At 32.2% G+C, this 72,089-nt stretch overlaps 1 protein-coding gene across 1 annotated transcript; it reads right to left on the bottom strand.

The window, feature by feature from the left end:
- Positions 1 to 50,690: 50,690 nt before the first annotated feature.
- LOC127713945 (uncharacterized) lies at positions 50,691 to 60,332 on the bottom strand. Its single transcript, XM_052219899.1, has 5 exons — positions 60,308 to 60,332; positions 59,610 to 59,664; positions 57,030 to 57,135; positions 55,486 to 55,665; positions 50,691 to 50,792 (listed from the first exon to the last, which is right to left on the bottom strand). Exons 1-5 carry the CDS (start codon positions 60,330 to 60,332, stop codon positions 50,691 to 50,693), a joined length of 468 nt encoding a protein of 155 aa, XP_052075859.1.
- Positions 60,333 to 72,089: the final 11,757 nt, after the last annotated feature.

Genomic DNA, 72,089 nt, shown 5'->3' with positions numbered 1-72,089 from the left:
TAGTTCCTTTTGTATTTATTTATAGATTAAAAAATATATGTATGTGTATACTTAATTTCTTTAAAAGACCTTTCCTCCCTTAGACTAAAAAAAAAACAATATTTGTATACCAAAATTAAACAATGTACCTACATTTACTTGCTGTCAAATACAAAATCGGATTTGTGTTATCTGGTGAACAATCCTGTGGCCGTTTGACTATGCCTTTTATCAGTAATATGAAGTATTAACAATAATGCATCTACATGATTGATAAACCCATTCCTTATGTTAAGAATATAAAGGCTGACATAATGTATTTAATTAATCTATTTGAGTTTCAACAGAGTGTTTGGACGGATTTGTATCTTTAGATGGTAGACCATGCACACCTTGTCTCGGAAGACTCTTCGGAAGAGAATGTGCCTATATTTGTGACTGTAACATAAATGAGAAGTAAGTATATTGATAATTATCAATTTCCGCTAGATCTTTATTTACTCAATAATCAGTTCGTCTTGCGGAAATGTGTTATCTTTGCTTACATAAATTTAACAATTAGGTTGCAGTTTCAACCCACAATACAGATGTATCCCAATTTTTAAAAAGGAACACGAAAATTTATCATATACAGATATATTAATTTGGAAAAAAAAAAGAATGTCCTAACATTTTTTAATTAATAGTTTTGTGACCTTTTTATTCGATAAAAGAGAGAACTGGCAACGCATTTTTGTCCAACATATTCAAATGTTTAAATTTTATTATATTTGTCCGTATGGTGCTAGTCTGCCCTAAATTATAATTCTGTTTATATTTTTATATTATTTTTAAATTGAAAATGCGAAATAACATAATACCGTTTAAGACATAATGTAAAGAAATGTTGAGACGCTTGTAGAATTATAAAGATAAAAAAGGAAATTAAATATATTAAGAAACAAGATCGCATCAAATTGAAACTTTGTACACACATTTATAACATTATTTGATTTTTTTAAATTTCATAACAAAGTAGTTTTAAACCAAAAAGTTACGGTTAATATAGAAAACTAAATGAGAAATTCGTGTATTCTCAGTTTAAAGTTTTGGTAATGGTAGTTTATTAAATGCTGTGGTCAAATCAACTTGTAACATATTATACATGTTGATTGTGAAGCAACATTTTCAAGTTGTATGCCAAAGGACGATTTATGGGTTCACTGAACATTGACACATGATAGAGACAATGTTGCATGGTATCCTATGCGCACATACTCTGGTTATATGCTGTTTTTAAAATGGCTGCCGTTACATAGATACAGAAGAACAATGTTTGGGGACCGTTTTGGCGACTTTTGTGTAATACAGGATTACGCGTTAATTTCAAGTTTGTGTGCAGGGTTAGGGATTAAATGAAAAAACATAGTATTTTTATGAACACTACTCAAATAGTTTAAGTATCTATTACAACATTTTTGGGCAACACGTTCTTACATCTTGAATGAATAAAATATCAATAATAACATTTTATTTTTTAATATTTTACCAAAAACACTCAGACACTCTAAAAATAGTTTCTGGTACACCTAAAAGCAAGGCCATGTTATTTTTCTCAAGTCTTTCATAGATACCCAACAGTTTGTACCTTGTCATATGTTTGTCTGATTTCTGAACACAGAATACATAGTACAGTTTCTTTTAATATCCAGTTAAATTATGAATGACAAGGTAGAATCCAACGAACAGTGTTACAATATTGTGTTGTTATAAAAGGCATAGCGCAAATAGTATTGCAATCTGCATATTTGAATATATTTCCACTTACTACGAGAAGATAAAGTCAGTACTTTTTATTATTGTATTGTAAAAAAGCACATTATGTCCCAAAAATCTAAAATGAAATAATAAGCTCATCATAGATACCAGGATTGAAATTTTGTATTTGCGCCAGACGCGCGTTTCGTCTACAAAATACTCATCAGTAACGCTCGAATCAAAAAAAGTTAAAAAGGCCAAATACAGTACGGAGTTGAAGAGCATTGAGGACCAAATATTCCTAAAAGTTTTGCCAAATACAGCTAAGGTAATCTATTTCTGAGGTAGAAAATCCTTAGTATTTCAAAAATTCAAAGTTTTGTAAACAGTTAATTTATAATTATGACCATATCAATGTTAATCCATGTCAACACAGACGTGCTGACTACTGGGCTTGTGATACCCTCCGAGAAAAAAACTCCACCAGCAGTGGCATCGACCCAGTGGTTGTAAATAAACTCATCATATATACCAGGATTGAAATTTTGTATTTGCGCCAGACGCGCTTTCGTCTACAAAAGACTCATCAGTGACGCTCGAAAAAAAAAAGTTAAAAAGGCCAAATAAAGTACGGAGTTGAAGAGCATTGAGTATCTCTAAATCTAACTGTAACCATAAAGTCTTTCCATGAACAAACCTCTCCCGGTTTGTTAAGAAGTAAAAATAGAATCTTCCGAGTCGTCTAAGTTATCTTAACGGAAGATTGCTTTTTTCATTTCATCTTCAATGAACGTATTCAATTCGAATTGTGATAGTGCATAATCAGTGTCAACGTTCAATGAATTATCACTTTCTTTGGACATTGGGATGGTAATTGGTAAACATATTGTGTCACTTGATAAATTTCTGGGTCTACCCGAATATCACTTCACTCTAATTAGCATAAAAATAAATTGAAACATGTGATTTACAAATTTAGTGGATGCAAAAATTCATTATTTTGTATCACATTTTATTCCTAGTAAAATAGAAGGTCTTTTTGTAGATTCATATATGTGCTCTTCATAATTACACATGTCTATTTACGACTATCTTATTTTCATACATAGTAGAAGTTTAAAAAATGATCCTAGTTGTGTCACTAGAATTCTTATATTTATTGGTTTATTAGTTTTTTTGTTTTGTTTTGTTTGTTTGTTCGCATGTTTTTTTGTTTAGTTTTTTCTTTGAGTACAGGGGTATAGATTTGCCTATATGAAAAGCATAGGCGACGGAGAAGGGAAGAAATTGCTCCCCCTTTAACTTTGAAAAGTAAGGGTCAACTTTTGCCTCCACCCCTGCCCGACACATTTTCATCGAAAATAAGAAAATGGTTATGAAAGAGGACAGTAACTAACTTCTAGAAACAGAAGTGCATGTGAACTTTTCATTTAAGGATATTAATTTTTTTTCTTATATTTCATAGTAAACGTGACACAACTGTAAATGATTAGAGCAGATTTATCAAATACCTTTATTTCAGATGCGACAACGTGAAAGGATGTTTAAAAGTATTACCTAGAACAGACGATAATGATGAAGGTAATAAAATGGTTTATTTTTTCTCTCTTACGGTCTTATTCAACGCCAATGTGACACAATATGACTACCATAAGGTCAATTATAGTTTACAGATACTTCTGCCTGTAGCAAAAAAAACTTTGACATAACATTCAGGATGTAAAAACCTTTAAAGAATATCAACTTCCCTGAATAAGAAAATAATAAAAATCACAATAACAGAAGATATCTTGATTATTTTCTAACGGATTATAATTCGCGGAAGATATTAAATGTGCTGTCTGTATTTAACAAAGCGAACCTCAGCTAAATGAAGTTATTTTGATAGACACTACTGTCATAACTGTCAATTTTTAGACATAGCTTTATAGGTACAAATTGGAAAAATCGAAAATGAATATTCAAGAGAGACGATTTCAGTTTTGCAATTACATTTTTAGGCCCCCTCCGCTAGGCAAAGGGGGCATACAGAGTAACTATTGTCCGTACGTACGTACGTCCAAAATTGGTTTTCGTTTTCTAACTTTACTTTGCCTTAACTTAATGTTATAAAACTTAAACAAAAAGCTTATTACCATAAATCACAGATCAATTTCGAATGTAGGTGGCGTCACGTTTACAGTTATCTTGTTATGTCCTTTAATATCGTTATACGCAAGCGAAGGCATCATCTGTGTCCCATGGACACATTCTCCATTTATTTTTTATAGCGATATTCCTGTTGGTGTACAGACTATACAGTGCGTTTAAAAAAAATCTAAATGACTGTCTGAGCCTCTAGCAATGAATTAAAGAAATTATTTTTTTTTACATTTAAACGACCCATTAAATAACTGACATTCTTTTCATACAACTAAGGGTATCCTGTCTTGCAAGTTTTTCTGCACGGTTTTTTTATACATTATTTTAATGCTGTACTTGCAACAATTTCAATATATGGACAACGTGCGTAAATAGAGCTCTCGGTATAGCTGTGTTGTTTTATATGAAGTGTGTCAAGAGTTTCATTAGAGTTTTCGAGGACAAAGGTATTTGCAATCTACGTTAGTGAATAGTCGAGCGTATTGTGCCAATTTAAAAAAAAAAACTAAATATTCATTTGAACAAAAGAAAAGTTTTCATTTTCGCCAAAAAACTAATATTTTATTTGTGCCATTTAAAAATGACCTTGTAAGACAACATTCATGTCAGATGATTAACAATTATATAGGAAACAACAGGTAGATAGGGGTAAATTATAAACATGTAACATGTACATGTAGTGACATACTTGAAGAGCTCATAAATTAAAACACGTTTGCATGAGATAATATTTATCATTTTCACATCAAGAACAATTGAGGAAATTAGTAATGCTTAATTGGCATTTCGTTCGGCAATACAAATGCAATTTCCTCATGAAAAGAATCGGTTTAACGACAAAAGTGTAATTATATTATATTATTTGTGAATATTGTATTCACTATCATTTTTTTAAAATTTTAATACCAAACATACATATAATGAAATGGACATTGTTTATATAATGCTATTTATGCTTTATTTTATGTTTAAACTCAGAGACACGGGTCCTGTTTTTCGACTTACCGAATGTAAAGCAATAAATCATTTTATCTTTTTCATTTACAATACTTTATTGACAGTAAAATATTCTTATTAACAAATAATCATAAGATCCAATTACATGGGAAAGGTTGGTTGACATTTTGACTTGTATATTTTCTTTGATTTCTATGATTAGTAAGATGATAATTATCATAAACATGATCTGTTGATAAGTATTTGTCTGAAAACGCAGTCAGCAGATTGGTTCTTTGTCCATTGAAAGAAAATATAAAGATTTTGATACTTTGATATCTTACTGATATATATTTTATCATTACATAAGCATGATAGGGATGAACATTTATCATTATTTGTTATTGTTGTAAAAGAATGGCAAAAGATACCAAAGGGACATTCAAAACTCATAAGTCGAAAATCAACTGAAAACTCCATGGCTAAAAAAAAAAAGAAAACTTGTCACCTTGGTTCTTTTTTAAGGGCTATAGCAATATGATTGTTTTTGGCAAAGTTGTCTGTTGACATTTTCCATATTGCATTTATCGTTATTCTTTGTTAGAACATATTATTTGAAGTTTCTTCTTAGCATTACATTTTATCACATATCCAGGTAGTAAGAACTTTTGTGTAAACATGAATTATCATTGATATGTTATTTTTTATGTATACATTGTCTTAGCCTACTTTGTCATAACTTTTAGGAAATTTCTAGTTTTCATGCACCTGATCTTCGTATTTGATTTGAACGTCATTGATGAGTCTTATTTAGACGAAAGCGCGTACACAATTATAGTCCTGCCTATTTGTGAGGTTTTACATACACAGTAACAGTTAACCTGTACGTCATGAGTTAAGCTTTTGTAAAAGGTACTCAATACTGTAGATCTGAATGATTAAAAAAATGTCTAAAATGTTTTGGGAATAACCTTTATAGTTACCCGCTTGACTTGAAGTATAGGGGAGGGTTGAGATCTCTTCAAACCTGTTTAACCCCGCCACATGTGTGCGCCTGTTCTAAGTCGGGAGCCTTTAGCCTTTGTGAGTCTTGTGTGTTTTTTCATGTTTTGGTTCATTTATATGTTTCGGAGTTTAGTGAGGTGTCCATTTCGCTGAACAAGTGACATCAATGTTTATGGGCCAGCTGAGGCCAACCTCTGTTTACATGATCTTTTCGTTGCGTTGAAAAACCATTGGTGGCCTTTGGCTGTTTTCTACTCCTTGGTGGTGTTGTTGTCTGTAAAAAGGTTCCCCGTTTTGTTTCTCTATTCTTTTAAAAATATATACTGAAAACATTTTAAATGAAAATTGAACGGAAGCTATCGGTTGATATTTTATGACGCTTATGTTCCAATTATCGAAATCACAAAACCATTTTCTTTTACTCGAATGCGAGATTATGAAATTAGACATATCTGATATTTTTCTAAAATGACGGACACGACAGGATTTGCTTAACCTTTCGGATCATCTGATATAACCCCTTGTTTTTGATTTAAATTTATGTTGCTCAGTCGTCAGCTAAATGTTCTACATTGTGTTTTTAGATTACAAAATTAATTTATTTTTAATTTAAAAATATCTCAAGAAATAATTTTGTTCGAAAAGTTTAAATTGAAAACGAAGGTTGCTTTTTTTTCTTTTTGGTCGTTTTCGTCTTTTGCCATTGCATTGTGAGCTAGTCTTCGACTTGTGAGTTTGAATATTCATTTGGTATCTTTTGCCTCTCTCTTAAAGAATGTAGGAACCAATAATTTCAAACGATTTTAAGACGATATAGAAGAACACCAACTGTTACCGACGGACATCGTTACTTGATTTTTTTTATCAGTAGAAGACATGTAAAGAAAATAGGCTTTAACAAACATACAGTACACACAGGAAGCTATGATACAACAAATTGTATGGCCCTGTTGTGAATTGAATTTAGCAAATTGGCTCTATCTAGAACATTGTATCGTCCTCCTAGGTCTTATCGTCATTACAAAAAAGATCAATTCACAATATTCATAAAAGTTTTCATGTATTATCTTAATTTTGAAAAAGAAATTTGATGTTAAACATACCTTCTCATGTCCTTAATTACCCATATTTCAAATGTTCTGAAAAAGATAAGATGTACAATGTATATGGATTAACTCAACTCGTTGAAATAAATTATATTGATATTGCAAGGTAGTATTAACCTTTTTAAACGTGAACATGAGGCGCATAACAGAATTTTCTAGATATGTTATCCTTTTGTGAGTTACGAACTATGTAAAATTTAAAATAAAAGTATGCTTATGAGGAATCAAGTTATGTTAGGAGAAGTTACAAATTATTTTCAAAAAAATTACCATTATATTCAGGAACTCAGTTTGAACATATTCTAGCAAAAACACGGATGCCAAATTATCGGCATGGCATGTAATAGGTTGATGACCAGTTACTATCACTTCATAACAATTCTACAAAATAATGTGAAATTTACTAATTCTGAATTATAACGTGACTTTAAAAATTTTCATCACTTTCTAAGCTAATTGCAATAATAATGTACACCACTCGTGGACAAGGACTTGAACAGCGATTAAAGGGATTATGACAAATTTATTTTTAATTTAATTTTTCAAGAAATAATTTTGTTCGAAAAGTTTAAATTTGAAAACGAAGGTTGTTAATGGCAATGACGTTACATATAATCACGGATACTTTTAAAGACGTCATTAAAAAGGAAAGCAAGATCTGCATAAAGATCGACGAAAGGACATTTATAAATAGTAATTTAGTTATCGGCAGTGTGCTGAATTTATTCAATCTGTGCGTTCGTCATTTATAGATTGATACTTGATTAATGTGTATTGTAGTAAGTACTGTGTGCATATTTAGGACGAGAACAAATAAGGATTAGTACAATAGGTAGGTTCTTCGTGGAAAACATATTGAAATAAATGACGGGAAATTTGAACTGTCACTGGAAATCAGGCTGTGTGGGTTGAGAATGTAATTTTGCCTTACAACATGCCAAAAATGGACACTTAACAAATTTATCTAAATGTAGAAATTGGGCCCTCATCCTATACGAAGAATCTGATTTAACATTCCAATTTTGACCCTATTTAGGTGCGTATTATTGAAAAATTGATAGGTGATAGTTACTCCTAACTGGCAGTAAACTGTACTAAACCAGCATCCATCAGATGACTTACTGACATTTCAACAGATATATTGCACATCAATCAGAAAAAAAATTGTATAGTTTTACTTAGATGCTACCAATAGTAGTTGAACTGTTTGACAATTTTCGCATTACACTTCTTCTTTAAAGATGGTGTCTGTATTATCTTTCTTACACAAATGTAAAAACTTAGATTAAAGTGAATCTTATGAAGAAGGAAGCAGTTGCTTTAAATGAGACCTCCACCTGTCAGTGAGATTTATTGTAATTCGGTACTTTTTACCAAATAGTAAGAGTTCAGCTGGGCGAGTGTTAGTCAATCAATACATAAGCTGAAATAGTTAACATAATGTTTAGTATATCGTTTCATAAAGTCGATCCCATAACAAACTATTATGTGGAAAGAATAGTCGATCATATGTTTGCATTCATGATGTTAACCTTACATTTTTTGATAGGCATCGATGAAAATCAACGGCTAATACTTTCAATTGGAATTTCCAGCACAGTTTTGATATTGCTACTATGTCTCTCTCTCGCATTTGTTTGTTGGAAATATGAAGTATCTTGAAAGAAGAGAGAACAAAGAACAGTTGACACGAACAGGATTAATTTCAATTCATCAGGAAACTATCTGCAACAAGGAGAGGCTCAAGAGTACGAAGAAGTAGATGATGGATTTTTGAATCGCGAATCTTCAATAAATGATGGACAAGATATTAGTAGCAGTCGGAGTTCGGCTAGGGGAAGCGGTATTTGCGGAGAAGACAGTGACGAATATCTGAATCCCTATCATGCACTGAAATCAATAGAAATTTCATTGGGACATGAACCATATTCCGAACTATCCGAGATAGAAACTAGTTTCATACATACAGAGGAGAACACACTTTATTTTAACATCCAGAAGTAATAGTCTGAAATAGTCGATTAAGAAAGAAGAAAATTTGAATGAAATATATATTCTCAAATCATGAATAATATAAATTTGTCAAACTGGTACATATTATGCTGGTTATTAACGGAATGTCTATGTTTGGCCTTATTAACTTTCTTTTATTCGAACGTAACTGATGAGTCTTTTATAGACGAAACGCGCGTCTGGCGCAAATACAAAATTTCAATCCTGGTATCTATGATGAGCTTATTTTCAAAGTAAAGCAATACATTATTCATTACATGTGTAGGTTTAAATATCGACAACCACGCGTACGTCAGGTTGAATTGATAAACTCTCAAAATTTTCCATCTCTTAGGTGACTGCACGGTCTAAACTTAATTCGATAAAATTTATAAAAAAAATTCATACAAAGTCATTTTAGAATTCAAAGTGTTTCAAAAGCAATCCATATAAGTAACCATACTTACGGGCGCAGAAAGAAAACTAGATAAAATAATTTTGAAAAAAAAATTTGTGCCAAAAAGAAAAAAGAAATAAAGAAAATAAGGGACATCTGTATCGGTTCTTGCCTGTAACAAAAACTAAGTACAACCTATCAAAATATTCAAGTTGCATCATTACGATTCCTACTGTATAATAGTATTTTAAAAGACTTATGTTTATTCTAACTGATAAGTACCAATGAAAAAAAAGTAGTGAGGGCAGCAGCTACTTACAGTGAAACATGTTAAACTTTTCATTAAACTGTCGTACCAAACTTTATATATGCATGTGTTGAACATATTCTGTAACTTGAAATTAACATACAATATAATAAAGTGACAGAACAGTAATTTTGCTAAGGATCTCTTATATCAGGAATGGATTAAATTTGCTGTAATTTGGAAATCCTTTCGGAATATTTGGTTATCAATACTCTTCTAATTCGTACTCAGACTGGCATTTTGTTCTCTTGTTTTCTAGGGTCACTGATGAGTCTGTTGTAGACTTATGCGTGTTTGGCTTGCTAAATTATAAGCCTGGTATCTATGATGATTTTTTTCCTTGCATGTGAGTTTTTCAAAGTTTATTAGGTTATTTTGTATTTTAATACGCGTCGTTAGATTTTATATAAATGCACACAGTTCTCTTGTTGTTGAATGAGTGGGCAATCAAAGAATAAGGTTTATTATTATCAGATTTTATTTTTACTTACAGAATTTATTAATGTTATTGTCATGTAAACGACGTCAGAAGGGTGATATATTGATTAAAAATCATGGAATAAAATTGATATATTTTAAAACAAAACACAATGGAATAGTACTCGACATTCGATCTCAGCTATATTATATTTGTTAAATTATATATTGTCCTGGAAGGATGTATATCCTGCAAAACTATACACGTATAGAAACACTTTGGGTTTTTTTTCATAACAATTGAAAACAATTTCTGTTATATGGTCAACTTTGTTCAATCTATTTAATAAAAAACAATAAACAACTTACAATCATGGTGATTTTATTGCACTAGATACTCATTTAAAAACTATTTATGTACCTGCAGTGATGCTTGAGGCCAACATTTCTGAAAACCCAAAAGTTATTACAAATAATACAAAACTGCCATAACCAAGAGTACAGCCAAAAGAAGACACAGGTCTTTTATAAAAATGTTTTAATCAAATTCAAATTTCAATCAAACAATACCCGTATTTTCATGCAGGTCACGAAGTGCATGTCACAGGGTTAGTTATACCCGTGGAAATTAACACACTACCAACAGAGGTGTCGATTAAAGGTTAACTGTTACCTCAATGCTAACAATGTAATGGTAGTAATTGAAAAAGTAGTAGATACGCATGAGAGGTCAAGATGAAATTTTATTTTGATATGTTTGGTTGGATTTAGCAGCCTGAGCCTGACATCAAGTTATATTTTTTTCTGGAAATTACTTATATACATTTCATCCTTTTTACCAATAAATAACATCTAATAAATGAACTCTTACAGTTGTCGTTACTTTTGCGTCATCATTCTGATACTTGTTATAAAACATTTATTCGTTAAACACAAATCCAACACAACGCCACGTGTCTTGTAAAGTTGTTAAAACTGCATAAAATATTTATCTCGAAGTTGATACGATATTCGCATTTCTAATAATGTCCTCCTAGAAACTTTTCAAGGAATATTTTGCACTGTGAATTCTAAGTGGTTGCAATCATCGCTTGGAAAGTGTAACGGACGTCATAACTAGTGGTTGAAGGTTATAACCGGAATACCTATGAACTTAATGACCACAGATATATTCCGATATTCATAACCACAACCCCGTCTACTTATTCCTGATTGTGGTTTCAACGAACACCTGTTTTGGAGAGTTCATGTGGATTGCTTCTAAGTTTTCTATGTACTGTTTTGAGGACTTGTTTTTTTTTTCTCGTTATGGGGGAAAAGATTGCATTTCGTAAAACCCATATCGATGACAAAAAAATTATTTCTACTTTTCAAAACTTCCAACCGTTTTGTGATTAACATTATGGATAAAATCTGATTTTTCTGTTTTGGAACAGAATGGGGAACCTCTATTGTGTTGTTCTTTATCATGTTAATCAAAACATAATCAAAACATTTTGTTCATGTCATAAAAAGCGTAGGCGTAGTTTTCTTGAAGTCATTATGTAATACCTTGTGGTTATCGATTAGCGGGAACGAGTTACTCTAGATTCCTCCGTCCAGTGATTTGTAAATCAAAAGATTTTTACTATTTTTTTTACCGCTTTATCTTTCATTTTTGCTAATGTGATTTGTCCATACGCCTTTTTGTGTTTATTTTTTTGTTACATATTTGTTTGTTGATATAGTGATCAAGATTTTAACACAATACTGACTGCTGAACCCCTATTTTTGACATTTTTACCTATTAAGTCTGTTTGCTTGCTCACACATCGTTGACAATGTAATGGAAATTCATGCGACTGTCATACAGGTGAAAGGTTAAGCTATTTATAAAACCAGATTTAATCCACCATTTTCTACACAAGAAAATGCCTGTACCAAGTCAGGAGTATGACAGTTGTTATCCATTCGTTTGATTTGTTTGAGCTTTTGATTTTGCCATTTGATTACGGACTTTCCGTTTTGAATTTTCCTCGGAGTTCGTTTTTTGGTTATTTTTACTTTTTTTTAAGTCCTTTTCAGCTGCTTATTGTTTTTAAAATGAGAAATTCAAAATTAATAGTGTATTTTACATTTCCTCAGACAAAATGGAATATTCCATAAACAGACCACGTAAAATTTGTGGTCGCCGTTGATCTGTTTTCAAGGTCAAATTCAGTTAACTAAATAATTAGATTTATTTGTAATTATTTCTGTTTTAATAAAAGTCTGGGTAGATAGTTAATGTATACGATATGTAAAGAGATTACCCTTAGCCGGACTATTCCATTTATTTTGAAATTTTGAAAGCTGCCAACAAAACAAATACTAGTACTGACACTAATTGTTGATTTTTGAATAATTGCCAGCAACCCAAAACAGAATACACAAACTGATAAAACAAACGATTTGAACCTGGACAATGAAGTGTATAATCACAAAGTACATCGTCGTAGTCCACTTTTAGGTTAAGTGTAAAGTAAAATGTCTAATATCAATTACTTTGATAAACCTTTATGGAATTTTGACAGAATATAGATATAAAAAGAGGTGGTAAGATTGCCAATGAGACAACTCTCCATCCAAGTCACAATTTTGGAAAAAGTACACCATTAAAGGTCAAAGTATTGGATTTTGTCTAAAAAAAAAAATAGACATCATTATAACCTTCATGAAATTTTTCGGAAAATGCCTTGATTGGTATAAATGCTTCATCATGATCGAAAGACAGTTTCCAGGGCAAATATCTTAAATGATTTATTAAATGCTAATTTTTTTCGTAGTTTGCTCATGAATATACTTAGTTTTTTGTTTGCAGTTAACATTTAGGACGTTTTAGGTTAAAGATTTTCAGACATCAATAACTTTGCATAAACTTCCATGGAATGGTATTAACCTTGGACAGAAATACTTCATTATCAAGAATTCAATCCGAAGACAAAGTTTGGTTGGTTTTTTTTCTCCCTTAATTCAACTGATAAATAGATAATGTTTTGGCAGTCAACTTCAGTTTTACTCTGGCATCAGCTTATGGCGTATTAATAAATACTCATCAAAGATACAAGGCTAATCATTGATACCCAGTTGTGCGCATGCGTATCAACTACACAAGACTCGTCAGTGGCGATCGAATAAAAACGGCTAGAAAGCCAAATCAGATATGAAGTTGAAGAGCTTATAAAACCAGGGTCTTGATAATAGAATAGTGCAAATCGTTGCCTTAAAATTTCTTTTCACGTACAAGATATATGAATTAAAGTGTGGCAACATGTGTCGTCGGTCAGTACCTTTGCAAGTAATCTTTGTTTACAACCCAATAGCTTGCAAATGTAAAAATTATAATTCAATTTTATATAAACGGTGCAACGGCTCATACTATCATCAGCAGTGCATACTTAAGGAAATATATAATTGATGACAGAAGTTCTAGAAGAAAAAAAAACAACATACAAACATACTGCGAAACACGCAACCTTACAAATTACTTTCAATGCACAAACAAAGTGAACCATCATGGTGTTTTCAAAAGTTGTAAGGTATATTCGTTTTAAGGTCAAAGACAAGTTTCCTGACCGACAACCCTTCTTAAGAACACTCGTAACTCATGAGACATTTCCCAAAAACGTTCATATAAATTGGAAAATTTATTTCTTAGTATTGCTTTCCTAGGCTATCTTCAATTTTTTTGTGAATACAGTGAATATACTATAAAAGATCTATCGTCAGCGTTTAATCAGTTTTTGGTGGGGTTCTTGTTGCTTAGTCTTTAGTTTTGTATATTGTAGTCTTGTGTGCTATTGTTTGTCTATTTGTCTTTTTCTTTTTTAGCCATGGCGTTGTCAGTTTTTTTTCGATCTATGAGTGTTAATGTCCCTCTGGTCGCTTTCGCCCCTCTTTGAATGACACAAACATCATTTTTCTATTAATCTATTTTTTCAGTATACATGATTGTTTTATTGTTGTTTGATTTATGACTAGTGGGTTTTTCAGTATATGTAATTCCCTTTTTGCAATATATTTGTCTCCTTTCTCGTATAAACGTTCACTTTCGACCAAGTATTTATTAGGATTTAAAAATTGATAGAAGTTATGTATAATGTACCGCATTTGAATGGGTGAGAAACAAAGATCTACTAATCCACCAATTAAGTTATTGTAACGATGGTTTTGATTAATCACCGGATTTAAACATAGATGAAAGTCTGTCTGGGGTCACTTTATTCTGTATTCTTTGATCTACGCCTTTTTATCTATTTTATATATTAAAGTATATCATTATTCTCTATTCTTTATTTTTTGTCCCATTTTTCTGAATTATTAGTTCAATTTTGTCTATTCTGTAAACCTCATCCAGACCAACATGTACTGTTCAAGGTTACAATAGTTTACCGATGTTTAAATCTCATAAATCGATACAAATCAAGGCAACAAGCAAACACTGAATGAATCGCATTTACTCTAAAAACTGGGTCAAAAACTGCTTATCCTACAGATGGACATGTGTTTACTTCCTGCTTTTGTTTCAATCGTTCTGCTATTTTTTGCATAAAGTGTTTAACGGATTGTTGTTATTCTGTTATTTTTTTCTCTTGGTAAAAGTGTCAGGTTCAGGAAAGAACACGAACATATACCTTTATACATGTCATCGTTTGGACCGTCGATCGTTACTCAATTGGAGCTTGGAATCTAAATGTTCTGTGAATGATCATGAACAATAAGGGAGCTAGACTAAATGTCATTTGGAGTACAATAAATTAAGTTCGGACTTTTGATAGGTCTCTAAATCATTGAAACAAATAAATTTCAATTTGTTAACAAATGAAAAAATGTTAATTTCAGTTTAAAAATTAAAAAAGAAAACGACCTTATACATGTTGCACTCATCAATCTTTTCCATAAACGAGGGTCTGGATGAGATTTACAGAATTGATAATAACTAGAAAACAGTATAATGAATAGAGAAAAAGAGCAAAAAATATAAAAAAATAAAGATTAATGGAGTGTAACACTAAAACAATAACTATGCAAAATAAAAGAAACAAGTAATACAATTCCGATTACAGAAATGAACGATGTACAGAATACAAAATCATATTATTACAGAATGATTTAATATTAAATTTATTTTCAAGATAATTTGACAAAATAAGCGTTATATTTTTAAAAAGATAAATGCCATCAAAGTAAAAGAATACAGAAATAAAACACCCTCCCTGTTCAGACTCTCATAAAAAGATTCAAAAATTTAATATAAAATACTACATGTAGCAATAGAAGGTTAACAATATGATTACTGTTCAATGAAACAGGAGTCCCTATATTTAACACTGGATGTGTGCAACGTTGATTCACATAAATGAAATGTTATTCGAGGAGATTCTCTTGTTTGAAAATTTGTTGTTGCTTTCTGGATTGACCTCTCCAAAACAAAAACTTGTTCAAAAGTAAGTTTCTCATCTTTTCACCTATTGCTATATATATCATGAAATTCGATGCACAAGCCAATACGGTAAACAGCTTTAAAATCTCAATGAACACTTTCAAACCATTCAAAGTCATATCTACACGACCCCAGATTATTGTAAGTATATAGTTCATCGGCTCACTGTATGGAGTGAACTTAATGTCATAGCTGGCAAGTTCAAGATCGACGACGTCATTCGCTTTAACAGGCAATTGGTACAACAGTCAAGATAATTTGCCAATTGCCCATTCATCCACTTTGTCAAACCTAATTCGTAGAACAATGAGTAACAAATAGCTACTTTAAAGGTTTTAAATACGTACTGAATAAGAGTTTGTACTGGTTCCATGGTCGTATTACTAATTTTTTCAAACAATTGTTTAAACAATTTCTTTTGATTTAAATTAAGATTATCTTTGTAATCATCGTAAATATCCAGGTAAAAGTTTTTCATTAATAAGTTCATTACATCTGTTTTTTGATTGACGGAAAGTTCTACTACATCAAACACTAATGTTAAATGACTCTCTGATATGATACCAGTCATGTTATAGGGACCACACATGTTACTTTCTTCTTTTTTCTCTATTTTAAAATCAATCGAATAGTTAAATGTAAGTTCTGTTGATTTCCTAAAATTCTCCGTTTCATAATCAAAGCATAACAAAGATTCTCTTTCCATTGTTGTTTTAATTTGTTTCCATACAACATCTTTCTGACCAATGTCCGTCTGAAAAGTGTTAAATAAGGCAGTATTTATATAAACTCGTGGTATTTCGGATAGTAAAAAGACGACCATTAGAATTACTGTTAGCACGCATGATTTTTTTTCGTTTATTGAAATAGTTGACCGCCTCCGTATCCCTGTCCTGTTACACAGGCTTGTGATAATGAAGACAGTTGAAAATAGCATTGTTCCTAGGGCCATAATTAATATGCTTGTGGCTATCATTGGATAATAAGCCAATATATATTTCTCCCATACGGACAGTGGTTCGGATATCATACATGTACTATAACCATCCGTTTTAAATGAGATTATAAATGCCCGAGGAAAATTGAACGCCACAGATAAAAATAAACACACAAAACAAACTATATAAGAACTTCGTGCCTTAATGTTAATATGGCTCCAAATTGGAAAAAATATAACGCACACTTTTTGTAGTCCTAAAGAAGTTGTTAAGAGAACCGAAACGAAATGGAAAGTATCAACTAGTTGCGTGCTGTAATAATGCACGACACAAAAAGGATAGTTTAGCGTTACAAATGTTTGGATTTCCTTAAAGCTGTTTGAAGAGATTCTATATATAGGTTCTAATTGATCTGTCAGATTAGATACATTACTCGTGCCTCCAATTGAATTGTACAGTACAGCAAACACGGGCTCTAGTCCGTAAATGCACAAGGCTGTTAAACTATCTGTTATAGCAAGTGCTTGCAAAAGAATGGCGAACGGCCGCTTCATGCTTTTATCAAAAAGCGCAATAAACACAATCATATTCATTATAATAGCAAGGTAAGAAATTGCTGGTCCAATTACAATATTTACCACAAATGGAAATCGTGCAGATAAAATGAAAAACATCTTGATGGTACACTGATAGTTTCAGTATGAAATCTGTTTGCTGCAGGCATAAGATAAATGTTCTTGATAAACTATTAATAATTAATTTCAAATACAATGAACAGAAAATATTTAAAGTAATTAATATTGATTTGTTGTCCTGTTGACCTGTCCGTGTAACCCAATTCATAGCAATCATCCATTAAAGTATGTTACAAATGGAGGTTATCTCTTTTTTCCTTATTGCTTAATATAACTTTCTTTTGGTTTTTATGAATACACATTTCCATTTTCTTAGCTTGTTAAGTATAATGCTAGAGTAGATTATGTGAATTTCTTAAAGAATCGTTATTGCTTTTTAAACACAACATTTCTTTTCAACATTTTTTGTTATCATTTTCTGATAGAGTGATGTGCATATTTGGCACTTTCATGCATATATTTTTGGTGGATACTTATTTCAGACGAGAGTCGATTTGTTTGTTCTAAGATAAGTATTTCACATATCAAAATACGACTTATATGTATATTTAATTGTCGTCAACGTTGGTTAACCGTAAATGGAATGTTAACTCGAAGAGGTTTCTCTTGTTTGAACATTTGTAGTGCTTTCCGAATGGCCTCTCCAAAACAAAAACTTGTTCAAAAGTAAGTTTCTCATCTTTTCACTCATTGCTATATATATCATGAAATTCGATGCACAAGCCAATACGGTAAACAGCTTTAAAATCTCAATTAACACTTTCAAACCATTCAAAGTCATATCTACTCGACCCCAGATTATTGTAAGTATATAGTTCATCGGCTCACTGTATGGAGTGGAACTTAATGTCATAGCTGGCAAGTTTAAGATCGACGACGTCATTTGCTTTAACAGGCAATTGGTACAAGAGTCAAGATAATTTGCCAATTGTCCATTCATCCACTTTGTCAAACCTAATTCGTAGAACAATGAGTAACAAATAGCTACTTTAAAGGTTTTAAATACGTACTGAATAAGAGTTTGTACTGGTTTCATGGTCGTATTACTGATTTTTTCAAACAATTGTTTAAACAATTTCTTTTGATTTAAATTAAGATTATCTTTGTAATCATCGTAAATATCAAGGTAAAAGTTTTTCATTAATAAGTTCATAACATCTGTTTTTTGATTGAAGGATAGTTCTACTGCATCAAACACTAATGTTAAATGACTCTCTGATATGATACCAGTCATGTTATAGGGGCCACACATGTTACTTTCTTCTTCTTTCTCTATTTTAAAATCAATCGAATAGTTAAATGTAAGTTCTGTTGATTTCCTAAAATTCTCCGTTTCATAATCGAAGCATAACAAAGATTCTCTTTCCATTGTTGTTTTAATTTGGTTCCATACAACATCTTTCTGACCAATGTCCGTCTGAAAAGTGTTAAATAAGGCAGTATTTATATAAACTCGTGGTATTTCGGATAGTAAAAAGACGACCATTAGAATTACTGTTAGCACGCATGATTTTTTTTCGTTTATTGAAATAGTTGACCGCCTCCGTATCCCTGTCCTGTTACACAGGCTTGTGATAATGGAGACCGTTGAAAATAGCATTGTTCCTAGGGCCATAATTAATATGCTTGTGACTATCATTGGATAATAAGCCAATATATATTTCTCCCATACGGACAGTGGTTCGGATATCATACATGTACTATAACCATCCGTTTTAAATGAGATTACAATTACCCGAGGAAAATTGAACGCCACAGATAAAAATAAACACACAAAACAAACTATATAAGAACTTCGTGCCTTAATGTTAATATGGCTCCAAATTGGAAAAAATATAACGCACACTTTCTGTAGTCCTAAAGAAGTTGTTAAGAGAACCGAAACGAAATGGAAAGTATCAACTAGTTGCGTGCTGCAATAATGCACGACACAAAAAGGATAGTTTAGCGTTACAAATGTTTGGATTTCCTTAAAGCTGTTTGAAGAGATTCTATATATAGGTTCTAATTGATCTGTCAGATTAGATACATTACTCGTGCCTCCAATTGAATTGTACAGTACAGCAATCACGGGCTCTAGTCCGTAAATGCACAAGGCTGTTAAACTATCTGTTATAGCAAGTGCTTGCAAAAGAATGGCGAACGGCCGCTTCATGCTTTTATCAAAAAGCGCAATAAACACAATCATATTCATTATAATAGCAAGGTAAGAAATTGCTGGTCCAATTACAATATTTACCACAAATGGAAATCGTGCAGATAAAATGAAAAACATCTTGATGGTACAATGATAGTTTCAGTATGAAATCTGTTTGCTGTAGGCATAAGATAAATGTTCTTGATAAACTATTAATAATTAATTTCAAATACAATGAACAGAAAATATTTAAAGTAATTAATATTGATTTGTTGTCCTGTTGACCTGTCCGTGTAACCCAATTCATAGCAATCATCCATTAAAGTATGTTACAAATGGAGGTTATCTCGTTTTTTCCTTATTGCTTAATATAACTTTCTTTTGGTTTTTATGAATACACATTTCCATTTTCTTAGCTTGTTAAGTATAATGCTAGAGTAGAATATGTGAATTTCTTAAAGAATCGTTATTGCTTTTTAAACACAACATTTCTTTTCAACATTTTTTGTTATCATTTTCTGATAGAGTGATGTGCATATTTGGCACTTTCATGCATATCTTTTTGGTGGATACTTATTTCAGACGAGAGTCGATTTGATTGTTCTAAGATAAGTATTTCACATATCAAAATACGACTTATATGTATATTTAATTGTATAACCACTTTATTTTATTCTTAGTCTGATGGAATTAAACAATAAAAACTAGAAATATTTACGGTAGTGTTTGAAATTTGATGTGAATGTTAAATCTGTTCTTTGTTATCACGTCGTACCTTGCATATCGATTCGTCCGTACCTGGTTATTTCCTATATAAGGTGGACCGAGATTTCCATGACATCCCACGGTTTTTTTTTGTGGGATAAGTTAGGACTGTTGGCCGCCAGAGGAAGTCGGATTAATCGACTACTTATACAACCAAAACTACAAACATGAGCACTGTTATGAATTGGAATGTCTATTAGTAAACATCTAGTCATTTTAAATGCAAAGAAGCACTTTTTAATAAATGTTATACGAGTTATACAATATTGATGAACTTATAAAGCCACATACCTAACGGATTGTTTCATGTTCAGTTTAAAAGTATTTACTTAATTATATTTTTTATCAGAAATGTGTTATATTTGGTTATTCATGTTATTAAAATAAATCTTCATTACATTTAAAAACGGGCAATGGTATTGTATTTTGGGTTTTTTTATTTTTGTTATTTTTCAACATTCAATTAATACAAAAGAGGGGCAAAAGATACTAGAGGGACATTCAAACTCATAGATCGAAAAACTGACAACGCCATGGCTAAAAAAGAAAAAAGACAAACAGACAAATAAAAGTACACAAGATACAACAGAGAAAACTAAAGATTGAGCAACACGAACCCCACCAAAAACGGGGGGTGATCTCAGGTCCTCCGGAATGGTAAGCAGATCCTGGTCCACATGTGGCACCCGTCGTGTTGCTCATGTTATTTCAAACCCGGTAAATAGTCTAATTCGGTAGGTCACATTCGTGAAAAGGGAAAGGGAGTGTAGTTACGACATAAGGAACATATTCGATATCATCTGTGAAACGGATATTCCATACAGGTCAACCAACTCGTGATGGCGTCCGTAAAATGTACGAAGGGATGATTTCAACTTCACCATCTGGAACTCTTGGTTTAATAGCTTCCTTGTGAGCATTAACCCTCTACAAATCATATGCATACGAATCATTTAAAAAATTATACCCTTTCAATAATGTATTATAGCAATCGCATTCTATGTTTTCGCACTGATCTAAAGTATTAAATTTATATTTAGATTTTTTTCAATATCAAGTCTTACAAATGTTTGTCCTCATGTAGTTGGGATTAGTATTGACTTCTCTTAAAACATGTTAGGAGAACTGTTTTAGCACATTCTGTAGAATAGTTCTGTTGACACCTTAAAAACAGTTTCTGACAGAAGTGGTTCAACCTTAGAATAGTTTTGGAAAGTTCAAACCTTGAAAACATTTCTAGCCAAGGATATATTTTGACAATCCTACCTCTAGAACAGTTCTGGACGTCCGTATCTATTTATATAAGTTCTTTAATTATTTATATATTTATTTTTTTCATTTTTTTAATCTTTATTATCTATATTATTTCAAACAAAATATTCTTGGATATTGTTGTTACATTTCATGATTAGTTATTTAATATTGTTATATAGATATAGGAAGATGTGGTATGAGTACCAATGAGACAACTCTCCATCCAAGTAACAATTTATAAAAGTAAACCATTATAGGTCAAGGTACGGCCTTCAACACGGAGCCTTGGCTCACACCGAACAGCAAGCTATAAAGGGCCCCAAAAATGACTAGTGTAAAACCATTCAAACGGGAAAACCAACGGTCTTATCTATATAAAAACGAGAAACGAGAAACACGTATGAACTACATAAACAGACGACAACTACTGTACATCAGATTCCTGACTTAGGACAGGTGCAAACATTTGCAGCGGGATTAAACGTTTTAATGGTACCAAACCTTCTCCCTTTTCTGAAACAATAGTATAACATCACAACATAGAAACACATACTATAAAATATCAATTGGAAGGCTTAACTCAATCAAAAAACGCAAATTAGCACACAATGAACGAATTAATATGATCTGTGATACCTGAATGCAAATACATAGTTAATAAAAATTATTAGGGATACATAATTAAGGTCAAAAGTAAATAAACAGGTTTAAACAAAGTTAAAGTATGATATCACTGTGAAATGTTCAACAAATTTTAGAAAATCATGCCTATTTCTAGTAGAAAAATTGATATAATTTGATATAATGATAGTTGACCACATAGGCAATGTAAAGCATAAAACACTACCTGAGAGAATATGAATTACAAATTATCTCTAAAAAATATTTTACCTCAATTGAATTCGTATTGCTAATGTTACCAATAGTTGAATTTAAAACTTAGCCTTACTTTGGATAACCATTGAATTTTTGAAAACCAGACTAAACAAAACAGTAGATAAAAACGACATTCTCTCTTTACATTTCCATTTTGTTTTTGCATTTGGTAATGGTGTGTACGGATGCTGTGTTAGAAAATATTTTCAAGGATGATTATCATCTTTCATATTAGTTAAGCTTTGTCACCGCCATGGAAACATGTATAAACTATTTAACATTTGCCCCAGATTTTAATTTCATACTTTTTGGCTTGACCCACACATTTAGTAAAAAAGGGCATAAACAGTGCAGTAAATTAAAGCGAAAGTAGTTACCGATGTTTAAATCTCAAAAATCGATTATTTAGAGACACATCAAGGTATTAAGCAAATACTGAATAATTACACGAACCCCCAAAAAAGCGAGACTTGGCGCGTCGACAGGGTAATCGTCTACTACTTTCCATGTATCAAACGCAATCCCAGTTCGCCTCTTCAGAATCTAAAGGACCATGGGTAATCTCATTGTTCGTACACCAAAATGAAAATAGCGTCACGTCATTGGTTGAATTTCTATTGTTTAGTACGTTTTAAACCAAGCATAACGTTGTGGTGTACGCTTTTGAAAATATTACCCATTAGATTCTGAAAGGCGAATTAAAACTGAGTCAAAACAAAACCGGGAATAGAACACAATCGGCAAAATTACACATCAGATGACTATTCTGTTATCTAAAGATCAAAGACTCTGCAAAAATATTTCTCTAGTAAGTTGAGACACTGACACATAGTATCAGTCAAACAATTCGTGATGGGGAACATAAAAAATATCTAGTATCGATTTCTGTTGTTTCTCCTCAAAACTCTGTTAGAACAGTTTAGGTGTAAGGAGCACACCCCTTTAAATGAAGTCTTAACGATGTAAACATGCACGAGCGTAACGTATTGATCTAGATATGTAAACGCCATACGAGAAGCAAATTGTATGTTACTGTTGAGAAATGTAAAAATGGACAATTTGAAAGCCAAAATCATCACTTTTGTCATAGATTTAGTTTCAAGTTATCTATCTGCATGATCTGTGTCAATATCGTTGAAAATATCAAGATATGAGACAGATCTTCTGCTTTGATAGTATCCTTATTCTCAAGTTCACTAGGAAATATGTGATGTAAGTACTCATTGAAACCTGGGTAATTGAGTGACAGTACATCATCAATATATCTGAGGTACAATTGAAGAACTTTGGAATATCATTTTTTCTGTCTGCATTTAGAAGGTTTATATGAAAACTGCTTCATATGAGTACTAAAAATTTCAGCCAGCAGTGTTGCAAAATTATTACCCGTTGCAAAACCGACTGTCTGTCAGATTATTTTGTTGTCTTATCAAAGAATGTTGTTATGACAGTACACGAGTTCGAAATGTCAGCTGAAATATCTATCCACCAAAATCAATATATAGTCAATCAAAAAGTCCAACACTTTGATTATATCATCTCCAGTGAATTTGTTGTTGAAATCAGTTATTTAGTCAGTCAAACAAATACGGATATCAAAGAACGTATTGTGCACAGGTTGAATTTGTTTTAGGTAGCACTCCACAGTTAGAAAATAAAATTGAAAATGAACCACAAAATATTTTATCATCTCCTATTCCTGGATTTCTAATACATTAACCTAACTGTTTCTGTTGTACATGTGCATATGTATGTAATCAGTATCTTCCATAGATTTGATTTTCAAAAGTTAAAAGGGTGAAATATAATTCCTCTTATGTGAATCCATGGCAACATTCTGCATTTATTTACCATAAAATATTGCAAAAAGGAGGGTGAAAATGTCACATATCCCCCCAAAATTTGGATCAAACTAGAATTCCAATGCCAATGAGTGATACCTTTTTAGAAACTGTTGACATTAATCTTCCTAATAATCAAATAAAAAATGGGTGTCTTTCGCCTCATTTTTTCGTAAAATTTAATTACAAAGTTCGTGCGACAAAAAGTTGGAAAAAAACATTACAATAATTGCCGGACCAATGTATGGTATGGATATGCAAATACGGACTGTCATACAGAAAACAGCCTATATTACATACATAACATAATCTGTATGTTCATATAAACCCAATAGGAAGGCTATTTTAATCCTCAGCTATCCAAAAATGAATTTTATTGCACACTAGCTCTCATATTTGAAAAATCCACAGGGGCCAAAATGCGAAACTACACACCTAACTGTGGAGTGCTACCTTAAGATGAAATTTTCCCCCTCCTGCCTCAATTTTTAGTATATTTTCTGTGTTCTATTAGCTGTTACGATTAAAATGGTACCTTAGTTTTTAAAATTGGTCCAGTAATACAGATTTTATGAAGGTTAGCAGTTGATGTTCAAACGCGACAAAAAGTGATTTAAAAATGAATGCTAGATCATAGTGAAAAACCTCAAGTCTGTCTAATTTTTGGGGTAAATTTCTAAAACTTTTCCCTTTTTTCTGTTTAAAATCTTAAAATTACCTTAAAAGAGAAAAAATTGTACAATTTTTAGGTATTTGAAAGCACTCATAGGTCAATTTTGCTGTAAATAGCATACCAAACCATGGTTTAGAAGCTCTCAAGCAGGGTATAAATTTCTAACAGTACTGGCATCATTAAATTTAATTAATGCCAAATTATAATATAAAATCCTGCTAAAAATGTTTATTTGACTTATTTGCATTCAAAAATATAAAGCGATACATTCTGAGGATATCATATAAAGCGCAATCTTTGGTTACAAGGGCGAAGCTAATGGAGTACAAATTTAAGACCGCAACATGTCTAAGTGTCAAAATGTGTGTCTTTGGTTGCTAAGGACAGTAAACAATAAAATAAACATGAATTGCAATCCTAGCAGATTTTTTACCTTCAGAACTAAAACAAGAACCTAAAAGACTAAAGATTTGTGGTCAAATTTATCTTTTAAAAGGCAGTTCTGTGCTTTCTGGTGTGCCATAAGGTAGCACTCCACAGTTAGAAAATAAAATTAAAAATGAACCACAAAATATTTTATCATCTCCTATTCCTGGATTTCTAATACATTAACCTAACTGTTTGTGTTGAAACATTTCTAGCCAAGAACATATTTTGACAATCCTACCTCTAGAACAGTTCTAGACGTCCGTATCTGTTTATATACGGTAGTATTGTTTGATTGTTTGTTTTTTGGGTATTTAGTTATATAATTATTTATTTATTTCATTGTTTCTATTTTCATTTATCTAATTTTTTTTTTTATTCTATTTATATTGTTTCAAACAAAATCTTCTTGGATATCGTTGTTACATATCATGAATAGTTATTTAGTATTGTTAATACTATTTCTTATACTTTTTAAGCTTTATGAACCTTTGTTAATATAAGCGAGAAGCAAAATTACCATAATGATACTTAATCACATAGGCTATGTAGGGCATACAAGACTCTCTGAGACAATACGGATTACAAAATGACTATATAATTATCTCTAAAAAGGTTTGACCTCAATTTACTTTGTGTTGCTAACGTAACCAACAGTTATATAATTAGTTAGCTAAATAAAGGCAACAGTAGGATACCGCTGTTCAATAGTCATAAATCGATTAAGCGAAAACAAATCCGGGTTACAAACTAAAACCGAGAAAAAAAGAAAATAACGAAAATACAAGCAGTCAGTTTGTGCGCATGTGTCAACATATTTTGTATTAATTAAAAAACGGCTTTGTTTACAAAGCAAAATAAGGATGTCATATTAGAATTGTCAATACTCTTTTCCTCAAACATATAAAATAAATTCAGGTATGCTGCTTCACCATTACAGAGTTTAAGATAGATAAATGTTTAATCGTGATTACTGTATTAAAAGCAATAGCAGCGATTTATATATATCATACATTGTTACATGAGCTTTTGTGTTAGAATTATTTTGGCTCTTTCATATCATTTGGACTTATCATTTTGATCTTTTAAATTGATTTTCTCTAACATGTCTAATATCTTTCTGATCCTAATGAAACATTCATCCTCTTAATGGTCCGAAAAGATATTTATTTTTATGCATCTTCAAAAAAGCAAGCCTGCAAATACAATTGCTTAGATGAATCAACAAGTTTATCTTTAAAATATCTGCTGCATTCAAGACCGCTCAGTGTCAATATTTAAGAAAGTCTAAAATGTATATATTTAAAAGTTCAACATAACTGATATTACAAAAACCCACCTTTTTTCAATTTATTTAAAAATAACGTATGAAAAAGCAATTGTCTTTGAACCTTTATTCATATAAAACTATACAAAACTACAATGTTTATCAATAATGAATGTAAACATAATTTCTTTATTATATAAATTTTTATATAAACATGATAGTGATTATACTCTCTATTTCAGTTTTAAATTTGGTATTTCTGATAATGCCATTACTATAACTGTTCGCATGCAAGGTTGCTTTTCGTACATTGACATTGATGACTGTCCACTAACGTCTTTCTCGATTAATATTTGTCAACGTCCAATGAAAATTATCGTTACAAACGAATTGAATTAGAATGCAATGTTTCCACCAATTGTGCACTATAATACTATTTATGCAGAATACAAAGCGGACATTTTAGTTCTAAAATTTCTCTACAGCTGTTAAAATATGAAGTGTCCGTTTATTAAGTCTGAATTATAAATACTATTCTATTTTCCTATCGGATGATACAATCATGCAAATGCTAGTTTTAACCTATGTATGAAAAATGCTAAATGAACTATAAATAATGAGAAATATAAGAACTAATATGCATCAAAGACTGTAATTATTTTTACTATTTAATCCTTTTTAGATCGAAAGCATGGCTTACTGTACCCCAATTTTGATATTTTTACCTATTATGTCTGTTTGTTTTGCTCACACTTTGTTGTCAATTAAGTGGAATTCTATGCGACTGTCATACAAGTGAAAGGTTTAGCTAGCTATAAAATCAGGTTTTATCCACCATCTTCTACATAAAGAAATGCCTGTACCAAGTCAGGAATATGACATGTGTTTTCCATTAGTTTAATGTGTCTGAGCTTTTGATTTTGCCATTTGATAAGGGATTTATCATAAGCCGTTTGGAATTTGTTTTGGAATTTGGTATTTTTGTTATTTTACTTTATACAGGGAAAATTCAGCGAGCTGCCCCTGTTCTATATCACGATCTGAGAGCTACTCTCATCAATTACAGATGATACACCCTAGAACAGATTGTGTCAACTCTATTGAGGTTTTCTTCTCTAGGGTATCATCAGCTTAGTTGTCAGCACGTCTGTGTTGACATGAATTAACATTGATATAGTCATTATTATAAAATAACTGCATGTGTTAACAAAACTTTGAACTTATCGAAATACTAAGGATTATCTAACCCAGGAATAGATTACTTAAGCTGTATTTAGCATAACCTTTCAGAATTTTGGGTCTGCATACAAGTTCTAATAAAAGAAAACTCTGTAATGAGTAAAACTAATATATGTAGGTATAAGTTGAGATGGCAATTACAAACAATTTAAAGAATAAGATATTTTTGATACAATTCTTTCTCTTATGGTTGTGGCCTGTTATCTATTTCTTGCATGAATAGATATTTCTCGTATCACACTGCACGGAGTGTGATACGAAAAAGTGATACCAAAATCTGCGTTAATTTGATTTGCTCATCAAGCATCATAAGACGATATTACGGCATTTCCACTGGTTATTCGTTAGGTCATTGATGACTTTCAAAGGTTACGACGAGGTACATTGCGTCCATGGCAACGAACATATGTGATTTCTTCAATAATATACAAAACACTCACACTTTTCACCTGACAATCTTCTTTTTGTCAAATTTTATTACATTCTGAGGCGTAACAAAAGTCTTACAATGTCTGATGTTAAAGTATGATACAGGAGAAGGACATATGACGTCATACTGGAATGTGCAAAAGACTAGATCAACGATTCGCGAAATTTTTAATTTAACACAATGAGAGTGTTAACCATAAGAGAAATAAGTTTAACAACTTGTGAGAATTTGATATCGCTTGATATCAACTCTCGTTGTTTAATTTAGATAGTAATAATAAACTCGCCGAAGGCTCGTTTATTATTATATTGAAATTCAATAACTCGAGTTGATATCAAGCGATATCCCGTTCTCAATCATTATGAAACCTATTAATATTATATTTTAGTCAATCAAAAATATACAATGCCTATTGGTATAGATATTTAGACAAGACATCAACGATTAAAATACACACCACATGTATCATTTGTAAACGATTTCATATCTTAAATTTTAAAAGAAAATAAGTTGAACACGTGTAGATGAAAACTGCTATATTATGGTAACAACGCAAAATGGAAAAATTCTTGATATGTAATTTTTGTAAAACATAAGAGAAATACTATTTAATTTTCTTTATTACATGTTCACTTTTTATTATATTCGAGTTTTATCCTGGATACTCAGAAAGCATTTCACGTGAATACGTCTTTCGAGCTTGGTTGGAAAACAGACGACTTAAACTTATCTCAGCGTAAGCATTTTGATGTAAACTATACTGAAACTTCCAAATATATTGAAATTCCTTTCATTCTTTGTATTTCTTATTCAACAAATACATACTAGGTGTGTATGCAATTTGTCAAGCTCTATTTAATCATCAAGAGTCTAAGAAAAGTTGTCAATCCTCATATAAAACAGATTATGTCAACAATTCGTCGTCAACACGTAATAATAAACAGTATTTATTTTCTTTCCAGAAAAAAACAGGAAAGCTTGAAACGTAATAGAATAATATTTTTATATACTGAGAAATTATCTGTCCAATTCATATGAAATAAAAAATCTTGCAATAAATCTAAGTTAAGTAATTGGTCGTTGAATGCAAAGTTTAGAAATCCCATGGCGAATGTGTCAGTTATATACTTTCATGTCACTTTCGCATATATTAATGTTAAAGAGTTCTCATATATATTTTACTCAAACAATATATATGTCAGTTATACAACCAACCATACGAACAGAGGTATCGTTTGCTTTGAAGATATCGTTTTAAAAATGTTGTTTATTTTATACGCAAGGAGTCCATTTTGCCTTAATATCGTAGCTGGACCAACTGTGTCGTATATATCTATAGTGATGAACATAATTATTTTTTTTGTTTTACTTGACCGAAAAATCAAAACGCCTACAACAGTTTTGATGCAAGGACTGGCTTTAGCCGACAGCCTTACCGCATTATGCACCTATGGTTTCGAGCTGTTATTTGTAATTTTTTACGATAAGATTGGCTCTTATGTTGACATCAAAGATACATAAATCCCCTCGAAAGACCTTTCCCGGGAGTTGACAGAGTTGGTAAGCCTAAAGTTTCCACTGTGCTGGGTTCACTATGTAGTAAGCAATCTGACGGACATATTCCATCTTGCGTCTATATTGATAACAACATCTCTTGGAGTACAGAAACTTCTGGCTGTGATGTGTCCAATATGGAGCAGGACCAAAGTTACCTATAGAAAGGCGGGAATAGTTTGTGGCGTCTGTGTTAAAGTTGTAGGCTCAATGGTAATGAGTATCCCCAGATTGTTTGTTGTTAATTTTAAATCCGGCAAAGAGCATATTTGTTTGGTGTCAGATCCGCACGCTAACATGCAGAAATATGTCTTGACATTTTATCCAATTCTGTTGTCCGTTATATTATTCACGGCAGTAGTTACTATGTTAGTTTCTACATTTTATATCATAGTTATACTGTGTCGCCGAAAACATGTTCGAGGTCATGCATCAGCCTCTAAGTCTGAAAAGAAATCTTGTATGCTTATTTTGAGTGTGATGGTCGTATTTTTACTCTCGGAAATACCAAGATTATACATCAATACAACCCTATTCTTCACTTACAGTACTGACATGGAAACTAACGAAAACATTGCCGTCAATAAGATTACGACAGAATCGCACAAAAATATTATATCGAGGTTAAATTGGGAACTGGGTATACCACATTATTCTAACTTAACATTGTACGATAGCTGCATAAGAGCTATTTTATCTCCGTTGCCTTATCAGGGAGCTAACGATCGTCGCATTCAACGTGTTTTGTTGCACGTCATGTTTAAGGACAAATACCAATTAAATTTACTAACCCTTGCGTTATCTCTTTTCTCGTTTTTTTTTTCACGAAATGAGAAAAATGTTGGCGATGATGTTATACAGTTTGTATGAACAAGATGAAATAATAGCCTACAATTTTTTTGAAATTCATTTAAATTATATATTTGATAAAGAGTTGTTGTTTAATGATTATGGGAACACACGTCTATCTTACTTTATACTCGGATCTACACCGTATAGTGAACCCATGAACTACATACTCAACATTATCTGGGGAAATTGGGACATAAGTTTAAATAAATCTAAACTTTTTAATGAGATTTTAAAACTAGCTATGATTCTTGGTTGTTCATCAAACTTCCTCATATACAAAGAAGTTACGTCAAGCTGTCGCTAGGAAACTGAAATGCTGTCTAGAAACACAAGCGAGAAGAGCAGAAGAGATCGAAATGAACTGAAATTGTTTTTTCCTTTTATTGCCATTGTTTATTATCGATTGTCAGCATTCTCGGACTGCGGTTGAAAACTTTCATACTTTAGAAAAGAGCAACTGTTTTATATTGATGCGCGTTTACAGATGTTCAAAACTTTTATTCAAATACAAAATAAAAGTAGGTGGGACTGACATTAGACCTTCTCAATATCTTTAGTTTCTAGTGTTACACTACACAGGTAAAATAGCAACACCTGTTTCACGTACGTAATGAAACGTACGTAATACGTATGTTTAGTTCAAAAGATTAAAATAACTTTTGGAATGAACATTCTGAGTAACATGTACCTGGATGTCCGTTTCCTTTTACAGTCAATGAAGATTGACAAATCTTGAACATTTAATTTCCAAAGGTCGCTTTCGAATTCTATTCATATACCTTAAATAAACCGTGTTGTGGAAATAAACATTTAATTATTCTATACTTTTGTTTTACTTGCTTTGTAAAACCATTTTTTAATAAAAATTGAAAAATACCAATATTTATCAAAAAGGAAATTGAATGAGATAAATATAGAGATATGGTATTATTGCCCATGAGAGATGTATCTACCACAGAGAGTGTAAAAAAACTCAGTTCACCTTCCGGCCTTCATGATGAGCAAAACTCATACTGTATAGAAAATTATAAAAGGTTCCTGACAGCAAAAAGTAAAAAAGGAAAACAACAACAACAACAAAAAGTTATGGCCGCTTAAAACAACGAAAACAACTTGCAAGAAGTCTATTAGGTTACGACATGCACAGAAAAAAATGGACGGAGATGGGTGGGGCGTATTCGTATGCTTTTAACAATCATAAGCCAGTGACAGTGGAGTAGCAAGAGAAAACAAAAACACCAGGCATATTAGTCAAAAAGATCTGCATTATTCACAAAACAACTAGCAAAATGACAAAACCACACTTTATCTTTCTTCAAGTAATCACATCTACTGACAGATAGCTCAAGTAATATATTAGTAAGCTATTGACCTTAAAATCAATGACAATACCTATAAACTTAAGATAAAATCCAAAGAAAATTAAATAAAATGAAAATATCCTCTATGGTTACTATAAAAACCAGAAGATGTTGTATGATTGCCAATTAGACAACTTTCCACCAGGACCAAATAACGTAAAAACGAATGTAAAGAATTACAAGTTTAAAATTGAGAATGGAAATGGGGAATATGTCAAAGAGACAACAACCCGACAAAGAGTAGAAAATAGCCGAAGGCCACTATTAGGTCTTCAACGCAGCGAGAAAAAAACGCATCCGGAGGTGGGCCTCAGCTAGCCCATAAATAAAAATGTGTACTAGTTTAGTAAATATGGATGTCATACTAAACTCCAAAACATAAAAATGAACAAAAATTAAAAAACATGCAAGATTTGCAAAGGCCAGAGTCTCCTGACTTGGCACAGGCGCAAACATGCGGCGGGGTAAAACATGTTTTGTGAGATCTTAACCCTCTCCCTATACCTCTAGCCAATGTAGGATAAAGAAGCACACAGCAATACCCAGAGTAAAACTCAGTTTAACAGAAAACCGAGTCCGATAACCAACATTGTGTCTTAAATTCGAGGTATTCTGTGGCATGGACAAAGGGGTTTGTATATAAGTAAAATGACTGTTTACTCTTAACATATTAAAGTTTTTTTTTAATTGTTTGCCGAATATGATTACTAACTGCAGCTTTTAATATCACGCCGTATCCGCAAATACAAGAAATGTTTACTTATTACCAAATTTCGTTTGAAATATGGACAGTTTTTCTTTTATTTATTATTATTTATTGTGAAAATTATTTTCCGTGTAAAATGTATAAATAACCTTATATATCTATAACATTTCAAAAATTAATGAAATTAAATGTCTAAATCATAGGAAAAAAATGGTTCATTAATAATGTATGGTTTGTCCTTTAAATCAACATTGTCCTGTTATTTCAATTGCATCAATTTGATAATCTTCGTTAGTATTTGTTGTATCGATTTCAATATGAACTTCATTTGCAGGAAAGATAACAGTCTGAAATAAACATCATTACTCAATGAATACAGTAGTGATCATTTCACAAAATCCAAAATGGTGATTATGAGCTTGACCTACTTGTTTATTGTATGTTGGCATTTAGATGTCTTTTCGCTATTTGTTTCGTTTGATTGCTCTCTCATTGACGTATTTAAAAGTTTGAATTTTGAAAGTACATCTTTATGCAATAAGTATTCCTCATGTACAATGTTTGTTATATATTTCATATCAAACTATGTTTTTATTTTCAAAAATATATTGTGAGGTAATTTCTAACTGAATTTTAATCAATTTGGTACCAATAAAAGCAGAAATATAAATGTGTTTATTTGGTTATATACTTGTTGTAATATAAACAAAAGTATTATTTCATATAATAGCTTGTATGGAAATTTGCTATATATTTTGACCAAATTAAATTGTAAAATAATATTATACATGTTCACATCAGTAGAAATCAAAAACAACTGAACACAACTGGGGACAAAATTATGACAAAATAAAAAATATTTACTTCGACAATTATGTGTCTCTCAGCTTATTTACTGTTAAAATCAACTTATTACATATTATTGCTATAAAAAAGAAACAGAACCAAAGATGCACAAAACGCATATTACTTTTTAATATTTACATGAATTGGTGGAGAGAAAATTCTGCTACTTGGCATCACAGTGGAAAGCGTAGCCCTGTTGACTTCCCATACAGTGTGCCAACTGCCATTTGGGGACTTCAAACTTATTCTCCAAGCTGATCCTCCTTTGTACGTCTCATATATATTGATATTCTGAATGTAAATTTTTTTCGGATATTCAATCTGAAATAACCAAAAACTGTGATATTGTAAACAGCACACATAAGAACAAACATCAAAATCTTAACAGTAGAGATGGGTAAGATCCGAGGACTCCACAGGTTAAAACTTTGAAGAACGTCTGCACGTTCAACAATCTATTTAAATTCGAATCTGTTCATCGTGGTTTCCCGCCTTTCGTTTTTTTAATTGTCAGGGCAATAATGAATGACATGACTAAGTGAATTTGGTCAAAATACTTTGTCATATACCATTCGAATTTTTAAGCGATCGATGTCCTCAAAACTAAACTTACGCAAAGGAGAAGAGTTGGTCGCATTTGTATCTACTTATTTTGTATTACGTTTTAGTTTCAAGGCTTTAAATTACTGTTTTTAACGCAAAACTTCAAAAGCTGCCAAACTAACCTCATTTTGAGATTTTGTCAATACTTTTTGAATACGAACCACAACTATTATGCCCGAAAAAGGTATTTAGATATAAGATGTAATACAAAAAAATATATACATTCCACATCTGTTTTTGTTAGATGTATATCTATTTGTATCCCTCTAAAGAGTTAATAGATATAAGAAGATGTGGTATGAGTGCCAATGAGACAACTTTCCATCCAAGTCACAATTTGTAAAAGTAATTAAACCATTATAGGTCAAAGTACGGCCTTCAACACGGAGCCTTGGCTCACACCGAACAGCAAGCTATAAAGGGCCCCAAAAATTACTAGTGTAAAACCATTCAAACAAGAAAACAAACGGTCTAATCTACATAAAAAACGAGAAACGAGAAACACTTATGAACCACATCAACAAACGACAATTAAACGTTTTAATAGGCGCCAACCTTCACCCTAACCTGAAACAATAGTGTAACATCACAACATAGAAAGACACACTATAAAATATCAATTGAAATGGCTTAACTCAATCAAAAGACATATTAACAAAAACAAGTTAACATACACTGAACGAATAAATAAGCCTTTTTCAACTGATTTTTATATAGTTTGTTCTTATGATGTACTGTTTCACCACTGTCCCAGGTGAAGGGGGATGCAACGACGATATATATATTCAACACACATTTAGCGTCATTCTGCATTTTAAAATGTAACTCCTCAGGTTTTGATAGTCTTTTTGTCTTTGTTTACTTTTCGTTTCATTTTCAAATATAAGTTTTTATTATTTTATCAATACTTTCTTCAAAGCTACACTTTTAATGTACATAAATTGAAAATGTAACTAAATAACATAATTCTGATCTAGTACTTCCAGACTATCATACTATTTATGTACTATAATTTAACAGTAATAGATTTGCACTACAGATATGAATTACTCGTTTTGCACCTCCTACTGTTGCAGTTACTGTAGACCAATGAAGGTTAAATGCATAGTATTTCTTTTTTACTATAATTTGATAGGAAATTCTGTATAACTTACTATAACACAGTTAACGACAAATTGAAGTAGAAATCCAGCACTATGAAAGTATGGTACTAATATATTACACCAATTTCGACGTACAGTAAAATAACTTAACTATTAGGTACTAATATATTTTTATTACTTGGAAATAAACTACTACAAAACTTCAATTGCAAAACACAAATTAATGAACATTGATTTTGACAAATTATTATAATACCGTTATATAGTGATCAGATGCTACTCCACTCAGGGCCCATGCTCCTGCTTCATCGCCATATTCTGGATAGACGTCAGGCGGTCCCTTGACTTGGGCTGCCGAATATCTTGAAGAAAAAAAATACTATATTGTACTGTGTTATTGGACTAAATATGTGTAGAAACTCGCGAAAGAAAGGCGGAAGATACCAAATGTATATTCAAAGGGTAGGAATGCCCTTTACCGTCAGGCGTCAAACGGTCATTTTCGGTTACCGTTAGCGACAAATTGGTTAAAATTTTACCGTGACTCGTTAAAATATCCTTATCGTGATTCGTCAGAGGTCTCTAATAATTATCGTTACAGTTATTTTTGGAAAATATATAACCGGATTCGTCAAAATCAGTCGATTTTTTTATCGTCTAAAAGAAAGTGTACATTTTATCGTCATGCATCAAAAATTACCGTTAACGTCATTTGACAAGAATGTTTACCGTTGTCATGAAGGTACCCCCATTACGACCCTCTTCAAATAATAAGTCGATGACAAACTGAAAACGCCAACAAAAAAAGACACAAAGACACAAAACTAAAGAATGACCAACACGAACCCTACCAAAAACTGGGGATAATTTCAGGTGGTCGGGAGGAGTAAGCAGAATCTGCTCCCCATGAAAGATATAAGGCTTATAATTTGGTACAAAAGACGGGCTTTTCGTCCATAAAGGCGCTAGAATCAAAACAGTAGGAAAGCCAAATCAAAAACGAACTTAGTCTCTGGTGCATGATTTTTTATTATTGTTTTTGGTTTTTAACTACGTTTCAGTAACTGCGAGTACTCTCAAAACGTACTTTCGTGTTAATTTGACCTGTTGACACAATTTGTTCTTATAATGTCCTGTACCAAGTCAGGAATATGGCAGTTGTTATTTAATAGTTCGTTTCTATGAATGTTGCATTGTTGTTTGTTTTTTGTTGCACTTCTGTGTTCTGTTATTTCGTTGTTTTCCTCTTATAGTTGATGTGTTTCCCTCGGTTTTAGTTTGTAACCCGGATTTGTTTTCTCTCAATCGATTTATGACTTTTGAACAGCGGTATACTACTGTTGCCTTTATTTGTAATGCATTTTTGTTATTCAATGTTTACTTATTTTGTGTTATATCTCGTCTCACTATTTTTAATATAAACTACCTTTGATAAGTATTTAGTATGACGATAAATGTTCACTGCTGTTCTCGTACTATGAACAACAAATTTATTTATTTTGTAAAAAAATCTCCGTACTAACAACAAAATTATTATATTTAAATTTACCTTTGTACGTTATTTTATTTAACGCCATTTTGTCCAAGGTTATAGTTGTCTTTTTGACATTGTTTTACATCCCCCCTTTTTATTTAATATTGTATTTATATTGTGTCATAGATCAAATTTATTCGTAAAGTGTATGTTTACTTGTTTTTGTTAATATGTCTTTTTGATTGAGTTAAGCAATTCAATTGTTATTGTATAGTGTGTCTTTCTATGCTGTAATGTTACACTACTGTTTCAGGTTAGGGTGAAGGTTGGCACCTTTTAAAACGTTTAAACCCGCTGCATTTGTTTGCACCTGTCCTATCTGTTTCAGTGGTTGTCGTTTGTTGGTGTGGTTCTTAAGTGGTTCTCGTTTTTTATAATAGATGGTTTTCCTGTTTGAATTGTTTTACAAAAGTCATTTTTGGGGCCCTTTTTAGGTTGCTGTTCGGTGTGAGCCAAGGCTCCGTGATGAAGGCCGTACTTTGACCTATAATTGTTAACTTTTTTTACATTGTGACTTGGATGGAGTGTTGTCTCATTGGCACTCATACCACATCTTCTTATTTCTATTGAAGAGCATTACAAACCGAATTCCAAAAAGTTTGGCAAATACAACTATGGATAATCTATACATGGTTGAAAAAAATCTGAATGTTTCGAATTATTCAACATGCAGAACAGTCTTTTGGGCATTCCAATTAAAATTTTAAATTTTGCAAAAGGAATAGCAAAATGGTGTTAATAAATAGCATCCTGCATTAAAAACACATGATGATTATCAAAACTTTAGCAGTTCCTTTACATATACATATTTGAATATTATGAAGGTATCGAATCTTTCATTTTTGTTTCATATTGTTTTATTGGATTGCATGTAACAAAGAGAACAACAATCCTATTGTAAACACATAGTTTTTACCAATATAGATCCGAGTTATGTCGCTTTGACCTCGTATATCGCTTTAAACAACTAAAACTGACAAAAAACTTGAAAAATCAAAGTTTTAAAAAATTTCGTTGCCTCAATCCGCATCGACTTATCTTTACAAAACTTAATAGACTGATAGAACATGATACGCTAACTATCCTAAAGTTACTACTCTTTGCAAGCAACAAAGGAAAACCGTCAAAACTTACACCAAACACACGTGCATCGGCCAAAAAGTTAAATTCAGTTTTTTATATATTGGAATGCCTATACAGTGGAAAAGATATCCTGAAATATGATAAACATCTAGTTTGCCGATCTAGAACAGAAGTTCATATTGGTTTAGATTCTCTAGTATTAAACTAGATAAAGGACGTCAAGTACCAATTAACTTATATATATATATATGAATATTTTTGCGAAAAACTACCCGGATGAACAAAAGAAATGTATTACTTAATATTACGAAAACTTCAGAGGATCCCGATAGGTCTTTGAAACAGAAAGTAGATAGGAGTGTTTTCAATGTGATGCAGTAGTGACTAGAATATGATAATCTTACTGATCATTATCCCACTGTGTTTTGTAGCCAATGACGTTCGACACCCATTAATGATCTGTAAAAAAAAATCAGTATGATTAAATCTGATTAAAATGTAGGGGCTTTTTTTGTTTACATTATTACTTACAAAATTATTACAAAAAACAGGGCTATTATGAAAAAACAGGACTATTATGAATAATTAGGGATATTCCGGATTTTCAGTTATTATCAATTCAAATACATTTCTGAAGACAAGAAACATTAAGAAATTGAAAGTTCCCAAGAGTCATTACTCATCTTATTTGAACAAGTTTGTCAAGTTAATAATCACATAATACATTCCATGATGTCTATCAATTTATTTAATTTTGAATTTTAGAATCCAGAATGAAATCTTGTATTGTGTATGCCATAAATTGCTTTGAATAGGACAACAATAAAACTATATTTACATTTACATGTTGTTCCATCACATCATTTTAAAAGTTTCTTTTTAGTATTGCATTTGGTATAATCAGACACATATATACATGTCTCTGGTATAATTATATATATACAATTTCTCCATAAAATCACTGATTTGGCTTGATTAAATATTACACATTGACGGTTTGATTAATAAAAGTATTAAGAAATTGGTGTTTTCAAATTGAGCCTTTTATTTGTCCTCGGCCAGTAATAATGGCCTCGGATGCTGTAATGTTCATCGGCTTTGCCTCGTGCCATTACAGGCATCCTCGACCATTATAACAGACCTTGAACATATAACAGGGCCATAATGAAAACACTCATTAATTAATACTATAGTTATGTATCGGTCATCGTATTTATTTTTCTATACGCCGTATTGGAACTCGACCTTCTTGATCTCAGTCAGTTTCAATACAGCTAACATTGAGTCTACACGACATCCAGGCCTAGCCCGCTAATAAGACTTTATAAAAATAAGATGTGGTATAATTGCCAATGCGACAACTCTCCACCAGAGACCAAATGACATAGACGTTAACAGTTATAGGTCACCGTAGTTTAGTTATTTCATGACATACATGTACTAATTAAGTTATATAAGAGACCACAGTTAGTGCCCTTTGAATTTCGTCAAATCATGAAAGTCCCCACTGTAATTAATTCAGTTTGAGCAGTTTTTTTCCCCATGAAATTTGAAGTTTGAAGCATATAAAAAATAAACAGAATAAATAACTTTCAAAGTATGAAGCCAATGAAAAAATAAATTAAAAAAGTATGAATACTGATAAATCTGATAGATTTATACTTTGGAATAACCAAAGGATATTATTGAATAGATGTGTTGATACTCTTTGAGTTTCGATTTTAAGGAGATAAAAATAGTCGTCTCATCATATATCCACCTTTACCACGAGACAATATCTGAAAAATATATTAAAATATTGACAGGATTGTACGCTTTCCTTAAAAGGAATTGGGGATCAAATTGGTCGTTTCCGTCAGAAATGTATTGTCAAGTGTAAATGTCTATATCCATTGTTTGCCAGTTTACATTGCGTAACGTTACCGGAACAATGTTTGCCATGTTAAATTGTGGTAATTAGCTATATCGGGATTTATTTATTTCTATTCCGTTATATTTGGAATTTCCCTATTCTATTTCTATCTTTAGACTTGTGGTACAAGTTTGGCTAGTATGTAAATCAGAAGTGGCCTGATGTTACTGTTGTTTTCTGCACGAATATTTCGAGGGCGGTAGTACGGGTGGGGTTTTATAGGCATATATAAGTCCTGATTACGTTTGATTATTATCGATGTGCTCCAGTAACTTTGATAGACGAAGTTAACGTTAAGCTCTGCATAATATATTACAGTTATGTTTGTATTGATATGTATTTAGAGGACATTGTGAATGTATATAGATGGAATTGTGGTATATTTTTGTAATTTGTAAAATGTTTACAAGATATTAAATGTTGTTTCGCTGAGAAAATAAGAAAGTTACTGCGAGCAAACAAACCTAAATTATGACTTGTCTCTTATTTAGTCATGTATTTAGTATAGAAATGTTTTAAATTCGGACGAATTCATGAGGGAGAATTTAAATTTATTTAAGTTTGATGAGAATTAATTGACTTGTTAATTCTGAAATGTATATTTAGGACGAGTATAGATATAGATACATAAAAAGTCATTAGGTACATGTAATTAACCATTCCCAAATTCAATATGATGTTCTTGATAGTAGTTCCAAAAATATACACCGAATGTTATAATTTGATAACCACTCCTAAACATTGTCAGGTCGATCAATGACAAACATTATTTTTGATTTGCACTTAGGTATACAATGTAAGTACTTATCGACCATTCATGATTGGATTCTGAAACGTCTCATTTCCGAAAGGAAAGTTGACGATGTCGCTTATCGGTGTAAACTGCATCTAGTCCATGTGGCATGATGGGTAGCAGGGGGCGGATCCAGCCATTTTTTAAAGGTGGGAGGGGGTGTTCCAACCCAGAATGAAGGGAGGTTCCATTTTTAAAGGGGGGGGTTCTAACCCAGGATAAAGGGGGGTTCTAACCCAGGATAAAGGGGGGTTCCAACCATATGTCCCCATTCAAAAGCATTGATCGTCAAAAAAAAAGTGGGGGTTCCAAACCCCGAACCCCCCCCCCCCCCCCTTGGATCCGCCACTGGGTATGGTATGTTACATTGCATATTTATACTATAGGTTGTTTATCGACACTTCACAGGATTTAAAGGTTTGGATAGGAAAGCACTCCCAACAAACGTGCATTGAATTCTGCCATCAGCAAAAAGGATTGTTTTTTATCATAAATCTCTATTTTATTAACCTCATCCATACAATTATTAATCAGTTCAGCTTCTATAAATAAAAAGATATATTCTTTTGTTTCTTTATTCTACATTGGCTAGAGGTATACGGGGAGGGTTGAGATCTCACAAAACATGTTTAACCCCGCCGCATTTTTGCGCCTGTCCCAAGTCAAGAGCCTCTGGCCTTTGTTAGTCTAGGATGTTTTTTTTAATTTTAGTTCATTTATATGTTTTGGGGTTTAGTGTGACGTCCATTTTCACTGAACTAGCACACAATTTTAGTTAGGGGCCAACTGAGGACCACCTCCGGGTGCGGGATTTTCTCGCTGCATTGAAGACCCATTGGTGGTCTTCGGCTGTTGTCTGCTCTTTGGTCAGGTTATTGTCTCTTTGACATATTCCCAATTTCCATTCTCAATTTTATTGTGATGCCTTTTATGGTTCTTGAATTCGATATAATATAATATATTTATCTTTTGCACTAAGGCAAACCTTTAAATGATTACTAACATTACTTTCTTCGATTTCCCGCTCATGGATTTATATATTGCTAATCAGCTATGGTTCAAACTCCCTCAGGCAACGTTAATCTTAAATGCATTTGGCTATTTTTCTAGGTCCCTCCCTGTCATAAGGAGCCTCGCGTATTCAAATGCTTATACACCATAGGCATTACACTTTGTGAGATGCTCGATTTCACAAAGTTAAATATATTATTTATAACTGCTTTGTGGTGGACAAAAAAATGATAAACATCTAAGGATACTACTGATAGACTTTCCCTACTTTTTAATTTCATCTATCGAATTATGTATCTTCATGGTGAAGATAAATCCAGAAAAAGCACTTTGAAAGCAAAAAAAAAATATAAAGTGTTATTCCTATTTACTAGAACTTGATCGATACCGCTGGTTGAATGGTAAAATCAGAAGCTCAATAGTCAGTGTTTGGTCATGGACATGATTTATAACATAACTTTCTTAAATTCCTCTTTGATAAATTTAGAAATAATGACGAAACTGAAAAAAAAACCTTCGATGAATTTGGCTTTTCTTTTTGTGTGCCATTCGGTCAATTGTCCCCTTATGTATGCTAAGAATGAATGTAAATCTTAACAAGCCTTTGGCGCAATAAATTTTTAAAGAGTTATTTTCATAATAAAAAAATCGAAAATTTATTAAGTCTTTCTAGAGAACAATATTATCAAAAGACATATTTTACCAATAGTATCGTCTGCAAAGTTGTTGATTTGAGTCAAATGACTGAAAATCCTTATTAAATTTACCAAAATATATCAGTAAATTATAAATTCTGGTCCAATTTTTCAAAGAAAAAAAGGGGACTAATAGAAAAAGAGTAAAATTATTTTAAATACATATGTTTTGACGATTACAGGGGAAAAAAATGAGTATCAGGTGAAGTTCAATCTTTCTTCAACAAAATATTTTTCTCACAAAGAAAAAGCCTTGGACCTTGTTTGGCCTTAAAAAATCCCCTTTCCAAACAAAAAATTAAATATTATACGTACAATGCTGTCCTTCGAATTGTGTCAATTTCAGAACGCCGTTTGACTGCTTTATTGTTGGGTTGCAACATCCGGTTATATCTACATGACACTCTGACTTCGCTTCATCATAGAAAGAAGCACACAGACCGCTCTCAACAAGTAATCGAGCACACCGGAAAGCAGACAAAGTTTTAGTTTTATTAAACACAGATGAATTTTCTATAAAGCCTGTATTTTTTGCAACAGAATATGTTCCACATTTAATATCTGTCAGTCCACATCGAATTTGCATGATTATAGCGCATATTAGTAAGTTTACATGTAAACGAATCTTGCTACTGAAACATTGAATCTGCATCTTATAGTCAGTGATTGTGGTAAGTGTTTGAAAAGTTTATTGAAATGTATTGATTTTTTGAAAGAGGCGTATCTTTTAAATGTGTTTACAAAGTCAACAAAATTCATACTCTCTAAAATTTCTGTAAATATCGAAACCAATTATAGCATCTGATATATGTTTTATAATGAATAAACAGACCAGATCGAAGATATTATCATCATTTAATTTTAAAACTACAGCACTCATATACAAAGACAATAGGGATAGCCAATCTTTACTTACATAATAATCAATTTTTGAAATTGCAATTATCAACGGTAATACTCTAATTCAAAGCAAACATTTCAAAAATTGCTATATTGTATAAAAGTAAAATGAATATACTACTCACAATGATGTACAAACTTGCCAACGGGATGGTCAATGTTGATACAGAAAACATTCTCACTCCACCAGACAGAATTTCCCGTAACATAAAAGGCTACTAAGAACCATCGTGTAGGACAGAAGTAAGGAGAGGATCATCCTACCTACCGTAAGAACAATTAGAGACTGGAACGCACTACCACTTACCGCCAGCAGTGCAGGTAGTCTCCGCTGCATTTGTTTGCACCTGTCCTAAGTCAGGAATCTGATGTTCAGTAGTTGTCGTTTGTTGATGTGGTTCATAAATGTTTCTGGTTTCTCGTTTTTTATATAGATTAGACCGTTGGTTTTCCCGTTTGAATGGTTTTACACTAGTAATTTTTGGGGCCCGTTATAGCTTACTGTTCGGTGTGAGCCAAGGCTCCGTGTTGAAGACCGTACTGTGACCTATAATGGTTTACTTTTATAAATTTTTACTTGGATGGAGAGTTGTCTCATTGGCACTCATACCACATCTTCTTATATCTATTGAATACTTCAACACTCACCTACACGAGACGGTCAAGGCAATCGTCTAGGACTGTATATAGAATGTATAGCATAAATCTCCTTTTTTCTACAAGATATTTTTACATGCGCATCCAAAAGTGGCAAAATAGTCAGTTTATTGATGGTGGTCACGTAATGGTATGGTAGAAGTACTTAATATAAGGCTGTGTTTTTAATGTAGAATGAAAAATGTATATGTCATGAAAATAATAGACAACGGTTTATGAAAATTAATTCAAACTTTAAATATTTGATGAGAAAGAAATTACGAACTTCTAAAATAGTATACAAACATCACTTTGATAAATGGTGCAGACTGCATCGGCGAAAGTGTTGATTCGGTGTCAATGATCGACAATTACAGAAAACATCATTCATTAATGGTGCACCGACAATATCGAAAATTCATTAACAGCCAAAAATGAACGTTTACTTACAATGCAGCGCCATACTCTAGCAAGGACCATTCTTTATCAATGTACTGACAACAAGGAACATTTCATTAACAGTCAGTAACGAAAATTCGTACTCAAGCAAAATTTATAACTTGAAGGTGTCTGGCAATCAAAAATGACAATGAAACAGTGACACAAGCAGAAGAGAACAGTGGTGAACTGAGATGTCTTGCATCATTTTATGCACTATTAAAAATACTTTTTTTAGAATTATATTCTTGCTCTTTTAAAAAAAAAAGATTAATTACCAAATCAACAAATAAAATGTTTTTAGACTATTGGATTGTGTCAAATATTATAAAATTAACCGTGCAATATCATTTTTTCTAAAAATAACCGTGCCGTATTTACTATTCTATGAGCTGTTTATTTTCTAACTTTGAACATATACTTTAACATGTGACTCTTTTTTTTTAATGAATCAAATTAGTTATAATATACACAAAAATAATATTATGTGTTGTCAAGACGTTATGAATGACGCATAAAATAAAGTTAGAATTAATGAATAAATATAATATGAAAGTTCTTTGCAATGTTTACTCTCTAATGATTCAATGTAATTAAAAGAATCAAATATTTAAATCGGGGTCCAATAACAGTGATAAATCATGCATGTGCGACGCGCATTCGTAAAATTATATACCATTCGGTCATTATTTGAATATCTTTCTAACTTGAGTTCTCGGATTGATTTTTTTTTTTTTGTATAATCAACTGTTGACATTTTTACTATAAGAAACGCAAAGAAGCAGCTTTTTTTAGTGTAAGTGTGCTATGTTTACAAATAATACATATGAGTAAACGTTTAAGGTGGTACCCAACACCTTGACTAATATTAATTTGGCTCGTTTAATTTTCATAAAATTTTGACAAAATGTTTACTTTGACCCTTTGACAAAAATATAAAAAAATCAAAAAATTTGAACCAACCACTTTATCAGAAAAATTTCATTGGTTATATAGCAGTTTGACAAACACTAATTTTGATCGTTGAGAAGCTTAATATTTCCTTAACAATACAACGTGATTAAAACGTTTAGTTGATTTTTACAGAGTTATCTCCCTGTAGTGTTAGGTACCACCTTAAGCCAAATCCTATAATCTAGATGTAAAAGGAGATTGTGTGTATAAGTGAAATAGAAACAATCCTGTTCCACACTGTGTTAAACAGGAATTAGAAGGTCTACAGTATCATTGAACTATGGGGTTACATTTAAACTATACTGCAATATTTTGCATTGATTGAGAATTTCTAAAAATTAATGGAAAAGAAAGAATACATGAATATGAGAAGGATGTATTTACATGTAGACGATAATCTAATCAAATATTAAATGAATGAATAAATTGATCGAAAATTGATTAACAGCCAATAGGGAACGTTCATTTAATAACGAAAATTCGTACTCAAGCGAAATTTATAACTTGAAGGTGTCTGGCAATCAAAAATGACAATGAAACAGTGGCACAAGCAGAAGAGAACAGTGGTGAACTGAGATGTCTTGCATCATTTTATGTACTATCAAAAATACGTATTTTAGAATTATATTCTTGCTCTTTAAAAAAAAGTTGAGATGAATTACCAAATCAACAAATAAAATGTTTTTAGACTATTGGATGCAATGAAATACTGTAGTTTTTCTATCATATAAAAACCAATAATTTCATATGTTTTAATCCCCTGAAGTCATACGATATTATACAATTATAGCCTTTGTATGAGGTCGATACGAGGATATATCGACCTGAGAGAAGTATATTGGCCAAGGACGAAGTCGTCGGTCTTCGTCCTCGGTCAGTATACTTCTTTGTGTTGATATGTCCTCGTATCGACCTCGTACAAAGGCTGCAATTGTTATATTGTTATTGTCAATAAGTCAGAAGTGGAGCACCAACTCATTTGATTGGTAGTTTTAGATTGTGTCAAATATTATAAAAAATATTTAACTCGGTGCCTCATAACAGTATTAAATTATACATGCGCTACGCGCATTCGTGAAATAATATATTGTTCGGTCACTATTTGAATATCTTTCTAACTTGAGTTCTCGGATTGATTTTTTTTTTTTTTTTTTTTGATAATCAACTGTTGTCTTTTTCACAGTAAGGAAGCTTGTCTTTGCTCTTATTCCTAAATAATGCAAAGAAGCATAAATACTATGTGTTTGCAATGGTTGGAACCGACCGGGGCTCGAACCAACGACCTTTCGCACTCCAGGTATGAACGCAACCACGAAACAATCGAGGAAATATTTGAAAATTACAAATTCCTTGTACATATTAAAAGAAAAGGTGCTATTGTTTTTTTTCACATTAACAAAATCGCGGCTTTAAATTCATAAAAATAAAACTTTATAAAATTTGCAATTGCTACGTCCGGAGCGCATTTCTGTATTTTTGTTCCCTCAAAAACTCTCAAAACTAAACAATTGAAAGCCAAGGATATAAAATACTCGAAGAGCTATATGCTTAAAGGGTACATAAAAAAGAATAAACAAACCCATCGAAAGTCAACTTTGCCTGAGGGAGTTGGAACCTTAGTTTTTTAAGCGATGAATTGTTAAGCTTTCACCTTGCAGTAAGACCATACACCTTATCGAGGTTTGTATTGGGTATATTGGGATACGGGATTTTTGCCATTTTAATTTTAGGGATATGGGATATTTGTCCTAAACATAAATGGGATACGGGATATTGATGCATTTTTAGGGATATTGAATTCTCTGGAGGAAATGTCTCAGCCCAAAGATGTAAAGCTTTCAGACACAAACATAAATGCAATGAGAGAATGGAAAGTAGAAAATGGACAGTGTTTTCGCCAGTTAAGGGTAAGACACATGAGCACCAAAGACCACCTAGGAACTCTTCCTTTGAATTGTTATTTAAGGAAACCTCCAGACGTTCATGAGCTAAAGTTTTCAAAATTAAAAGTGGATGTACAAGAAACTGTAGGTACTACAGTTGATATCCAGGAAACCAGAAATGTAATCTATAGCAAGGGATCAACAGTGTGTGTTTTTAAACGTGATATCAAAGGTCTACCATCTAGTACTTTTTACATTGTCATCACGTCAGATTGCTATAAAATGCCTGATGATGCCAAATTTGTTTCGGGAAACTGGTTTGCTCAGGACAAAATCCACCCACTTGATTTCGTTGAGAGTACTACAGAGACATCAGAGATCATCAGAAACATTTATAGTAGAGAGTGTTATCGAAATTTTACTATTAGATGACTTTCAAGCTTAAGACGATGTAATAGTAATTTCTGAAGATTCCTATTATGCATGCACGACAAAAGTGTGTATAGGATCAGATATGAATGATGTCACATTACGAGGAGAGGTGGAGATGGATTTAGAGGAGGAATCTGCAACTAATGATGCCCGTTTACCCACGAGAGGAAAGAGGAAGCGAAAACCTCGATCTGACAATGACTTCATGTTTTACTGATTTAGTGATAATTACTGTTAAATAACATGCTTATCTCTACAGTAACTTTTTATTTATCCACTGATGTTACAAACGCTTAATTATATATTGGTTATTCCAAAGACATGTAGATTAAAATTTAAAGGTCTCTGGTTAATTCTGAATGATTAACTTTTCTCTGCGAAAAAGCCCACATCCTTACTACAACACATACAACATGTATTTACGAATGTTGTATACAAAAATGGGTTTGGGAATGAATTAATGATTTTTTGGGATATTTCAAAATAGTTTTAGGGATATAGGGTAGTTGTAAAAAATAATTATTGGGATATTAGGGGTAAACATTATAGAGATATGGGATGTTGGGACAAAAACTTAATGGGATATGGGATATTGATACCCCCCTAAACAAGCCTCCTTATCGCTATTTAGTCCAATCCGGAAAAAAACAGTCACTTATACAACTTCCTGTTTTGGTCAAGTCTTGCAAAAACTAAGGTCATCAGAAAAGAGATGAGGGAAGAAAAAGTTTAGAACGCGAACATTTTGAAACTTTGATAGATTATGATCCACTTTTTAAAAACACAAATTAAAGTAATAAAAATGCTTAGTTTGAAGTGTTCACGATGGTTTAAACATTTCTCTTTGAAAAGTTTCATGCATAATACATTGTTTAAACACGGCCCAAGATAGCTTCAACTGGAGGGAAAAAGTTGTGTAATTTTAGAACTTATCCGGATTTGAATAAATAGCAATAAGGTGTATTGCAATCGTTAGATAAAAATTGCGTTCTATCCGCTTTACATGAATGTGTATGAAATGATCATACCTAAAAGCAATAATTCAATACCGCTGTGTTGCAATAACAAGATAATGTTTATCGATATCGACTTCATGTATTTGTGAAGGAACATATTAATAGTTACATAGTGTGGTAACCCCATATGGAGTTTACTGACCCTATATATATTGTATTAGGTCACTAGCACACTGTGTTACGAATTTATCTTACCTACTATCTTAACATGTGGCATTTAGACTAGTGACTTGTTACAATTACTTGACAAAGCATTTTTTTACTGATGTTCTTCATCTCAAAGTTACGTCCACACCTCGCCACAATTTTCAGACGGCGTCTAGGACCGGTTTGAGCTCCAATATTTGCTAGATGACGTATTCGTTTAAAAAAAATAAAAGAAGAATGTGTCCGAGGACACGAATGCCTCCGCTAAACCTTTGCAATTTTCAAAGTTAAGAAGGGGCATAACTCTAGAACGGTAAATGACTCACTGCCCAAATTCGAAGTATGTCTGCATGTTATGGTTCTTAGCACTGTGTAAAAGTTTCATAAACTTGAATGAGTCACACTTATGAAAGAGTGCAGAAACGAACAAAAAATGCAATTTTCAAAGTTATAAAGGAGCGTACCTCTAGAATGGTAAGTAACTCACTGCCCAAATTCGATCTTTGTCTGAGAGTTTTAGTTCTTAGCTTTTTGTATGGGTTTCATAAAATTTGGATGAGAAGACTTTAGTTAGAGGGCGGAAACGAAATAAATTGCAATTTTCCAAGTTAAAAAGGAGCATAACTCTAAAACGGCAAGTAACTCACTGCCCAAATCCGAACTCTGTCTGCGAGTTTTGGTTCTTAGCATTGTGTATCAGTTTCATAAAATTTAAATGGGGAAAACTTAAGTTAAGTGCGGAATCTAAAATGGGACAGACGGACTGAAGGTCAAGGGTAACACTTAATGCCCCCATTGCCTACGGCTGGGGCATAAAAATGACATTAATTTGATATGTACATCAAAATGTGCAATGAACAGACATTACCGGTCAATCAATTCGAATTGAGTACTAGACGTATCTAACTGTAGGATTTAGAAGATGATCAAAATCATTTGTTAACATCAAGATGACAAGATCGTTAAATAAAAGGTGGATTTAGGATGTTTGATTATGAATATGCTGTTAACTTTAGTTATCAATATCATTTGCAATTGGTAATCCCTCTGACTTTTCCCTAGATGATGCAATTAAAAGTATGACTCAGCTTTCACTCTATTTCTCAAAGTATTTTGCGAAAACTAAACTACATCTTTGGTAAAATATATCATTTGAAAATTTTTCTTTCTTGTTATATATTTTTCTTTCAGGTTATGATTCATTTCTTTCATTCCATTTCATTCAAATGAGATTATATTAAAAAAGGGAAGATGGGGTATGATTGCCAATGAGACAACTCTCCACAAGAGACCAAATGACACAGAAATTAACAACTATAGGTCACCATACGGCCTTCAACAATGAGTAAAACCCATACCTCATAGTCAGATATAAAAGGCCCCGAAATGACAAATGTAAATCAATTCAAACGAGAAAACTAACGGCCTATGTCAATTTTCTCTGTCTAAAAAAAAACTCATTTCCAATTTGTTCATATCTCAAAAACAATTACCATAAACAGATAATTATTATTTGTATGTATTAAACATTATATTTATTTATTAAGAAATACGTCGTTAGTAAAATAGTTGTTTGTAAAAAATCCATCAGCGTGTTTCATTTAAATGGAGCAAACACTGACAGAGCTCTATTCCATAATTGGTTAAAACTAATTATGTTTACTTATATGCATGTTTTCATGTCGTAATTGGTATTAGTCATCGGAAATCAAAATTCTGAAAACTCGACAAAAAGTTGATGCAATGTAATTAATTCTCCACTAATTGGGTTTTTTGTTGGACATTGCACAACGTACCAAATGTATTGACACGTATTAAATGTACTTGCATTATCTTAAATCGATTTGGTATATGGGCTTTTAACGTTGACAATGAAATTGATGTCCGGTACCACTTTTTCTAAGGTGCACTTTCTGTAAACTAACTAAAACAAAATCAACAAATAGATATTTCCTTTGTATTGTGGTAAGTTTTCAACAAATTAATGTCATACAGGTAAAAAAATGACGAAACACAACTCTTAACAGCATGTCTTGTAGTATATCGAATCGAAATTGATTCCATGCCGGTGGTTAACCGTATGAGAAAAACCCAAATAATTTCGCTATTACAAGGTAAATACAAACATAGTATAACTCTAAGAGAGTTACAATCTTTTAAATTTTTCCGGATGAGCTATAATTGTTCCAGATATAGATTTATTGTACATATAATTTGATTTGACAAATACATGTATATAAAAAATGTCAAAATAATATTTTGTCCTTTCATTCAGCATTGTCCTGTTATTTCAATTGCATCAATTTCATAATCAACGTCTGTATTTGTTGTATCGATCTCGATGTGAACTTCATTTGCAGGAAAGGTAACAGTCTGAAACAAACATTATTTAAAGAATTTATACAGTTTTATTCAATTTACGAAATATGTAGATGACCGTGTCACAAATCGATTTTAAGCTCGACGTATGGGTCAATATGCGCAATTCATTTCAGGTAGGCGGTAATGGTAGCATTTTCTGTAATTCCTCTGCCAATACCGTAAACTTGGATATGTATAATGGTTCGTTTCGAAGTTGAGATATTTTCAAATACGTGGTTATATTTTCATGATACTAATTGAAATCCATTTTCCATAATTCTAAATATCCGAAAAGCCCTTTGTGATGCGGATTCTCGGGTTAAAAATCCTTGTTTGAAATCACAAAATGTCCAATACCACTGCACAGAGATTTTTTGTTTACATACTATATATTAGTTCAGGTGACATGGGTTGGAAGCCTCCATATGTTAAACAGTGGTCTAACATTTTAAGACACTGGGCAAGATGTACAAAAATGGATAAAGACAGGATAAATTATAAAGGATTTATATGGTCAATTAGAAAAAGTAGTTATAAAATTAAAAATTGGAGTTATAAAGTTATAGATATGTTGAAACTTTACAATATGGACAGATTTTGTAATGTAGATGATTATATACTGGATAAAAATATAATTTATCAGTTAGAAGTTAATATTTTTGATAATTATAAAACTGAATGGAGTACAAGGCTTGATTCTTATGGTCAAGGAAATAAGTTGAGAACTTATAAATTGTTTAAATTTTCATACTCTACTGAACAATATTTGTTGCAAAATATACCTATTCGATATCGCAGTGCATATGCGAAATTTAGATGTGGAGTAGCACCTTTAAAAATTGAAACTGGTCGTTACGAAAGATTAGATTTAGATAAAAGATTATGTTTCAATTGTGATGATATAGAAGATGAAAAACATGTACTGTTAACATGTCCATTATATGAAGATTTAAGGCAGTCTTTATTTATTGATATAATTCAACATAATAATATGTTTTTAACTTTGTCAGATGATGAAAAATTTATATTTTTGTTTAAAAATGAAAATGTTTGTAGTTCTGTTGCCAAAACCTGCCATAATATTTTATTGCGACGAAATAGTATCTTATACTGTTAAAAAATCATTGTTATTTTTTTTTTTTTTTTTTTTTATGTACATGTAACAGGTTTTATCCCTGAATGTGCATGGTGATATTGCACTTTTATGTTTTGTGTAAATAACAAAATTATGTTTTAATTCTGTTGTTTTATAATTGAATATAACAGTCTCTCATAGTTCTTTTAAGAATGGCACATGCGTTCTAAATTTTTATATTGTGTACTTGATATTATAATGTGTTTATACTTGTTTGTATGTGGTGAGACTTTAATAAACTATTGAATCTGAATCTGAATCCTAAATTTAAAAAATGTTTAAGGTGCATTAGGGATATTGATCCATATAATTAAGATACTAGGGCTGATATGCATAAACCCACTTAAGTTAAGATATCCAATCGAAGTACTAATTTATCGTAGGACATGTAGAAAAATCCATCCATTCGGAACAAATCTTAACTAAGGTAGTTTTATGCGTATCAACCCCACTTATTATTGGAGAATGTATGTTGAAGTTTAGATATAAACAGGCTATTTGTCGCAGAATCATTGACAGATACACAATATTATCACCTTTTATTATCTGTAATATTTTGAACTATGGAAATATACTCATATTTAAATTTTTATCTATTTCTTGCAAATTATTAAATTAAATTTTCAGTCGATATATAGCCGAAACCTGACTGAATAAAAAACAAGAGGCTCATGAGAGCCTGATATCGCTCACCTGGAATTTCAGTTTCAGGCATTTGACTTATTTGTAGATCTTACTTTGCTGAACATTTTTGTCTTTTACACTTTCTCTCTTTCTATAATAATATTAAAGATAATACATAACCCAAAACTGTAAAATTTCCTAAAAATTAACTCATTCTGGACAGTAACCCATCAATAAGTTGTCCTATTGGTCTGAAGATTACTTGACAGGTAGATCTAAACCTGTTTAACACTTTCACCTATGTCAGTTTTGCTCTTACTACTTTAGTTTTTGAGATGAAAGCCAAAAACTTCATTTGGCCCCTATGTTCTATTTTTAGAAACTGCCGCCATGTTTTTGAATGGATCTCATCCCCGAATGCAATCTATAAACTAGATACCCAAAGGAACATTTAATTAAAGTTTTTAAGTATTTGGCCAAGTAGTTTCAGAGAATATTTTTGAAAAAGTAATTAGACTTTCACAAAAAATGTTAAAAAAAAAAAAGTTTTAAGGGCAATCACTCCTTAAAGGGACACTAGCTGTCAAATTCATGTTCCCCGATTTGACTCAAATTCTCATAATGGATTTATAATAATGTAAAACATTTATCCAAATTATAAAAAGTCTAAAATAAACAATTTACAGGAAATGGGCTCGATAATATGTAGCTTCGTTTCGTGTGTATTTTAGTCTAGACGCAATCTAATTAACTATCGAGATGACCCCGAAAACAACCGACGGTCACATAACACGATATACACATAAATACAAATAGATATATGGACCTCGTGCAAATGGATTTTTCTTTGTCTGTTTGATTTCAATTTTAAGATTAAAGATATAAGTTCATTTTCGATTTTACCTGTATAAGAAATTCTGAATGATTTTTTGTGGATCGAATCAGTCAATCAAATGATTTACCTTTGTTTCATTTTCAATGTTGACATTCTTTTCTTGTAATAGCCTAACACGCATCAATAATGCATACTCAATCTCTAACTAAGGGATTAAATTGAAATCACATGAATACGGATTCAATGAGGTCGAATTATTCACTTGCAAGTGATTAATTCATCATCGATGTTTCTTAGCCTATTTTGACAAAATTGAACCATACTGGCTGCTAATAGCGAATTACTTTTTCACTATTTCACTTTCATTAATGATTGAACAAAAAAAAATCATAAATTAATATTTTTTATGTATCTCGTAGCTAGTGCCCTTTAAGGGGTAAATTGACTATTTTGATCATGTTGACTTATTTGTAGATCTTACTTAGCTGAACATTTATTGCATTTATGCTTTTTCTCTATCTATTATAATATTAAAGAAAATAACCAAAAAAAGTAAAATTTAATAAAAAATAAAATATGTCCAACAGAAACCCAACAATGGGTTGTCGAACTTGTCTGAAAATTTCATAGCAGGTAGTTCATGATCCATTTATCACTTTCACTCCTCTCACTTTTGCTCTAACTGCTGTAGTTTTTGAGATATAAGCCAAAAACTGCTTTTGTCTCCTATGTTCTATTTTTAGCCATGGCGGCCATGTTTGTTGATGGATCAAAACTTCGGATACACTTTACAAACTAGATACCCTAAGGAACATTCAATTAAAGTTTGTAAGTATTTGGCTTAGTAGTTTCAGAGAAGAAGATTTTTGAAAAAGTAAAAGACTTGCACGAAAAAAGTAAAAAATAAACGTTTCAAGGGCAATAACTCCTTAAGGAGTCAATTGACTATTTGATCATTTGACTTATTTGTAGATCCTACTTAGCTGAACATTTTTGCCATTTACACTTTCTCTCTATCTGTTATAATATTAAAGGTAATAACCAAAATCAGTAAAATTTCATAAAAATAAACTATTTCTGGACAGTAACCCAACAATAAGTTGTCCTATTGACTTTTTTGTAGATCCTATTTCGCAGAACATTGTTGCTGTTTACAGTTTATCGTTATCTTCAATAATATTCAAGATAATAACCAAAAACTGCAAAATTTCCTTAAAATTACCAATTAAGTGGCAGCAACCCAACAATGGGTTGTTTCGTTTGTCTGAAAAATTCAGGGATGATAGATATTGACCTACTGAACATTTTTACTACATGTCAGATTTGCTCTAAATGCTTTAGTTTTTGAGATATAAGCCAAAAACTGCATTTGACCCCTATGTTCTATTTTTAGCCATGGCGGCCATGTTTGTTGATGGATCAAAACTTTGGATACAATTTATAAACTAGATACCCTAAGGAACATTCAGTTAAAGTTTGATGGTATTTGGCTCATTAGTTTCAGAGAAGATTCTTGAAATAGTTTACGACGACGACAGACGACGGACGACGACGGACGCCAAGTGATGGCATAAGCTCACATGGGACTCTTTAGGCCCGGTGAGCTAAAAAACAAAAATATCAAAGGATCAATCGAATTCATAATTCCAGAAAAACAGACAACACCATACTAAAACATAAAAATGATGAGAAATTCAGAGAAGAAAGAAGACAAATAACAAGACAGAAAATCAAAGATTGAGTAACACAAAACAAAAATCGGGTTGAACTCAACTTCTCAGGAAGGGTAAGGTTCCTAATCCACAGCCTTTGTATATTCTATGTAGGTAAACTACCTGTGATAACTGGGAAGTCCCATTTGGTGCTGAGTAGCCATAAATTTTCCAATTAATCAATGACTATTATGACGTGGTCTACTATCGCGGAGTTTAAAGTTCGATATTTCAAAGGCTATACATATTTCCAACTACTTCATGTTAAAAATCAAAGTCTATAATTATTTATATAATATAGAAAATGAACATAAAGAACAAGTACCTAAAAAATTCAGCCTTTCAAAGTGGGATAATAACAAACTGAAGATGTACAAAATAAAACACTTTGAAATTTACCTGAATTGGAGGAGAAAAAATCCTACTACTTCTCACAGTGGGTAAAGTAGATCCGTCAACTTCCCATACAGTCTGCCAACTCCCATTTGGGGCTTTAAAACTTATTCTCCAAATCGATCCCCCATTATATGTCTCATAGATATTAATACTCTGAATATATATTTTCTTCGAATATTGAATCTGTAAAACAAAATGTAATATCGTCACATCAGTACATGCACATGCAATTTTTATACATCAAAATCAAAACCGGGCAAAAGACGCACAAACAACTACGGTGAAGAGGTTTAAGTTTTTAATTGATCAAGGTCATCTGAAGGTCAATATTTGAATTTGTTTGCATGCAAAACAATCAATTTGGAACTCTAACCTCTTCATCGTGGTTTCTTGCTTTCCCTTTTAAAAATGAAAGTGCAATAGTGCAGTCAAATGACTGGGTGCGTTTCATGCTAAATGAATATCATACTTTATGAACATAACATTCACCATTCAGATTACCAAGATGTAACCTTTCTAATAGTGCATTTGTTTCTAACCCAAAATTTTGTCATCGATGACTATCGTTTTGTAAACGTTAAGCTCCTCGAAACAAATACATCGTTAAGGTAAGGAACTTTATCGGCCCCGCGTAGTAAGACAGAAACAGATTACATACACGCACTGTAAACAAACAGGTAAAAGTGCGAGAAATGAATGACAAGGACTTTGCATAAACAACACGTACTCGTAATTTATTAAAAGACAGATGCAGAAACAAATGTATCGTTTACACGTCTCAACGATAAACGATCAACGACTACGCAACTATTTTGCGCGTATATACATCGTTTATGTGAATGTCAACGTTGACAAAAAATGTAAGAAATAAATGGATCTAAAGACTACGCGCGTAATCGTTTACATCGTTTAGGTTAGAAACAAATGCGCTCTAAATATCGATGTCGTCAAAACTAAATCCAGTCAAAGTTGAAGGTGTGATAAGGCCACATATTTTACCCCTCAATTTGAAAATCCGGAAAGTAATATAAATCTTTCAAATTAAGATGTTCACAATCATTTGAAATCTTGTCTCATCTATTTGCCTGAATATGAGCAACAACTTTATTCAAAAACATATTTTGCAATAAGATAATTTACATAAAACTGTTAACACCATATAAAATATATTTTGGGATAAGGCTCTGGCTTAGCAGTAACTTTGATACAAGCTACACGATGACCATCAAATATATCGATTCCAACATGTTTATGGTATTTTTACAATGTTATTAGAAGGTGAAACAAAGCTCTTACTTTACCAACTCCTTTCTCAATTCAAACCGAAAGATGCGATTGTTTAAAAAAAAATAAGCAAGTGAAATTGATCCATTTTAAAACTCCTCATAGTATATATATTTTTTATAGACTTTTTATTTTCAATTTTTTTATTTCATCAATATCAATATACTAACATTTTGATAATAAACGTGGCGAGGATACTCTATTCTGAAACACATGCAATATAAATACATATAAAAAAACGAGTCTACCAATAAATGCAATACCGTTATATAATGATCAGAAGCTGCAGTTTTCATGCACCAAGCTCCTTCTATGTCACCATATCGTGGATACACATCAGGCGCTCCTATAACTTGAGCTGCTGACCATCTATAAATACAAACAATTCATTTTGACAAAAAGTCTGTATTCTCAAGCTGCAGAGGCGGATTTAGAGGGTTTTTCAGGGGGCCCGGGCCCCCCTTTTGGGGAAAAACTTTGGTTGATTATATAGGGAATCACTGAAGCATGACTGGAGCGGGCCCCCTCTTAGGCAGTCAGTGTGCCCCCACTTATGAAAATTTCTAGATCCGCCACTGAGCTGTATTAGTAGACACGAAATAAAGAAGGACTTAGTTTCATTTTGGTATACTGTCATTTACCTTTGTTAAGAGTTTTTAAATACTTCAGATAATAAATTAAAATGGCCGATTGTGTAGCTTGTAGAAGTCACGTGACTTACAAGTTTAATCTTTCCAAAAAGAGTGTGCTTCGCAGTATCAAAAAATAACGTCAGGGCTCTTTTTTTGTTACTTTAACGACAGTTTTCCTATAAACTATCAGAATAGAGTAGAGTTTGGAAACGGGAAGTGTGTCACAGAGACAAAACCCAACCAAAGAGAAGAACAAAGCTCAAGGCTACCAACGTAACGAGAAAATCCCGCCGCCGGAGACAGGCTTCAGCTGGCCCATAAACAATAATGTTTTCTAGTTCTTCAAATTGGACACCTCAATAATCTTCGAAACATATACAAATGAACCAAAATTAATGAAACACACAAGACTAACATGTTCGTATATTTTATTCGGGTGTCACTTTCATTTTAATTAGTCATATGATACAAAATGCGACTTTACAGGCAATAGGCTCCGTTATGAGTATTACGAATAAAGTACTCTAAAAGGAAAATATGACACAAAAAAGTTAAACTTACACATTATTCATAAGACAAAGGAGGTTATTTAGACCTCCTTGGTTAGATTGAAATTTGATACTGTTCATTCTAATTGATTATTTTTACCCTTAAAATTAGATTAATTTATGTCTGTCAGTTGCAAGTAAATTGATACTTTCGACATCATCATGACCAAAGTAGACGGCGAGAGTAACCCATAAATTGATGCTTCAAATTTACCTATAAATAAATGCTTCAAAGATGAATTTGAGCTTTTGATTTTGCCATTTGATAAAGGACTTTCCGTTTTTAGTTTTCCTTTGAGTTCGGAATTTTTGTTATTTTCTTTTATACATCGGATGTGACCTTGAGAGGTCATACCGGTGTTATGTTGCCGCAGAAATTTCTGCACACGTCCTTTGCGCTTTTGACTGATAACCGAACGTATTTCGTATAAATACGCGGATATTATCGAGTGCAAAATAGCATTCCTTATCGCTTGTTATAAATTCATTTCTTCAATGAATACTCATGAAAATATTTTTTAAGAACATAAATAAATAATATGAAAATGTTTTGTCGTGAGAAATATATATATATATATATATAAGTAAAAAAATCATCAATATCTATGCACACGTATCGAAAAGTTGTGGTTCGGATGAATATGTCATTTATATCATGTGTATTGAATACTTATAAGGTGTACATATCTGACTGGCAGGTATCATATTACCGCCTGTCATTTGTTCATCATCCAACATAACTTGCGGTCATCTGATGTTCAGTACTTCAGTACTTTGATTTACCATGTTCCGAGGATTACACATAAAATATTGACGTGATTCGTTTGTGTGTCGATTGTTTTGATGAACTGAGGTTTTGAAGTGCCATTTTCTACCGATACTTCTTAAATTGTCCAAATAATGTGATAGTTTCTTAAATTACTTTTAACAAATAAATGTCTTATAATACCACATCGGCCATCATCAAATAAGAGCACCAGTGACACAGGCTCTTGTTTCTATCCATGGGAATGTCGGCTATCCATATATAATAATAGAATTATATATGGATAGTCGACTTTCCCATGGATAGAAACAAGAGCCTGTGATCAGTGAATAGACTTATTTACTGTTTTAGTATAATATATGTAATGATTGACGATATGATATTGACAATATACACATGATATAGGAAATAATGTGAAAAAATTAAATTCCTAAATAGTATGATATTTTTCGGGCAAACGAACTCATATGAGTTGAGTCAGTCGCCAGGTGTCATTGTATAACTTAGACTTTTTTCATATAACCAACTTTTGACTCAAGATTTTATAATTTTTCGACAGGTTACCTATTCTGTGGTAGGACATCCTGGTACTCGGTCAGGTAGGAGCAACCAAAAGAAGTAAATTCAAACGTATAAACGGTGCAATTTTGGGGTAAAGTGTACTGTTTCCGAAAAAATTTTCGTGTATAGAAAACATATAACAGCTTATTTCCCCCCTAAATTGTACCGATCATAAGCTTGATTTTACTTGTTTAGCTCGCTCTTACTGAACCGAATACCAGGACGTGACTTGTCGTACCACATAGAAGGTAACCTGTCTAAAATATATAAACTACGCAGTCAAAAGTTGTAATATGAAAATAGTCTATTATAGTCCCCTTATAATAATAAGCGTACCCATTGTTATCCCACTGTTCTGTGTAGCCAATGACCTTTGACACCCATTGACGGTCTGTAAAATGAAAATGAAATCAGTACACTTAAGGGAGCTACCATTTGATTTTTAGGGGGGGGGGGGGGGGGAGGCTAGGATGAAATTTGAAAAAAATTAGCAGGACAGGAGTTTTGAGTAAAAAAAAAGGCAGGATGAGCAACTTGGTAAAAAAAAAGGCAGGATGACAATTTGTGTAAAAAAAATCAGGATAAACTAGTAAAAAAAAGGGAAGGACCGAATAGAGTAAAAAATAAAAAGGCAGGACAGAGATTACAACTAAAAAAAAAGCAGGACAGAATTTTTCATCCTAGCCCCCCCCCCATAAAAATCAAATGGTAGCTCCCTAATAGGAATATCAATTTATTACAAGTTCATTGTAAATAATTTATGACAGTAAAACTATGCAATTATTTTAAAACAGCTTACAAAATAAGATCACATATATTGTCATAATATTATTGTATACTCTGTTACTTCTGTTCTCTGATGTCTTTTGTTTGGTTGCCATGTATTGTCTTCGTTTGCCATAGCATGAATACGCCTCTTACAAATAAAGTATTCATTCATTCATTGAATTATTTATTCTGTCCTACAAAGGTATAGATTATGAAACGGAACCGACTTCATGTATTTTGTTCCTGATCGATCTAATTTGTCTCACCAAAAACCACAAAACAGATAATCATGCAACGGCTGACTTGAGTCTTGATGTTCAAGCTTTTGTTCCGTTAAAGGGGTAGTTCTAGTGGTAGTCTCCAACTTTCATTGAGATAAGAGGTTAGCTTCGTGTTGAAGGCATCACTAAGATTTTGAAATGAAGAGTAACAATGAAATACGTTTGTTGGTTTTTTTTTCGTTTTTTTTTTATTTACATTCAGTGATTTTGTGTCATGGAGTGATAAACCATACCTGTTCCTGTTCATTTTCTTGATGAATAATTCGTGTGCAATATATTGTGCTCCTAGTACAAGTATTTCAAATATCGGGCGTTATGACAGTTTATGGACCGTTTGATCATCTCCCCTAAAAAAAATTATAGACAAGAGCTTTGCTTTTGTCCATAAACTTTTTATCAAATGACTGCTCGGTATAAAAACAGCACTATGGCTATAAGTATGAATATTACGTGCTCCTAGTACAAGTATTTCAAATATCGGGCGTTATGACAGTTTATGGACCGTTTGATCATCTCCCCTAAAAAAAACTTATAGACAAAAGCTTTGCTTTGTTTTTGTCCATAAACTTTTTATCAAATGACTGCTCGGTATAAAAACAGCACTATGGCTATTAGTATAAATATTACGGATTTATTAATTATAGATTTCTTAAAATCGAGTAATTAATCTGATATGGATATTTGGAAAAAAAGTACAAACACAAGTGTATAGCAATTCACGTAGGGTAATTCAACATTCCAGCAGTCTTACGTTTTCTTTATAGTGTTTTATAGACTTCGGGGCCTTTCATATCTGATTATGCGGTATGGGCTTTGCTCATTTTTGAAGGCCGTACGGTGACCTATAGTTGTTAATTTCTGTGTCATTTGGTCTCTTGTAGAGAGTTGTCTCATTGGCAATCATACCACATCTTCTTATTTTTATATTGCTCGTCTTTTCGTCGTTTTACGATTTTTGTCACGGCGTTGCCCGGTTTTCTTCGACTTACGAATTTTGAATGTATCCTTGGTATCTTTTGCCTTCTCTGTTCAGAATGTAATGAATGGGTGATATCAACTGTATGAAAAGTTAGTAACAAGGTCTTAATTATAAAAACGCCTCACATTCAACTGAGTAACTTTTTTTTTATCTCCTTAGTTTACAAAAAGTGAAATAACAGAATATCCGTTAAGATCTGAAACGGCGAATTCTGAATAAGTGGGTTAACCATGAGTCTAATGTTTTTTTAAGGCCACTAGCCCGTGATATATGTTTATTTAGGTTTAAATTACAACTGTGCATTTAGTCGGCTATGGACCCCTCATCAAGAGCATCGAACTCCGACAGGAATCTAATAAGTGAAATGCGCCATAAAAGAAAATAATGGTCGGATTGAGTCATTTCGCATTTTTACAATTTTGCGTTTTCGCCATTTATATCTAGTTAGGTAAATTTCGCAAAATAAAAAAAAAAAATTGTTTCGGGTTTTTGCGTTTACGAGTTTGCATCTTTCGAATTCGCAGTTTCAGAATCTAAATGACTTGGTGTAATTTCATTGTAACTCATGACGTAAATAGAGGAATGACGTAATAATATATAAAAAATAGTTAACACCAGTTCAATCGTTAAGAAAAAACCCTCATCTGACAATAATGCGTTTTTGTAATTTTACAATTTTTGCCAAAAGTTAAAAAGTGTTATTTTTTTTTTTTACTTATGGAAAAAGCTTTTTTGTTTAATATACATAATTATATTTATTCCTAATTCATATTAAAGAATTTTTAAAGCAAATAATAATGTACAAAGTTTAACATAATCTGAAAACTTATTTGTTAATTGGCTTGAATTACACTTCTAATATATTCTAAGTTTCAACATTGATATATTCTTGATTTTCCTTTTTTTATCAACCTTAAGAAAGGACACCTTTGTTTTTAAATTTTTTTGGCCTCCAAACATTTAAGTGTTTGAGGCAAAATTTCATATCTACAAAATATGCTTCGGTCTGAGATTTTCCCTTGACATTAACAAGTGACCGAACAACGACAAAACATAAAGTACAGTTTTTAAATATCTTTTACAAAAATTCTGACGCAACGATGAAATTGAGAAAAATTGACAGTAACAAGATCTATATATGAAAAAATGTCTATTGACCAATTTAGTCCATTCTCATAACAAATGAAAACATTAATTGACAAAATCTTTGAAATTTAAATTGCATCTTAATATGAACATTTTATATCTATATGAAGATCAATTAAAAGTGTTTCGAAGGAAAACTTAAAATTACTTTATTGATTGTTTGCAGGTAAAATAATGTCGCCTGCATTAGCAACACAAAAAAAAAATGTTATACGTACAAAACTGTACTGGATATTGTGTCAGTCTGACAGATCCGCTCGATTGCTTTCCCGGCGGGTTACAGCAGCCAGAAGTATCAATATAGCACTCTGATTTTATTGAATCATAGAAAGATACACAGAGACCACTTTCAACAAGTAATCGAGCACACCGGAAAGCAGATACAGTTTTAGTAATATTGAACACTGATGAATTTTCAATAAAACCAGTGTTTTTGACAACCGAAAATTTTCCACACTTAATTTCTGTTAGCCCACATGAAATTTTCAAAGAGATAGTTACTATTAAAAGATGTTCGTATAGACGAATCCTGCTATTAAAACTTTTGGTCTGCACCTGCTTGTTAATGATCATGATTAGAGTTTGAATATCAAAAAAGGAAATAGATTTTCTAAGACGAAGGATGGTCTTTTAAATGTGATTACAAAGTCAACAAATATTATACTCGAAATCAATTGCAAAATCTTTAGGACTATATCTTTATTATTTAAACAAAAATGAACAGATCGAAGGCGATGTTTGATAATTTTAACGCCAAAGTAAACAAGAGGAATAGAAAATCGTTTGTTTATGAATTCCAAGGTAACACTTTGATTCAACAGAATACAAATGTTATTAGATAAATTTTGAAAATACATGTTAATAGAAAAGGACAAGGTACGATAAGGCCCGTTTTTGGCCCCCCTATTTTCTCATTTTTTAAATTTTGTTTTGGAAAGCTACTTATCACGTTAAAATATTTACTTAGGTTTGAAGTTTGTTTGGATGAACTTCAGAACCATTAATTTTAGAAAATGGGTGAGGTGAGGGGGGTAAAAGGGCATCAAAAACGCCAAAAGAAGGAAAAATTACAATTTTTGGCCATTGTTTCTTAAAATTTAATAGCGTGCGCCTACGTGACCCGGAGAATATTATGGCCATTTAGACAGAAAAAACAGTTCTCATGACATTGGAATAAAAAAGTTCCTGGGTCACGTTGGCGCAGGCACTAAAAATCTAAAAATTCGTTGTACAAAACACCTGCAAAGTGAATAATAATTACAATATTTGCATAATAGCAGAAAGTGTACCCCCATCACCTCACCCAGTTGCTAAAATTAGTGGTTTTGAAGTTCATCCAAACAAACTTCAAACCTCAGGGAATATTTTAACACAATAAGTAGATTTCCAAAACAGAATTTGAAAAATGAGAAAATAGGGGGGCCAAAAACAGGCCTTATCGTACCTTGTCCTTTATACAAGAATGTTTAATTGGAAGAATGCAAAAAAAAATGAGGAAAAGTCCGAAAAATTTAGAAAACTTACATAGGAAAGATAAATGACGAGTAGTGTTTGGGGAAAGGATAAAGAGAGAAATTAGGAACTTCGGAGCCAACAAGGAACATTCATTAACAGTACTCTGAAATCAAGGCATATTCATTAGCAGTATGGCAACCAACAAGGAATATTCATTAACAGTACACTACAATCATGACAATCAAGCAATCAAGGAATATTCATTCACAATATACCAACCAACAAGGAACATTCATTAACAGTACACTGCAATCAAGAAACATTCATTAACAGTATACCGACCAACAAGGGACATTCATTAACAGTACACTAGAATCAAGGAATATTCATTCACAATATATACCAACCAACAAGAAACATTCATTAACAGTACACTGCAATCAAGAAACATTCATTAACAGTATACCGACCAACAAGGGACATTCATTAACAGTACACTGCAATCAAGGAATATTCATTCACAATATACCAACCAACAAGGAACATTCATTACCAGTACACTGCAATCAAGGAATATTCATTCACAATATTATATATACCAACCAACAAGGAACATTCATTAACAGTATATGACCAACAAAGGAAATTCATTAACAGTACACTACAATCAAGGAATATTCATTCACAATATTATATATACCAACCAGTAGGAACATTCATTAACAGTATATGACCAACAAAGGAAATTCATTAACAGTACACTACAATCAAGGAATATTCATTCACAATATTATATATACCAACCAACAAGGAACATTCATTAACAGTACACTGCAATCAAGGAATATTCATTCACAATATACCAACCAACAAGGAACATTCATTAACAGTACACTACAATCAAGGAATATTCATTCACAATATACCAACCAACAAGGGACATTCATTAACAGTACACTACAATCAAGGAATATTCATTCACAATATACCAACCAACAAGGGACATTCATTAACAGTACACTACAATCAACAAACATTCATTAACAGTATACCGACCAACAAGGGACATTCATTAACAGTACACTGCAATCAACAAACATTCATTAACAGTATACCGACCAACAAGGGACATTCATTAACAGTACACTGCAATCAACAAACAATCATTAACAGTATACCGACCAACAAGGGACATTCATTAACAGTACACTGCAATCAACAAATAATCATTAACAGTATACAGACCAACAAATCATTTAAAGTGCAATGCAAACAAATAAGGAACATCCATTAACAGTATACCGACTAACAAGGAATATACATTAAAAAGTAAAATCACAAAAATACTGAACTCTAAGGAAAATTCAAAAAGGAAAGTCCCCAATCAAATGGCAAAATCAAAAGTTCAAACACATCAAACGAATGGATAAAAACTGTTATATTCCTGACTTGGTACAGACATTTTCTTATGTAGAAAATGGTGGATTGAACCTGGTTTTAAAGCTAGTTAAACCTCTCACTTGTATGACAGTCGCATCAAATTCCATTATATTGACAACGATGTGTGAACAAAACAAACAAAACAATAGGTAAAAATGTCACAAATAGGGGTAAATAGTCTAATTCGGTAGATCACATTCGTGAAAAGGGAACGGGATTGTAGTTACGACATAAGGAACATATCCGATATCATCTGTGAAACGGATATTCCATAACGGTCAACCAACGGCGTCCGTAAAATTTACTAAGTGATGAGTTCAACTTCACCATTTGGAACAAAACAAAAATACAACGCCAACATGTAACATATATTAACAATGCACAGCTAACAAGCAACATCGAAAATACAAAAAAAAAAGTACATTTCATTTAAATCATTAGTTTCTTACTAAAATGAAAAAGAAAACTGCAATCGTTTCAACTTGAACTTAGTTAAAATGAGTTTAAGTCAGCCTTTTGCTATGATGAGTAGCCAAAAACTTATATAAGCAATGTGTGAAAAGTCCAAAAATAGCTTTGTACATCACCGTTATTTGTTGATCATACGCAAAAAGCATTTACCTCTTTCAATTTCTTTGAACTGTGGGTAAATATGTAGGACTTTGAACCGCGATGGGTATTCTGAATCGCAATGGTCACGCTGAAGTGCTATGGTTTGACGCGGAAGTGCATTTTTGATCACGCCGAAGTGCGGCGATGATATTGTGATGCTATCTTGTTGGTAGCTATGCCGAATTACGATGGTGGTAACGTTGATGTTCGATGGATTAAATAAACTATATATTTAATTATTTTCTTGTTCACATGATGATTTGTTTGTTTGTTAGAAGCAGCTTTTCGGGTTTTTATACGACCGCAAAAAATTTTTGCGGTCGTATATTGGTATGACGTTGGTGTCGTCGTCGTCGTCGTCCGAAGACACATTGGTTTTCGCACAATAACTTTAGTTTAAGTAAATGGATCTCTATGAAATTTTACCGTAAGGTTCACTACCACAAAAGGAAGGTTGGGATTGATTTTGGAGGTTATGGTACTAACAGTTAAGGAATTAGGGGCCAAAAAGGGGCCAAAAGTATGCATTTTTGTAACTTCAAGACAATAACTTGTGTGTTGGAGTATGGATCTCTCTGACATTGTACCACAAGGTTCCATATCACAAAGGGAATGCTGGGATTGATTTTGGGGGTAATTGCCTCAAAATTTTAGGAATTAGGGGCCAAAAAGGGGCAAAAAACAAGCATTTTTGTAGTTTCAGGACAATAACTTGTGTGTAAGTGTATGGATCTTTATGAAATTGTACTACAAGGTTCCATATCAAAAAGGAAAAGCTGGGTTTGAGTTTGGGGGTAATTGCCCTAAAGGTTTAGGTATTTGGGGCTTAAAAGGGGTAAAAAAACAAGCATTTTTCTAGTTTCCAGAAAATAACTTGTGTTCAAGTGTATGGATCTCTTTGAAATTGTACTGCAAGGTACCATACCACAAAGGGAAGGCTGGGATTGAGTTTGGGGTGATGAATCATAAGGGGGTTCAAAAAAATTGGGGGGGGGGGGATTTTTTATCTATTTCAAGACTTTTATGATGTATTTAAATTGGTAATTATGGTTGCAAACTTCATTGGAAATTTGAATTGAGATTATGACCATATCTTGAGGGAAAGATTTTTTTATGGAAAAGAGGGGGGGGGGGTGAAAAAAAATAGGGGGGAGGGGGGTAAAAAAGAAATTTTTTTTTCATTTCAGATTTCAGAAATTAAAAAGAAAATGTCTTCAAATATTATTTCTTTTTGCAAAAAAAGGTGGGGGGGGGTAACTCTTTTTTAATGTGGGGGGAGGGGGGGTCAATACGCAACAGTATAGTGTATTTCACAAAAGCAAAATAAAAGGGGGGTAATTTTTTTTTTGGGGGGGGGTCAATTTCGCAACAGCATAGTGTATTGCACAAAAGCAAAAAAATGAATATAAATTCAAATCATATAACCAATTCTTAGTTCTTTGACTACAGTTATTCGGTGTCAGAAACCTATTATGTGTCAAATATTTAATTACAATCCAAATTCAGACCGGTATCAAGCGCGAATATTGTGTCCATTTTTGCCCCAACTGTTCAGGGTTGGACCTCTGCGGTCGTATCCAGCTGCGCTCAGCGAAGCATTTTATTAAATATATAGTCGAGATTATGAATTAACGTTAAATAGAACGAACTCTCATTTAGAATGATACAGTAACCAAGGACATGCATAATAGGAATTAATTCTTGGATTTCAAATATTGCAAACACCGTTCAAAGAGATTTACATTAAAGGTATATAGGAAACTGTAATATTACAAGAGTACCAACAGATGATATTGGAACAGTATACGATAATAACATCATCATAATTTGTATGGTAAAAAGGCGCCACATTTTTGCACCTGTCCCAAGTCAGTAACCTCTGGCCTTTGTTATTCTTGTATGTTTTCTTTTATTTTTGACATTTTGGTTCATTCATATGTTTCGGAGTTTAGTGTGACGTCCATTTTCTCTGATCTAGTACACACTTTTGTTTAGGGGCCAGCTAAAGCCCGCCTACGAGTGCGGGATTTTCTCGCTGCGTTGAAGACCCATTGGTGGCCTTGGGCTGTTTTCTGCTCTTTGGTCTGGTTGTTGTCTCTTTGACACATTCTCGTTTCCTTTCTCAATTTTATTGCAAGGTGTTAATGACCGAATACATATTTCAACATATCATCGATACCGAAATGCCATATATATTTTATTGTCAATAATGAATGAAAATTCATATACTGACTAATAAAACAATCTTTTCATAACATCACGTGTTATAAAGACCAACACCGATCAACTAAAAGGCTTTCACATTTCAGCGAAGACCATCGCACTTCAGCGTGACCATCGCACTGCATCCTCTCCATCGTACCTCCGAGTCCTACAAACGTCTGTTTTTATTTAAAGATAGGCTGCTCCCATTTAAAATATAAGGTTATGTTTTCTTTTAATTTAGATTGCTTCCAATTCATTCAAATATGATCGTCTCTATGTTATCATCGCCACCTTTTTTTTTTTGGCATCTAACGTACACTTTAAGAGTTTTTCCTACATCAAATATATTCATACCAATTAAGAATTTAACATTCATTTCTTCGAATCCCAAATATTTCGTTCACATGTAAATTCTGATTTTTAAAATGCTTATATCTCATGAACAGTAATTTAAAATTATTTTTTTCCTATTTTTAATTACTTTTATCTTATTTATATTAGTTTAACAAAACAAGAGATTCGTTGTAAGTAAAAATGCTACTTGTATGAATTGCAGAAATGATCTTTCTTAAAAGTACAGACAGACCTTTCTTCCTCTATTGGTTCGAACTAATGGTGTTTACTTATCTGTATGTTTTCATGGCCGTTCTTTGTAAAAGTTATCGGAAATCAAAAGTATGAAAACTCGTTAGAACCACCCTTGTTTGAGCAATGTAATTAATTCTATATTATATTGTTCTTTTTTTCAGAATACACAATTGCAACATATGATATGTAAATACCTTGAACGAGAATTAGGTTCATCCAACTTATAATATGTACTTACCTTGAACCAAGATAAGTTAAGTCGCAAGTTACAGGAACCTGTATAAACATAAATTACGTTATTTTTTTTAATGATAATAGTAATGAAAAATAAGTATTGAATGCGATCGAAATCATTGACTTTTTAACGTTTACTCCTCAATTCAAGTTGAATATACAGGTTATGTTGACTTATATATGATACTTTCTGTACTCTGTGAAACTTTATTAAGAAACTACGTTTCAAACTCCGTCAGGCAATGTTTAATTTAAGAAGATTTTGCTATTCTTTTGAGTCCCTTTTGGTCATTTTTGAACGTTTATGATTAAGGTAAATCAAGAAAAGTATTTCGGTTGTACAAAATCTATATTTTATCAGTTTTGATATAAGATATTTCTGAATAATTATATTAGATGTATGTTTTATTATAATACGTTATTCTGATTGGCTAACTGCAATCTCGCGTTATGCTATTCTTTTGAGTCCCTTTTGGTCATTTTTGAACGTTTATGATTAAGGTAAATCAAGAAAAGTATTTCGGTTGTACAAAATCTATATTTTATCAGTTTTGATATAAGATATTTCTGAATAATTATATTAGATGTATGTTTTATTATAATACGTTATTCTGATTGGCTAACTGCAATCTCGCGTTATTCCTTAATCAACTTCATTACACAATGAAATTTATCACTCATGATGACACGAGGTCCCACAATAAAGTGCACCGGTAAATTAAATAAAAACTTGATAAAAATCGTGTTTTCATGATCCTAGCTAAAAAATGTAATTATAAGTATTGAATGCTTCTTTTTGTAACTTCATAGGGTTGTAAAAGCGTTGACCGTGCGCACATTTTTAGAATGAAGCACAAAATGTACTTCGGTCAACGCTTTTACACCCCAATGAAGTTACAAAAAGAAGCATTCAATTCTTAATAGAATTGGAAGCAGTCTTTCAGTTTAAAGACTTTCAAGTGCTTTTAATGAAGTATGTCGATAGTAACAATTCGTTTTCCGTCTGAAACTCACAAGCCACATGTTTTCGTGGTTTTGGATCTTTAGATACCATTTTAGTCGTCCGATCGTTAATTTTATCGATTGTGACATTTTGACTTAGTCATGTTAGTGTGGATAAGCATGGGGTTCATACATGCAAAGTAGTAGACTCTTATCACGTCGACGCATCGGTCTCGCTCTTTTTTGAGTTCATGCGATTCCTTCAATTTTACTTTACTTCATACTCAATTCATAAGATTTGAACATCGGTGAACTACAGAACTGTTGCCTGAAAGTATAGTGTATCCACGATAAGTATATATATATGCATTTGTGACAGTAGCTTACTAAAATGATCTATAAATAGTAAAATGTACCCACCGGACTATTTCCATATTAACTACATGTTCAGAATTGAGTAAAAAATCAAGTTTCAGGAGTAATTTTCCGGAAACCAAGTTGTAGTGAAAGATATCTGGTTTCAAAACTTTTAGGAACTCTTTCAACAATAGTGCACACGCTGAAATGTCTCTCCTCCTATACTGACCATTGATTTTATGTTGATAGTCGTAATATAAAGTTTTACTACAAGTATCACATTAACATTTACGATCCAAGAAAATGAGGTCAAGGTCAGATAAACCAAGCAGGAAATACATGTACACTTTTAATACAATCATTCCATACACCGAATATAGATGACCTATTGCTTATAGTATAAAAGAAAAAGACCAAACCATGAAAATTTTATTTTGACCAATGAACCATGAAAATGAGGTCAAGGTCAGATGAACCCTGCCAGACAGACATGTACACCTTAAAATCATTCCATGCATCAAATATAGTTGACATATTGCTTATAGTATCTAAGAAACAAAGTTAACCAGGAAAACTGAACATTGAGCAATGAACCATGAAAATGAGGCCAAGGTCAAATAAAACCAGGCAAACTGACATGTACATCGTAAAATATTTCCATACACCAAATATAATTGACCTATTGCAAACAGTATAAGAAAAATAGATCAAAAGGCAAAACACAAAAAATTTACCATTGAGCAATGAACCGTGAAAATGAGGTCAAGGTCAAATAAAACCTGCCAGACTGACATGCACATCGTAAAATATTTCCATACACCAAATATATTTGACCTATCGCATACAGTATTAGAAAAAACAGACCAAAACACAAAAACTTAATATTGAGCAATGAACCGTGAAAATGAGGTCAAGGTCAAATTAAACCTTCCGTACTCCATGTATACCTTACAACAACGTTATTTTTATTTACCTGTGTACCTTTTTTTTTTTATTTGGCGGCATTTTGTCTAAGGTTATTGTTGTCTTTCTGATATTGTTTTACATCTAATATAACCCCCTTTTTTTTATTAATTTTGTAATTTACTTTGTGTCATAGATCAAATTTATTCGTTCAGTGCATGTTCACTTGTTTTTGTTTATATGTCTTTTGATTGAGTTAAGCCATTTCAATTGATATTTTATAGTGTGTTTTTCTATGTTCTGATGTTACACTATTGTTTCAGGTTAGGGTGCAGGTTGGCGCCTATTTAAACGTTTAAACCCTCTGCATTTGTTTGCACCTGTCCTAAGTCAAGAACCTGATGTCCAGTGGTTGTCGTTTGTTGGTGTGGTTCATAAGTGTTTCTCGTTTCTCGTTTTTATATAGATAAGACCGTTTGTTTTCCTGTTTGAATGGTTTTACACCAGTCATGTTTTGGGCCCTTTATAGCTTGCTGTTCGGTGTGAGCCAAGGTTCCGTGTTGAATGGCGTACTTTGACCTATAATGGTTTACTTTTACAAATTTTTACTTGGATGGAGAGTTGTCTCATTGGCACTCATACCACATCTTCTTATATTTACAGACTGACATGTACATCGTAAAATATTTCCATACACCAAATTTAGTTGATCTTTTGCATACAGTATGAGAAAAACAGACCAAAACACAAAAACTTAACATTGAGCAATGAACCATGAAAATGAAGTCAAGGTCAAATGACACCTGCAAGTTGGACATGTACACCTTACAATCATTACATACACCAGTATCTGAGATATGGACTTGGCAACGAAAAATTAACCACTGATCCATGAAATGAGGTCGA

This window comes from Mytilus californianus, unplaced genomic scaffold (assembly GCF_021869535.1).
Source record: "Mytilus californianus isolate M0D057914Y unplaced genomic scaffold, xbMytCali1.0.p SCAF_9, whole genome shotgun sequence".
In the NCBI taxonomy this organism is placed as follows: Eukaryota; Metazoa; Mollusca; class Bivalvia; order Mytilida; family Mytilidae; genus Mytilus; species Mytilus californianus.
This window is presented reverse-complemented; position numbering and strand designations above follow the sequence as displayed.

Bases quoted from the DNA above. Each gene is read 5' to 3' on its own strand.
- LOC127713945 (XM_052219899.1), bottom strand. From the start codon at position 60,332: ATGATTATCTGTTTTGTGGTTTTTG. The intron at 55,666-57,029 runs GTATTGCATTTA...TTTGTTTTACAG, and splicing joins CTTCTGATCATTATATAACG to ATTCAATATTCGAAGAAAAT. The intron at 50,793-55,485 runs GTAAATTTCAAA...TGTTTGTTTCAG, and splicing joins TTTTTTCTCCTCCAATTCAG to ACTGTTACCTTTCCTGCAAA.